The following is a 72,089-nucleotide window of genomic DNA, read 5'->3' on the forward strand; positions in this document are numbered from 1 at the left end:
TTTCTTTGATACTCTTCCCACAGCTGGATGAAACCTGTTAACAAAACCATTCTTTCCTTTGTTTCTTGATTTAAGACATCACCACCAATAATTTGCATGCCTTGGGTCTTGTCTTCCTGGTTACTGAATTTTATCTGTTCAGCAGTTGGAGACTCAAACCTTCTAAGGACCTGACTCTTGATTCTTCCCCCTTATTAATTAATCTGGGCACCAAAGGCCTCATCGGCTCCCAGGACTAGTTTGAAGGGTAGTATCCAAGGTTTTGCCAAGCCCAGCTTTATCAGCCTAGGCCCTGGAAAACAAACAAGCATCTGAAGACTCAGTATTCTTTCATAACTGTGTTAGTAGCAGTCCACCTCTTTCTATTGATCTCTGCATTTTATTAATACTTTTCCATACATAAGTGAGGATCATTGCTACGAATAAACCGTAATTCCTACAAGAGAATTCCTCATCTCTGTCAGTTCAGGTTTTAGCGTTGATCTGTGTGCTTTGCTGCTCAGCCTGTCTTTATCTATTGATTAACAATGCCAGTAGAAGAGATCTCTGCCTACCTTCTGGGCCCTTTCGGTTACAGTCTGACAAACACTAAATACGTCTCAACTGATCCTCATACCCTCAAAATCTCCTGTCTTAAAATTTCCTCGTGGGTATCTTCCTTTTTTTTCCATGCAGTTTTAACCTCGCTTAGGAAGGAATTGCATTTTCAGCATGGACCAGGTGTGGCCTACTAATGCTCCCATAAAACCAGATTCTCCTACATCAGACATATACCTTTCAGGTTTAGCAATTTAAGTTAATGTCTTTCAATTAAGCAATTAAGCCCTTTATTAAGTCCTTAAATAAATCCTTCAGGAGTAAATACTGAAATATTTCTACCTTAAGGTGAAAACCATGAGAAATTGAATCTTTTTCCAGGAGTGTCCTGGTATAGTTGTATTTCCCTTCCTAATCAGAAGGAAGTAGCTGCCTTCCCCCTTCCCTCCCCCAAGTCATATATCTCAGAATTAGGCCGCTTCTATAAGCTTAGCCCTCTGAAGACAGAGATACCTGCTGTAGGGAGGAGAAGCTGTAGCAGTGATCAGTTTCACCATCACCCATATAAATAGATGAACTTATAACAGTGACTTGCTTGCCAAGTGAACCTCAAAATGTACCTGAATGAACTTCTAGGAAATACTGGAGAGGTGTTGGTACCTGTGACCTGTGTTCAGGAGGAAGCTGAGTATCAAGATCTCTCTGGTTGTGCTGTCCAAAATGCTCCTGGCATCCTGTGCAAGACGGGAAAGAGAAATAGATGTTACTCTGATACTTGTGTGAGAAAATGGTACAAAGAGGAGGCATAAAAATTCCTTGGGACCACAGGAAAATTCCAGAATAAAGAGAGCACATACCAGACAGATTAACTTAATTTAAAACATAAGATAATCATGCTTTTGGCACTTAAGAAGGTCATAGATCAGTGTTTAAACAGAAGTGCATGTGGTTTGAGATGTATCATTGAGTAGAGAAAAAACAATGGAAATTCTCTGTAACTGAGCAGGATAGAATATTGCAATATTCACACGGGAAATAGGAATAGAAAGAGCAGCTGAAGTCTGGAAAATGGGACAGACAGATTAGAGTGGAAAATGTTAATGAGGGTATCAGTATAATAGGTATATCAGAAATGTGATGGAAATCACAACGATACAGGAGACAACGTATTTTAGCAAGGAGACCTGTGCTAATAGAAGAGCTCTGTTGTGTGTTACAGAAAACATTAATCATGTTAACAAATTGTTCACAAAGGAAATAAAATCTTTGTGGATTGAAAACTGGGTTTATGAAGGAAAAATAAAGAATGCAATATTATATGATCATATTATGAGTGTGATTATACTCATTACATTCTTTTCTGGTATTTATTGTTATTAGATACTATTACATTGCAAAATCACAGAATAGTTGTAGCTGGCAAGCACCTTTGGATATTGTCTAGTCCAGTCCTGCTTGAGGCAGGGTCAACTGAAGTAGATTGCCCAGGACTTCATGAAGGAACAACATTAGCATACAGTGATTGTTACTGTAGAAGAGCCATTTTGTAGTTGTGACCATGAATTTACATGTTGTGTTACCGTGACTTGAATTTACATTTTCAGGACCAAAAGAAGCAAGAAAGCCCAAAGAAATAAGTAAAACCCCCTTATAGCTGTTAAATTTCACAAAGGGGAATTTACAAAAATGAGGGTGTTTATTAAGAATGTGTTTACAAAGGCATTGAATCTCTGCACACAACTTTGGGACCAGTTAAGGATACCATAGTGGAGGAACAAAGCAAATGCCTTCTTCTAATTGAAAAACATTTGAGAAAGCACAGAAGGAAGGCAGCATAGAGAAACATCATTGGAAGGAATGCTATTAAAAACAAGAAGGGTTCCTTTGAATAAATGAAGTCATCCCCAAATAGGGTGAATGGAAAGGTATCTTTCCTTGTTGTGAGGCACTGAACAGGCCACACAAGGAAGCTGTTAATGGTCTGTCCCTGGCAGATGGATGGGGCCTTGAGCAACCCGGTCCTGTGGGAGGTGTCTCTGCCCCTGACAGGGTGGTTAGAACTAGATGATCTTTAAGGTCATTTCCAGCCCAAACCATTCTATGATTCTATGATTCTGTATGTAAGCTGCAATTAAGTGCAAAAATAATCAAAGCGTGAAAGATGTGGGAAAGAAAAAGCCACAGAGAGAAAAAATGAATGTATTTGTACCTTTTGGATCTGTCCGCTGAGGAGGAGGCTGGATAGCACTTCTTAGAGGCTTTATCATGAACATATCTCAATTTTAACTAAAAAGGCCTTGGAACAATCAGGCAGAATAAGCATTAATGAGCCCCTGTTACTTGATAGTTTTTGTCCAAAGTGCACCAAAGGAGCTCCAGGTAGAAATTGCTGAATTTCTTATGGTAATATATAACTTTGCACTTACAGCTGCCTTAGTACTGGAGGAATGAAAGATAGTTAATGTGAAAAATTGAGACACTAATTTGGAAACCTGGCATATGTACTGGGCAAATTACTAGTAACACTGTTAAAGAACCGTTGAGAATTAGTGGATAGATGAATAAACCAGACATATTGAGGAAGAGCATTTTTGTAGCAAGGAAGAAATTTTTCAAGGGAAATTGTGTCATGCAAATACATTGGACTCCTCTGAACGAAAAATTATGAAAATAAAGGAGATCTGGATTCAGCATACCTGGTGATGATCAAAAATATTAAAAAATCTAAATCTAAAGGGGCCTTTAAAGCAATTGAGCATCTATTGGATAGAAAGGGAGATCCTTGGGGGAGTAATCAGGAGAGAGAGGGTAGAAGCAAATGATCGATCTTTAGAGTGAAAAGAGGTTCCTGCAGGTGTGTTTCAGTGGTCTTTGCTGGAACTTCATTGCTCCATATAATGATCATCCCATCATGTCATCTAGATTATTATCTGGAAAAGAGGAGATAAAATATGAAGATGATATGCAGAATACTTTGCTATTCTGAGGGTTGACTGCAGAACTGCAAAAGCAGCATGTGAGGATGAATAACAGAGCAATTAAATGACACATGAAATTTAGTAGAGACAGATGCAAAATGATGCACATCAGAAGCCTCCTTGTCCAGCAGTTTTAGCTTTATAAATAAGATGGGGGACTCTGAGCTCACTGCTGCCTCTCAAAACTGAGAGCTCATTATATGAACACCTCAGCTTTGAGTTCAGGAGCAGACAAAAAACCCCATGTTACTATGCCACTGTGTAAATCTACAATGCACCTGTGTTTTTAACATTCTGTGCAGCATAGAGCTCCCCTCAGTGGGTATTAACTCAGGTAAAGTTTACAGTTAAAAATGACCAATGCGCACAACCCGGCTTCCATACACTGGATGGGTGTGTAGGCTGGGACCCTTCAGCTTGCCAGAGATGACAGGAGGATGTGGCAAAGGTCTACAAAACTGTGTGTGGCCTGGAAAGGCTGAATACATGTTGATTGTACTCACATCGAGTTTGGCAATAAAAGGAAACCTTTCATCCATGTTAATGCTGGAAAGGTGTACGTTGTTTTCCAAATGCACCGTGCTTTCTGTACAGGCTCAAGGAGGAACAAATGAAGTCAGCTTGAGCCATATTCAGAATAAACAAACAAAATTCTCTAGCTAAAAATACTTGTAAGGTACTAAGGGGAATTAGCATGTAAATTTGTTGCTCCCACATTTCTCTGTCAACCCAGCTGGAGACTGAATACTTCTCTAGGTATATCCTCATTTTGAACCAGCCACCTTTTCCTGGTGGCTGGAAGGAACGTAGGAAGGAACAATTTTTTTCCTTCCCCTTTTCAATAGAAGTAGTATGGAGTCTCAAAGAAACATAGTAATCAGAAGGTTCAAAAAAGATGACAGGGTGTGATTTTTATGGAGGTAGTTCTAATGTATGTATGTACATATGTAGAATGTACATGATATAATTCTGCAGCACATATTTTCTATGATATGTACTTTGGCAAAGGAACTCTTCTGTGCAAGATGTTGTGATTGTCAAGGGTTGACACGGTCAAATTCATTGAAGAAACCTCATGAAGGGTTATTAAATCTCCAAGCAGTTCTGCAGCAAATCCTTAAGCCAGAATTGTTGACAGCTGAAAGACTGTTCTGGGGAAGCATCACTACATACTTGACTTTTTATTGAACTGCTCCACAGGCATCCTTGATTTGTCCCTGTCACAGGCAGGGTGCCAGGCAAACTGAGCATTTTGACTGATTCTCTGTGGCCTTTCTTGGCGTCTGATTTTCTCTTGCAGTGATGTGAAGAATGTGTGTGTCCATCCATAGGTTTGATCTCCCCAAACCTGGCCTTCAGGATAAAGATTTATTCTCTCCTTTTTTTTTTTGTCTGATACCAGAAGGAGCTTTTCCCCAGGCACACATACAGTGGCTGAGATGCAGGTCTAATTCTTATTGTAGAGCTTATAACTCTTTTAAGTAAGGCTACCATTGTGTATTACGAAGGTAGACACTGCTTTCTAGCTATAGTCTTTCATGTTGCTGATGAACACAAGCACTGCCCAATGGTCACCCAACAGTGTGTTGATACATAAGGTGGGCTGATGCCAACCTTATGAAGTTTAACCATAACAAGTGCAAGGTCCTACATCTGGGTTGGAGCAACCCCAGGCACAGCTACAGGTTGGGCAGAGAAGAGATTCAGGGCAGTCCTGTGGAGAAGGACTTGGGGGTGTTGGTTGATGAGAAAATGAACATGAGCTGGCTGCAGTGTGCGCTCACAGCCCAGAAAGCCAACCGTATCCTGGGCTGCATCAAAAGGAGCATGACCAGCAGGTCGAAGGAGGTGATCCTGCCCCTCTACTCTGCTCTCGTGAGACCTCACCTGGAGTATTGTGTGCAGTTCTGGTGTCCTCAACATAAAAAGGACATGGAACTGTTGGAACAAGTCCAGAGGAGGGCCACGAGGATGATCAGGGGACTGGAGCACCTCCCGTATGAAGACAGGCTGAGAAAGTTGGGGCTGTTCAGCCTGGAGAAGAGAAGGCTGTGTGGAGACCTCATAGCAGCCTTCTAGTATCTGAAGGGGGCCTGTAGGGATGCTGGAGAGGGACTCTTCATTAGGGACTGTAGTGACAGGACAAGGGGTAATGGGTTAAAACTTAAACAGGGGAAGTTTAGATTGGATATAAGGAGGAAATTCTTTCCTGTTAGGGTGGTGAGGCACTGGAATGGGTTGCCCAGGGAGGTTGTGAATGCTCCATCCCTGGCAGTGTTCAAGACCAGGTTGGACGAGGCCTTGGGTGATATGGTTTAGTGTGAGGTGTCCCTGCCCATGGCAGGGGGATTGGAACTAAATGATCTTGAGGTCCTTTCCAACCCTAACTATTCTATGATTCTATGATGGCCAGCTCTTCATCACTAGCTCAGTCTTTTTTCTTCCATTAAACAGCTGCATAAAAGGAAGCAAAATACTTCTGTTTCTATAGCTATGGTCTGCAGACATTGTGTATTGTATCTCAAGAAACAGCCAAATATAATTTGACCTTAGCTATGGCTAAGGTTTCTTATGCTAAAGCAAAGGAAGCTTTCATTTTAAAATATTGTGTTTGCTTTACTACGATTTGCCATATCAAACAGAGAAGAGCCTCTGTTGCCCTTTATAAACTCTTGACATAGTAAAATTGTGCTTTCAGTTTTTGGCTTATTTTAGCACTTCAGCAATTCCAGTTGTAATATGTTTCAGCAGTACAAGTTATGGATCTGTGCATTAGAGAGATGAAAAATGAAAAGCAGAACACATCCCTAAAGTGGAAGCGTGCAGTTCCCACAGCCAGTTTGCCTACACTAGCAGATGTTTTCAGGATTGCCAGTCAAAGGGAAGCAGAATTTTCTAGGGATGTATCTGAAGAATACAGAATGCTGCTGATCCTACTGAAGTACTTAAGCTTTGTGGATATGCAAGCAGAGGATACATAAACCTAGGAAGTTTGACAAAAGGGAATGGCGCTGCTATACTGATATGTAGAAACTACCCTATTACCTACAGAGGTCGTAGTGAGAAGGCTTGATTATGAGAAAAGTAAGACATGGTACTCTTATTAAATTAGAATATCTGGGTTTTTTGCTAGTGTCCTGGTTTCAGCTGAGATAGAGTTAATTTTTATCCTAGCAGCTGGTACAGTGCTTTACTCTGGGAATAATGCTGATTGACACACCGATGTTTTAGTTGTTGCTATGTAGCACTTACCCTGACCAAGGACCTTTCAGTTTCTCATGCTCTGCCACTGAGGAGGGACAAGAAGCAGGGAGGGAACAGAGACAGGACACATGATGTGAGCTAACCAGAGTTTTACCATACCGTAGAATCTCAGGCTCATTATATAAAGCATGGGGGAGTTGGCTAGGAGGGATGATCACTGCTTGTGGATGATTACTACTCGGGGATGAGCTGGTCATTGGTCAGTGGGTGGTGAGCAATTGTATTGTGCATCATTTGTCTGTCTTGGGTTTGATTTCCCTCTCTCTTGTTGCTATCTCCCTTTTCATTATAATTACAATGACATGTACTAGTTACTAGCACTACTACTGCCATTATTGTTGTTGCTATGATTACTATCATTATTATTGCTATTATTAACTATATTTTCGTTATTAAACTGTTCTTACCTCAACCCAAAAGTTTTACCTTTCCCCAGTTCTCATCCCCCTCTCACTGGGGGGAGTGAGCGAGTGGCTGTGTGGTACTTGCTGGCTGGACTTAAACCACGACAGGAAGATTGCCTTTGATTAGTGGTGAAATTAAAGGTTTAAATTGTAACATAATGATTCTAATACAATATAATATGCTGATACAAATTTGCTAGAAGTAATTTAGCTATCTCATAGGAATTATAGTTATTATCCTACTGAACACACTTAAGACATGCCTAGGAAATGAAAGTGTAGAACAGAGCAAATGAAGTGCAAAAGATGTAGTTAAGGTGTTGTTTTTTAAAGCTTTCCTCAGTGATGTTTTTTAGAGACTGTATCATGTAGTCCTATCAAGTAATGTTAAGATCTAAAAGATAAATAGCTGCCATGATTTTAAAGCATATTAACTTAATCTTGTTTCCTCTTTACATAAGCCTGTGTCTTTCTAGACTAACTTTAGCATCACAAAATAACCTGGCAAAGTTTGAGCATCTCAAACAGATGTTATGAGCCTCAGTCATACTCATCACCTGTGCATGGGTACCAGTGATTGCAGCAACTAAGAAAAATTACACTGCTCAGCACTGAGAAATGCGAAAGATCAGTTTGCTGTTCAGAGACATAGTTTACACTGCTAAGAGCCTTCCTAACCCTAGCACGGTGCCACACATGCTGCACATGTGGGTTAGTGGTCCCAGCAGACTTAAGAGTGGACCTAGACCACTCCCCCATCTGTTTGGCAAGTGATGTTCTCATTGTAGGGAAATTGGTCTAACACAAGTGAGATTCCTGCAACAGCAATGCTTGTGTGATGCATATGAGGGTCAAATTGTGGGAAAATGCAAGATTTGTGTGAAGAAAGCTGTGAGATTTCATCTGAATTGGAAATCTGCTGGCTGCCTGCTGTGTGTTTTGCCTCTTGTCTATCAGCCAGGCTAGGCGTTGTTAAATCTAGTCTAGCATGTGGAAAGCAAGAGCAGGGAGAAATGTGCTAGGCAAACACAGCCGTAACATGGGAATACAGCATCAGCCTTGTTGCTAGCAGAGTGTAACATGATGCCGTGGAAAAGGGATGGTTAGTGAAGATGCCACCATCAGGGTAGACCCTCCTCATGGGAACCACTTCATCTACTGGGGGATATGATTTTAATGGTGATGCAACATAGATTCAAAACCTGATAGAGCCACGTAGGCAGACATTTTGGCCAGTGCTGAAGTCTCACTTTGGAGTGACTTAGGTTTTGGAGCCATGAAAGTGTGCTAGCTGAACTTACAAAATGTCTGGGCGGAGGGGAGGACACTTCCCCGCATTCACCAAATTCACCAGTTGTATAAACTGTGCTAACAGTTGCCTTGTGGCCTGGAATTTGACAAATTCCTTGTCCTAGAATTAACTACACCAAAGCTTCATTTGCCTGGTTCTGTGAAAAGTCAAGCAGAGCTAATTGTGGCATAGACAGTGAGTCCTGCTGCAGATAACCAGAGCTAGAAAAAGTACATTTTCATCATGTCATTCTTTCTAATGAGAAGTAAAATAAGAGCTGGGCAAGAGAAAGCTTTATTATGTACAAAAACTTCTCTACTTTTCTCCCAATCTATTATGTGAAAAATGAGTCATATTTTTGATGGTAGTGGATAAGAAAAGTTGTGGCTGAGGGACTGTGAGTACAAAGGGAGGCAGATGGATGGGTGCTGGAACATGCTGAACAAACAGCTTACTTCATTTTGTTTATTCTCTTGTAAGGACTCAGTCTCTGAGTATTGGGAGCGCTACATAAAGCTAAAACTATTGTGCTAATTCTTCTCTGGTGGCATGCTCTGGATTTCAAGAGAATTACAGCTTTGGTCTTGTAGCAACAACAACAAAGTGGAAGAAACATGTTTGCCAAACAGAACTGAATTAAATCATGTGTTTCCCTTTATTTTCTCCCTGCAACAGAAGTCCAATCAGCCTCTGCTCAGCTTGTCCTCATTGCACTGAGGACTCTGAAAGCAAAACATGAGGTAGTTTAATCAAGATGGAGTGAGCTATCTTCCCGTTTTGCTGTAAACCCCCATGCAATCTTGACTGACAGGCACTTGGTTGCATAGACAGCCCATGTCAGGCTGCTCAGACCTTTCCAGTCTGGTCCCAAGCACTAGTTATGCTGGTGAACAAGTTCATCTGGTGACAACCAACCACAAAGATGGGTGCCCATGGACTTAGTGCCCAGGCACATGTGGGGTGGCAGCACACCTTGGGCTTCTCTTGTCTTCTGCAAAGAAACCCAGAGTTCATATTTAAACCTCTACGATAAAGGACAGCAACTGCATTAATCAGTACAGCAGCTTTCCAGTGTGTGGCAGGGTAGGATGTGCTTCAGGGAGAAGAACCTCTGGCAGATAAAACCCACCAACCTCAGATAAAAATAGCAAGGAACTCGTGCCCCACACTTATTCCCATGGCTCCCTAAATTCTGGCCTAGAAAATTTAGCCTTAATGCTTGAGTTCAACCTTTTTATTGAACATTTGTATGTACATATGCATTTATATTACAAATGCACCTACACCCAGATGGGTCCTCTGTAAGGGCTTGTATCTGAATGCACTTCTGTGAGTGCATGCATATAAATGCATACATGCAACTGCACTTACACTTGTATATGGACATACACAACCCTCCGCACATAAAGAGAGTGCATGAAATTGCACTAGAAATGCATTGGGTAAGAAAGTGACTGGTCCTTTCCAACCCTAACTGTTCTATGACTCTATGATTATATGACTACAGTAAAAACAGGGAATTTGGTTTCAAAGTTATACAGGTGAGGTGTAGGTTAGATATAAGGAAGAAATATTTTACTCTGAGGGTGGTGAGACACAGGCACAGGTTGCCCAAAGAAGCTGTGGCTGCCTCATCCCTGGCAGTGTTCAAGGCTAGGCTGGACAGGGCTTTGAGCAACCTCGTCTAGTGGAAGGTGTCCCTGCCCATGGCGGGCAGCTTGGAACTACATGATCTTAAGGTTCTTTCAAACCCTAACTATTCTGATTCTATGATTCTATTAATTGCATCAAGATGCTGTGATTAGGGAATGGAATTGCGGTGAGGCACATTGTTGTCTGTGATAATGTTTTTGCTAAGTATTAGCAATGATTACATTGATATGAAAGTGGATTTGGTGGTAGCTGGAGTTTGCGTGGAAGTCTTGCAGGTTGTATCTTACAGCAGTGGTTAGCCATCGGGTATAGGACGTAAATCACCTACACCTTGTCATTCTGATTTTAGTACATTGTTGCTGGGCTTTATCCAGCTGTTGAGTCATAGAATCGTAGTCAGGGATATTGTAAAGGGTCAGAAAAAAGAAAAGAAAAGAAGCTTGTTTTACTTCAGGTTCCTGTATTTGTATGAAGGGACAGTTTAGCAAAATAACACAGGATTTGCAGAACATTTAATATGAGGTAAACACAGATCAAAACACAGAGCTGTGTGCACGGGGAACTGTGGAATTGCATACATGTGCCAACATATACGAATTATAAGTCTTTAGGAGACCAAATCTTGAAGCAGAGATAACTAGATTCATTGCCAAACCCTGAAAATTATGCACTTTCATTATCCCATCAGTTTGCAACCCTGTGATGTCTAACACACAAACCAGAAATAATAAAGATCACAATTGCAGATGGTGATTACTCAAAATGCATAATGCAAGCAGGTCACTTCAGCATCATGGTAGTTAGTAAATGGCTGTAGAATTTGAGCGAGAGGTTTTGAAAGATAGATACACAATGCAGAGAAGACAGAACATACCTAGCAAGCTGACAACCTTGCACATTTTAGATCTGAAAGGCTTTTAGCTAGTTGAAGTGAAAAAAAAAGTTCTTTCTTTCTAGTCACACTTCCTGAGACTGTCTTATTTAGGTTTTAATCCCAAAACGTATTATTCTTTCCAATGGCTTCAGTGGACTTAGATGACGGCCTTAGAAAGTGTTTGCTGTTTTGTCCTGCTCCGGTTCAGTCTTTTCAGAGTCAAGGACTGGATCGATTCATCTCCTGGAAGAGCACTAATGCTCCCAACTGCCATTGGCTCCACAGCTTTTGGAGATGATCAATTCTTCCCAAGGCCCCCAGCTGCCTTTGGAGGGGCTAGCAAAGACTTTTTCAGGTTTAGTGCTTCGGACTCAGAAAGGAGCAGTTTTTTTACATAAAACATTAGATGTCTTTTTTCTGTCCAGCTATATATTAATGTTCCTCTGCCCTCAACCATATCCTAATGAGGAACATCAAACAATTAAGAAAGGACCGCAGGCAATTAAAAAAGATGTCATTACTAATGATGCAAAAGAAACAGCTTGAAAACCTTCTGTGCTTTTCGTTTCTGAACAGCCCCTCTTAAAATTGCCCCTGGTTCTTCCTTCTTCTTCATGCAGCTGTCACTTTCATCTTCCCATCTATGCAGCCTTATGGCTGACAACAGATGAGGTACTAGCATTGGATGCTGTGTTTTTTTTTTTTCCCTGGATTGCACAGAAAATGAATGTAGGCGATTTTGGTCTCTGGAGATAGATATGTGTTAGTAGGCTAAGCTGCCATGTTGAAGACATACAGCACTAAAATCTTCAATGGAGATAATCCCTTCTATTTGTTTGATAGATCCATTTTTACCAAAAATCTTTTGGCATGAAGAAAGTGAAACTCTGCCACTGGAAGTTAGTGCCTGAAGACAACAAAACATGGACTGAGTGCCTGGAAAAATATGCAGGCTCCTTCATCTGGGTTGTCTAGGATACTGATGTCTCACTCCAGCTCCCTGGTGCTGGGTATTGCTATGTCTGCCATGCACAGTCCCTGTGGCCATGGCGCTGCTGAGCTACCGGAGCTGATGTGCAAATGCATCAATGTGCCATGAGCTGATGAGCTAGAATGAGTCTGTTGGGCTGTGCGTGTGCATCAAGACTTAGGTGGGTTTCAGGCAGCTTTCAGGACCCTCTGCTCAGGTGTGAAGCGATGACAACCTGCCCGGTGAGACTGCAGCTATGGAGGGATGCGCCAGAAAAGAAAGTGTCCTCAAACAGCAGCTCACCCTGCTTTAGGGTGACACAATATTGCTGTGCAGAGACAACTGGCCCTGTAGACCATGTAATAGCAAGATGTGTGTTTGAGATGCCCCACGTGGCCTATACGGGTTGTGTGGTAGACAGGCTTCTTGACTGGCACTCCCACCAGGCAGTGCTCAGCCCATGAGGACACTTGAACTAGCCTATAGGACATGCTGAACAGGGGAAAGAGAGTCTAAATTTTTGCTTCTATGTGGCCCTTTTTTATGGGCAGTATGTCTGTGAAGGACTGGAGGGGAGGTGGGTTTGTGAGGAAGGAAGAACAAAGATGAGTCATTCCCTCATGCTCTTCTGTCTTGAAACTGGGCTGTCATGAAGCCAAAAATGCAAAAGGGAACAGAAACGAAGGCAGAATGGGGAGTAACTGCAGCCCAGAGGGGTGGTTTACACTCTGCTATGTCCTTGATCATCTGCGCATTTTATGGGACTTAAGATTCAGAAATAATCTAGGCTCTCAACTGTTGAATAGGTGATATCCACTCATCATCTTATGATGAAAGTCTTTGATTCTTCATGATATTCTGAGATTTCTTCAGAATTATTGAGCTTTTTATTAGTCAGATATGTAATAAACTCCCCTCGGAAGCTGAGTCATTCAGTGACTGTTTCTAAAATATCCCAAGCAGTCACTCAGGATCTAGCTCATCAGGTGCAGGGTGAGGTGGCAGCCAACCTCATTTACTCAAAGCCAGGCAAAAAGCAAAATACAGAATTATGTTATAAAATGGAGGAAACAGTACTCTCCAGAAAGCAGGGCATTTAAGAAGGTCAGTGTGGGAAACTATCCAGGCAACAAAGATAACCTTATATGGTGAAAGAGATGTTCTCAAAACACATTCAGGAAAATAAAATGTGATCAGTGTCTAACTTTTCTGCATATTTCAATCTCTCACCTTCTGTATATGAGAACAGCCGGCCTATTAGTCCTAGAATGATTATCACCAAGTGCCATGTGATGGAGATGTCATCAGACTGCTACTGCAATGCCTAAAGCAGTCTCTGCTGGCTGCAGGTAAGATGCAGTCCAAGTTACTGGGGCATCTCCTGAGTGAACACCAAGGCCATAGCTGTCCTCTGGCTGTCACACCCCACACTGCTTCCTGCCACATGTCACAGCTCCCTCCCAAACAGCTCTGCCCTTGAAATCTGCCACTGTGGTGTTTATGGGTCATTTCCACCTTGCTTCAGTCCATATGGCTTCCTGTTTCAAGTGTCTGTGTTTCTCAGTGACTGAATGGGACTAGGAAGCACACACGAGCCACTCTGCAGGCAGACCTTGGCAGATGGGGAAACAGCTGGGATGGTAATGAAAACATCCAGCACAACCACAGCTAGAAAAGGACATCTATCCAGGGGCTTAGGTGCCACGAGATTTGGGAAAGTCCAAGTTAGCCAGCAGCGGTCTCAGGTGGGTCCTAATTCCCTGTCATGCTGCGCCTTGAAAATTCACCTTGATGCAGATCTCAGATGTGGATCAGGGAGCTTTTTAAGCTTACTTTGCTCTGTCAATGCAAATGTTGGCAGATGTTCAAAAGCACCACTTACGGATTTTGTGCTCACCCCAGAGACTGAAGGTGTTAGACTAGTTCCTAGCCAAGCTGGTTTTCCTTTTGTAGCCCCACACTGAAAACAACATCCGCAGAGCTGCTTGCAAGCTATACATACCTATTACATGGTCATAGGGATCTGTGGGCTCTGGTAACATGGATCTTTGCAGCCATTGCACATTGCCAACGTGACCCTGCATGGAGTATGCTGAGAGGTCTATTTCTGTTCTCAAACACACAAGTAGAACCAGAGTGGAGAGTGATAAATGAGAATCAAGCCCAAGTGGCTATGGAAGATAGATAACAATCATTACCTGAAGCACCCTGGGGTGTAGACAGACATAAATGTGGGGGGCAAGAAAGCTTTTTTGGGGACTACTCATCCACTGAGCCATGGTGAGGAGTCATGCATGGACTCCTAACCTGCTGCTGATACAAAATACAACACAGCAGCCAGAGAGTACTTGAGTATGTCTGGTCCACCTGCATGGGCTGACAGGACAGAAGAGGAATAACCAAGCTGTTATATCTCTAGTATGTATAGATACCTATTTCATAACTGCAGTGGGCTCCGAGCACCCATCTGTGCAGACAATGCTGCTCCACTGTGAAATGGTAAAATGTTAAGGGGAAGTAAGGCATTCACTGCAGCCACTTGCTTGTGGCCTGTGGATTCTGTTCCTATCAAAATTCAAGGAAAATTAGTCCCTCAGCTCTGTAAACTGAACCTTGAACTATGAGCTGAATGAGATTACACACCAGTTCCTAGCAGCCTACTTTCAATTTCATTCTTCTCGATTTCTGCATGAAAAGCCTGGGAAATAACCCCACTACATGTCTTTTCCATAATTCCAAGAATTACATCTCTAACAAGACATGTGAAGGCTATATGGGGATATCCTCTAATATTTTGAGCAACCCTGATTGCTGAAAGCATATATATAGAAGTGTGGGCCCAAATACAGAAATCCAGGAAACTTCCCAATATGCCACGTAGCTGCAGAGCCTCTTTCATTGGGTGAAAATTATGAAAGATTGCCACGTGATTACTAGCACAGCTCCTTGAGCTGAGAACATTTCTCTTTTAAGAAGATGGAAGACCTTTCAATCAGGATTTACTTCCCTTTCTTGCTGCTCATTACTTTTCTGTGGCTTCTGCATAAACAGCACTTGGGTTTTGCATCAAGTTTTTTTGTGTTTTTCCCTTTTGTTAAAAAACCCTGAAAGTTGTGAACAACAGCAAGCAGAAGAAGGCAATACTGAACACACCAGAAGGCTCATGAGTTGAGGTAGGACAGGATTTGTCTGCATTTTCTGATGTAGATTAAAATGTTGCAATGATTAAAATGCAACCTACTTGTATTTCTTATTACTTTCAATAAGGTTTTATTTGCCAGGAGCTGTGATTGTTGACTAAAGTTCTCTATGAGAAAGCTGGTCTTTAGAAATATTTTTGGCAGAAGAGTGTATTTATGTTACTAGGCATGTTTGCCAGGTGGAAGCTAACAATCAAATTGTGGATCTGATTGTGAGTCTTTTCTTTAACTAGATGAAAACCACATATTTGGTTTATGGCAAACTTCTAAAATAAAAAGTGTTAAATGTCAGACTCTTTATTTTTCTTTTCCTGTTATTGTGCATGTAGAAAGGTTAATAAAATGCCATGTTTTGATGAATTTAGTGTTAATTCTAAATATTACATTCTGGTACATTTACTCTTGGTAACGCTGTCCCTGAAACATAAAGTAAATGCCAGAAGCAAGCCAATAGAAACTTCTAAAAAAACCATGAGAGCTTCTGTTTTTCTCAGAAGTGCAGTGGCAAATGCAAGTGATCCCCTATACAGCAATGATATTGTAATTGCCTGCCTATTTGGGTAATGAACATGAGACTGTGGTGTTTGGGGTCCTCTTCAGACAGAGTTGTGATAGATGTGGAGAGCATCTCTTTTTCCTGGCATATAGGAGGATCTATATATTTATCACTTAACATAGCAAATACCTCTATTTTGAATGAGCAGCCTGATTTCCCTACTTAACTTTGCATGTGCAGAACACTGTGTTCTTTGATAGTTCCCGATGTTATAGTGAATGCAGTGCTTCAGAGCAGCAGGTCCAAGATCAGCACTTTGGAAACTGAGAGTTAACCTTCAGAGACAGTGGAGGTTTCATATTTACACTGTTAGCAGCAGCCCTCCTTCACCTTACCTCTTCAAAAGCAGTGTGTCCTTCTGTCCAAACATGGCATAGAAATTGATTCCATTGTCCACTGAGATGCTGGATGGCTTGACTGACTGTCCTTCACTACAACTGGGGGTAGCCTGAGGCTGCTGACTAATGCTACTTTCCCAGTAATAGGTTTTGGACATAGAGAGTGGAATCTGTATTAGTATCACTGCAGGCATTTGTCTCACCTCACCAGCAGGAATTTGGATCAACTCAGTGAAGTCAGCTACGGTTGTTAACACTTCCAGGAACTAGGAGCAAGTTGTGACTGTAAGACATTTGCTGGCAGCTCATACTGATGTCCATCTAGCCTAGTATTCAATCTCTAATGGTGGCAATAGGAGAGGCTGGTTAGAGACAACATGAGAGCCTGATCACCTGCCTGATTGTCTTCTGGAGTGCTTTCCCCTTGCATTTACCCAGCTTCTTGAATGCTGTCTATGGGCACTGGGGAGCACATCCTTGCCCAGTCTTCTGTTTCCTATTTATTGTCCTTGCATTTGTCCAGTCCTGTTTTGAACCTGCTGAGCCATCTGCTGTGGCAACAAGTTCCCAGTGCTGTACAGAGGAGCACCCTCTTTTCTGTTTGAAAGCAGGCTCTCAACAACTCTGTTGAGTACCTCACCTCCCAGTACTGCAGGGCCCTATGAATAACAGAGTGCATTCACAGTATCTCACCCTTCATGACTCTGTAAACCTTGACCACATCCATCTTCAGCCACCTCCTTTCTGTACTAAAGAGTCTCAAGCTTTTTAGTCCTTGCTCTGTCTCCTTGATCATTTCATTTGCCCCTCTCTGCACCTTCTCTAACTCCATAATCTCTTTATTTAGATACAAAGACCAGAGCTGGTCATTATTGGGGTATATGGAGATGTTATACAAGATGATACCCTACTTTGTTCCCCATAACCTTCTTGATGATGCCACTCATTTTGTTGACATTTTTGTTTGCATGTGCTGCTGCAGTCAATGAAGAAATTACTTGAGTAAGTGGTCAGTGATGACAATGCCAAATGCCCTTTCCTGAATGTAACAACCAGTTTCAAGCTCATATTATGTAGACATGGTTCAGATTATTTTTCAAACCATGCATCACCTTACATTATAATACACTAATGCTTATCTGCCAAGCTTTCAGTGTGGTATCTGCCAACCTGGATAACTGTCTTTTCCAGGTTATTGATAAATATATTGAATAAATCTGCTCCAAGTACTAAGCTCTAGAGACTCCACTGCTGATTCATTAAGCCCCACACTTTGCTTCTTCCCCTTCAACCAGCTTTCAGGGCACAAAAAAACATGCTTTCCAGCTTTCTGACAGCTTAGTTCCTTAAGAAACCCTTGGTGCAGAACTTTGTCAAAGGCTGACAAATGCAACCGTATAAATGCATACATATCCATATATGCATATAAAACGACCCCTGAACCTTCTTCATCCATCATTCTCACAGCATTTCAGCAGGTGAATGGGGCAGAATCTCCCTTTTCAGAAGACATGCTAACTCTTTCTCATCAGACTAGTATTTCAATGAGCTCAGTGCCTTCATTCTTCATTACAGACCCCCACAACATACCAAAGGTGTAAATCAGTGTCGGCAGTCAATAGCTCCCAGCACTGAGAAGACCTACTTGTGGCCTTTGAGCTGCCCTCTCAAGCCCTTCTTGTAGATGTGAGAGCTACACTGGTGACATGCCAGTTCCATGGCACTGTGCCTGATTGTAATGGTGGGTTACATGCCTTGGCTGACAGCCTCATTGTTGAGATCCTTCAGGATACCCATATGAAAGCCATCTGGTACTTATTACTTGCTGTTCTCCCACTTATCTGGGTGGCTTAATACTTCCTGCACACATCCACTGAGTGGACCTGGCTCCTCTGACCGTTTTGCTGCATCAGGCATGAAAATACCCCAACAACTTTGGCAGGGAAGAGCGAATTCACTGAGTTTCTCGACTATGTCCTTCATGTCCCTAAAAGATATTTTGCCACCAAGCAACCCTGCCAGTTCCTTAACAGTATTTCATATTTCAACGGGTTTACAAAACTGTCACCCTGAACATCCTTTACCAGGTGTTCTTCACTTTTTTTATTAGATGCTTTTAGTTTTTTCCTCCATATTTGATCTGCCATGATACAGGCTTTCTTATTCTCCTCTGTTGGATAAGCCTTCTGCTTTCTAACTGGTGGTCTTCTCCTTACAATAGTCTTGCTAACTACTCTACTGATAGACTTAAGTCTCAATATTTATTAAAACGTCTATTTCCTTAGGAATGTAGGCTTCCAACACAGGCTTTGTTGAATTTTCTGCTTATTTTTCTAAAGACCTCCCTAATTCTGTGGGCTTCTTCCCTCTGGTACTGCTTCTCTGTCCCACAGTGCTGCCAAACACAGCTTTACTGTGATTGCCAGTACAGGACTCCCTCTACCAAAACCTGCTGAACATGTGCAGCACTAAAGATGAAATACCGAATACCATCTTGTGTTGCGGATTTGGCTGCAGGACTCATTATTCTAGCAATCAGGCTTTGTTGCATATGGCTATTATATCTTATTTTGCTGAAGCATCACATCTTTATAAAGGCACCCAAAATCTCCTGCTACTGCTACCTGCTTTCAGCTTCCTACTCTCAATTAACATTTTCTGATGACTGTCATCCTTATGATGAGAAATTTGTTAGTTCATTCCTTGTTCTATATTTTTATGATTAGTCTGTGGGATGTTTGCCTACAAGAACTCTGTACTGTTTCTCTTTAGCCATAATATTGTTATGCTGTTGCAAATTATATAGTCCTTTATGCACAGTGCCGCTCCTCCACCTGTGCATCCTACACTATCATTACCATAACACTGGTAGCATGGCAACACAGGCTCCCAGTGATTATCCTTTCTCCTGCAGGTCCCTGAGGTTCCTCTTGCACGAGGGTTGCTGTTTCATACCAAGCCTGCCAGCTCCCCAGTCCTATTATTGGCTTTGAGCATTGGTACAGAATTACATGTAGGATTTGCTTTTGATCAGTTGCTCAAGATAGCAGGTGCCAGCCAACTGGATTTGGGGCAGTTGGATTTGCCTTCCCTAGTTATTGCAGTTAGGCTTTATTTCCTTTCTGACCTTGTCAGAGGTGCACTGGATGTGACTTCACTGCTCTCTCAGCTCTCATCAGTTCCCTCTTATGCTCATCAGAACCCCTTCTTCTCATTAAGTACTCCTTTGCAAACCTTTCAGTCTGCAGCACCAGCAGCCTGGATCACTCCTAGTACAGTGCAGTCTCTCATTACTGTATCACTGCCCTTTATCCTCAAAGATCCCTCAGTTCCTTACATACCTAAATTTCTCCTCTCTACTGCCTCATGCATGCACTGAAACACTGGGTCTGACCTGAGCTTCTCTCTTGCATTGTAGCTGAGCCCCTAAGGTCCCACTTTGATCCCTATTGACCACAATAACCACAGCCAACACCAGCTCCTCTCCTGCACCCGCAAGCAATCTGCACAGGCATCTCATGAGGTCTGCTCCTCAGGCTGACCTGCTCTTGCCCTGCGCCTGCCAAGCCACTCTTGCCTCAAGAGAACCATCCTTGTACCTCCATGTCGCCAGCTGCTTGTCTCACACGTGCATGCACAAAACCTGCCCCGGGAAGGCAGCCATACACATCACACTCTAGGCAATTTATAGGGTAGCCCTTACTCTGCTGCTAGACTGCTACCTGCATCCTGAGCTTAAAATACGATGTTTTGGGGGAATTTTTTTATTTATTTAGTATCTCCTCCAATTAAACATATCTCTTCTTAATTTTGCTCCCATCAGTTCCCTACCTGGCTTGTACACCCATCTGTTTGCTAATGGTATTGGATTCACCTTAGGCAAAGAATGTTTTTCTGTTATCCCCTTACCTTAAATCACACTCAAGCCAGGCTAAGATAAAAGGCAAAATATTTCTTCATAATAAATATATATAATTTACCATATATATGCAATTTATAATAAGAGGCAAATATTTGTTAATAAAATCCATACTAATAAAATCATGAATATTTCTAAAACACTTAACAGAGGTGAAGACAAAACCCCACCAAACTCTACACCTAATCTACTTACACAGCATTTACTTCAGAAAAGCCTCCCTTTTCTTGCTCAGCTGAAAGGCGCTCTGTCTCCTGACAGGTGATTGTCAGAGCCTTGAGACGTGTGTCAGGTGCTCCTGCTTGATAGCTTCCATCAGGGAAACTCATACACAGAAAAATCTCATGCTAGAGGGTATGCATCGGATAAACCTTGCAGTACTGCTTAAGAGGGATTCCCATTTCAGACTGTCCCTATCTTTCCCTTTTTTTTCCTCAGGGGGTTGTTAGATCTTACCACCAATTTCCCTTCTTTTGGGGGACTCTGTAGGTCCACTCTTTCACCCCAACCCCACCCTGTTCATTCCTAACCCGGGAGACCATCTGGATGCTCTGGTGAAAACAAAGTTTATTGCATGTTCTTAGATACCAATTCTTTCTATTTATCTAATAGCCATCTCCTAGCCTTAGCTGGCTAGTAAACAACTCTTGGCTTCAAGGAGGCATAAAATTCTCCCTTTCTCCTCTGTTGCTGCTTGTATCTTTCACTGCACCTTCCTTTCTACATTGATCTGTAATACGAGCATCTATGCATGATTACTGCATGTATTGCTCTTGACTCTTGAGTGAGGGCAGGCATCATAGTGGTGAACAGCTTTCAGATGACTGCTTTCCAGCCTTTTGCTCTTAGACATCCTATAATGGCTTGAAAGTTCTGTTTGGATAACTTGGAGAGGAGGCCAAGAACCGGCTTTCTTTCCAGGTTGGAAGATTCTCAATTACACATGTGCATCTGATTTCCTAAAGGTCTTTAGCTGGAAGAAGAAAACAGTTTTAATGGTAGTTGTTAGCTGCATAACCCCTTATGAAGAGCCTGAGAAAAGTGCCTCAGCCTCTGTGCTTGTACAAGGGCTTTTCATCAACTGAGTTTTTGTTGCCCTAATCTTGTCCTTCAGCAGATAGCTGCAGGCCACAAGGCATCACTTGTAGTGCTCAACAGGGCTTTGAATTTGTCCATGCTCCAAGTTCTTCATCCTCATTTGACTGCTGTAACTCACAGGTTTAACACACAACAGGAATGCTTCAACAGGTTGCAGATATCTTCACTGATATTTTCTTGTGTTTTGGGATTTCTAAAAGCAAGGATGCTTGAGCCATAGAGAAACAGCTAAAAGGGCTCTTCCCTTTGCGGTACCTCGGGCTGCAGTGTCTCCCTGCAAAATCAGGAGATCAGATTCAGTCAGGAGAAAAGCTGACCCTTCATCCTGTACAGAAAATGTGTATGTCAGCCACTTGTTACAGAAAACCAAACCCATTCAAAACCCCTCTGACTGAAAAAGACTTGTTCTTAGGAAGTATATGTTGTTTCTCCCCTCCATGAGGAAAGAGTGTCTCAAAAAAGGAGATTTCCTTTAAGAGCATGTGTTTAGTGGGTCTGGGGCATTGCTGAGCCCCAATATGCAGTTTGCCCCCTTCAAGTCTTCAGCGCTCCTAAGCTCAATATGTACTGTATTTTCTGGAGGGATAATTTCAAGCACTTCAGGGATGGGCATGACACTGGTGTAAGTGAATGTCCTCTTCCCCAAGCCACCAGGCTCCCATCCCATGATGTGGGGGGTAGGTGCTTGAGAGCCCAGCCTAAGGGTTGCACTTCCCATGCTCCCTTTTGCAGTGGGGCTGGGTAAAATGTGACCGCTAGGGCACATCTGGTTGATGTATGAAGGGATCCAGATTGTCTCTGAGATGCTGCCCTGAAGATACTGTGAGCTGCTCTTAACACAAAATCATAGAATCACCTAGGTTGGAAAAGACCTTTAAGATCATCAAGTCCAACCATTACCCCAGGACTGCCTGCGGGTAGAGCCCTTTTAGCTGTTTCTCTATGGCTCAAGCATCCTTGCTTTTAGAATTCCCAAAACACAAGTCCACCACCAAACTGTGTCATTAAGGCTCTCCTCGACACAGTTTTCGAACACTTCCAGGGAGAGTGACTCCATCACTGCCCTGGGCAGCCTGTTCCAATGCCTGAGCACCCTCTCAGTGAAGAAATTATTCCTAATCTCCAGTTTAAACCTCCCCCAGTGCAGTTTGAGGCCATTGCCTGTCACTTGTTACCTGGGAGAAGAGACCAACCACCATCTCACTACAACCTCCTTTCAGGCAGTTGTAGAGAGTGATAAAGTCCTCCCTGAGCCTGCTCTTCTTCAGACCAAACACCGGCAGTTACCTCAGCTATTCCTTATCAGACTTGTATTCCAGGTCCTTCACCAGCTTCATTGCCCTAAACATAGCTCAGGCTCCCACACCATGGCTTGAGTTTGCGAATTACCTCCCAGTGTTTAAGCACACTGGGAATACTGCACTGGGTAACTGGGATTCCAGGGCACCCAAATCTAGAACCCACTTTTCCACCTAGGGCTTCTCCACCTGTGCAAATAAATTAATTTGAAATTGTGAAGCCAGTGAGGTTCAGAATAAGAGACACGACACAGCTGTGCACCATCAACTCATTATCACTCTCAATGGGGCAAACTAATGCATCTAGGAGGCCATGTAGTTCTGGTTTTTAGGCTAAAATTTCCCATGCTTTGTCTCTAGAATATGTTGGCAGATGCACAGAGGGAATTACTCCCACTATTAAACAAGCAACAATACTGAACTTTCCTTTTCAAAATACTACTAGCTGTAAGTCAGCTGGGAGAAGAAATCAGGAGCTCATCAAGGAAATAGACTCTAATGAGGAAAAAACCCTATTATTTAGAGTGTTTTAGTGATGGGTGGTTTTGATTGGATTGAATTATAGCCTCATAGGAGGAAAAATGTCACTCTCTGTGAACGCAGCCCATTTTCATTAGGGCTGCAAACACGGGCTGCCTTGGAAGTTGCAGTGCGTGTAGATGACTGATGCAGAGCAGCTGAGCACAAAAGAGGTTGACAAAGTGGTAAATGAAGAAAAGGCCCCACAAAAAGAGACAAGCATCCATCAGAAACTGACAGGAAAGAAGATACTCAGTGTAAGGAGTTGGGAGTTAAAAATGGAGCTATGCCTATCTAGCACAGTGTTTACACAGTGTTTAAGGTCAAAATTTCCTTAATTTATACATTCTGACATGTATCAATATACCTGTGGTATTGCTGGGGAAAGTTCAGTGACACACTGCCAACAACATACCAGAAAAAATTCAGTAGTTCCAAAAGGCAAATTCAGTTCTTTTGGCTTTTCATCCTAATCTGAACTGCAGACTTACCAGTGGACAGCAGTTTCTTTTCTGATTTTGATGTTTCCATGGTAGGTAACTGGGGACTCAAAAACTGCCTGCTACAAAATGGCTGACAGCAAGTTGGCTTGTTTTGCACAGAGAACATCTGAGAATTGCCATTAAAACACACACACTAGCACTCACCTTTAAAAGGGAGCACTTTCATAGGCTGAGACAACAACCAGCTGCTGTAATGGTGAAACTGTACAGAGATGACTTGAGGATTTACACTCTGAGATGTGTATTTGCTGGGACATCACAACTAATTACTCAGTAACAAACCTTTACTTTACACTGCCATCCACATCGTACTATTTCTGCCCTCAAGAAAATAGTCCTGAATAGCTGAACTCTTTGCCCTGCCTGTAATACAGCACTCACGCCACTTCTTTTTACTCTGGCAGAAAGACAGACAGCCTGGCTCCTGACTATGGATATTTCCAAGATGGTGCTAGTCGACAACTTCACTAACAGCTCCTTCAAGTGTACGATTGATAGCTTCAAGCAAGTTATTTATCCCACCATTTACCTTTTTATCTTCTTTTTTGGTGCTGTTGGAAATGGCCTCTCCATTTACGTTTTCTTCCAGCCTTCACAGAGGAAGACCTCAGTAAACATTTACATGCAGAACTTGGCTGTTTCAGATCTCATGTTTGTGAGCACTTTGCCCTTTCGGGCCACTTATTTCCTGTTGGGATCACACTGGATATTTGGTGATATTGTCTGCAGGATCATGACGTACACCTTGTATGTGAACATGTACTGCAGCATTTATTTTCTCACTGTGCTCAGCGTGGTTCGTTTCATAGCCATTGTCTACCCATTCAAACACGGCAAAGTAACCAACATGAATTATGCCAGGATAATATGCGTGATTATATGGGTCTTTGTGATGGCAGTCTCCAGCCCTCTGTTAACCAAGGGAATTGCTGGGTACATAAACCCAGCCAAGTGCTTGGACCTCCACCCCTCCAGCACACACAGGCTCCTCATGATGAACAGCTTTGTCCTCGTTGTGGGCTTCATTCTGCCCTTTTGCATCATTATTGTCTGCTACATCTTTGCAATCAAAGCGCTGCTCAAGTCCAGGAGTCCACAGTGCAAGAAGGCAGTCTGTCACAAGAAGGCACTGTCAACCATCATCATCACTCTCATCCTTTTCCTCCTCTGCTTTCTGCCGTATCACATACTGCGAACTGTCCACCTGATGTACAGCAGCTGCAGCCAGGCCAACCTGCCTGTGCACAAAGCACTGGTGGTCACTCTCTGCCTCGCTGCCATGAACAGCTGCCTTGATCCCATCCTCTATTACTTTGCTGCTGAAAATTTCAAAGCAAGAATCAGAAGTCTGTACCGCAGGTAGCTGGTCCAGAGTTGCAGAATGATGTATATATAGTCCTGACGGGACATCTAGACTGGGTCCGTACTATTCATTGCCAGAGGCTGGCACAGATGCCAGGCATCTCTGGAGAAAAAGTGTCTTGGCAATAGCTTGTGGGGGCTAAAAGCAAGGTAGGATGATCACAGGTCAGGTACCTCAGTGTTATCCCTGGTCCTCTCCTATGCAGCAACACAGATACATCTCTAGTGCCCATTGTCCTCATGAAAAGGGACTGAAAAGGATGTAACTTGCTGCCTGAGTCCATTTATCTCATTTCACAATACTCAACTGGTGACTTGAAGAGAAACTGCTCACCTCTGTGTCTGTGTCTGAACCTCTCTGTGCTCCATTTCCCTATGTGTGCAGAGGTGCGTGGTTCAGACACTGTGATACCCATCAGATTCACAGGGCCCTATCAGTTCCCGTTGAAAATACTGGTCAAAGTTTTGCAGGTAGCAGGAACATAAAGCAACAGTGATACTTTCTGCTGAGGCTGACTTACAAAGCAGGCAAAGAACCAAAGAGGACCCGGCAGTGGCTCATGCTCCTTAGAAGGCATTAACATTTCTGAATTTTCCACTCTGAGGGGGCCACCAAGGTATTCTGCTTAACATTTCAGTGGTTGTCAGGTGAGATAAAGATCTCAAGCAAATGGTGTCAGCATGAGTAAGATGACTGCTGGCAGTGAGGGCAGGATGTGGGTGCCCGGAGCACCAGGCTGTAGCTCTTCGTGTGTGCATCAATTCCTTTGAGGTTGTTGCAGCACTTGCTTTGATGTGCAGTGTTGCCAGTGCTTTGCTGAAAGCAAGGTTAGGGAGCTCAGTTCCCATGCAGGGGCCCAAAGATAAACTTTAAAATTATTTTGGTCCAAATAATACTCCTGAGTAGCTAGGGAGCTCAGCAGTGGTTTCCTCCACACAGGTAAGTCAGTCTGAGAGCAAACTGCTGCCAAAGGCATCCCTAATCCCTCACCTCCTACCTGCTCCGAGGAGGAAACTGGTCCCTTTTTTCATAGGATTAACTTTCAGTTACTTTGAACTCCCTGACACTGAATGCAAGGGGAAAACACTAAAACAGGAACAGGAGGGAAGAGGGGCAGCAGAGGAGGAGGAGGACAAGGGCTGTTTATAAAGCAATGCAGAGCTACACGTATGTGTAATTTGGCTGCTTCCATTTTTTCAGTCTCCAAATATTTTCTAAAATGCATGTCCTAAAAATCAGACCACTTGCAATTAAGTGAAAACATGCTCCAGACTCAGCTTGACTGCGGTTAAATTTTACATTTGATCACCTCATTCTGTAAAAAAAAAATAGACAATGTTTTGTAATATTTTCCAGGAAAGCAGCCTGTCCCATAAGTAAACTAAAAAAGAAAGCTGAATGCTTTCCCTCCATGTGGAATCCACACAAAGGAAGGCTTCTCTCAGTGAAGATACTTTCATAGTGCTCTGAACTGCCTTGGAGAAAACAATCTACAAACTGAACATTATTGCTCCCAAACAAAAATAACTGCAGCTAGCTATTTTCAGCTGTGTATGAAATATGCAGAAAACAAATCATTGCTGGTCAGGTGAAAAAGTACTTGGCAAATCACTGGGAAAGTCACATTTTTCTTGGCTATGTAAGGGTTATGTTCAATTGCAAAGTCAATCTATTTCAATCGCTTTATGCTGGCTTTGATGTAAGCACAGAGTTTTATCATAAGTCTTCACTAAAGTTCATGTTCCAAATCCATATTTCAGTAACTAAGTGGAATACCTGCAAGTTGACCAAATGATGCCATGTGAACTCCTGCAGTGCTTGGTCCCATGCTGTTGAAGGAGAAGGGAATATGCTTGGTCCCATGCTATTGAAGGAAAATCAAATATTACCACTGGTTTACAATGGGAATAGAACCCAAATGGTAGCCTGTGCAGAGAGATAGTGGGCAAATAATTAGAAGGAAGGGGGCAAACTCTTTTTCTGTAGTTTTCATGTCAGGAGTAGACCCGTGCAGGGTGACTTGGAGCCTCTGATGAGAGAGTGCACACCTTAAATACTACAAGAGAATGGAAAAAAATTAGCCACAGTATATTCTCACTGATGTGTTTTTGTTTGTACCCATCCAATGCACCATATTAGGTAATTTTGCATCTAGAGGATATATGTATCTCACTTATGAGGCCACTTTTTTTTTGTATTGACCACACTCTAACTTTGTTAGCAATTGAATTAACTGTCAAACCCTTGTTTTAATAAACTCGATTTACTACTGGCTGAAGATATGGTTTTTATTGATTGAACAGTACTCAGAGTGCAGGGGAAGAAAGAGCAAGAAACAGGTATTGCATTTTGTAAGTGGACCATCATTTTACAAGAGAGAAATGCCTCTGGAGGTGTGAGAGCATCCTGCTGCCTTCTTCACTTCACCAGCAAAATAGTGGGGAACATCAGTTAAAATCTGGGTGCAAAGTATAAGATCTTTATTACTATTATTATTATTTACTTGCAAAAGGATTCAAGACAATCTTCATTAGGGATCCTTACAAGCAGCTTTAACAACGCTTGCATAAATGCTATGTTCCCATTTACTACCATTTCTCCCTTTGGTATTCTTGCATGTCTCTACTCATGGAGCTGAAGCCCAGGGTACTTTTCTGTGGAAGTACCATAGTAAAAAATGTAGTAAAGAAAAAGACACCATATTTATTCTGAAGAATAAAGCTCCTGACAGTTAAATTACTGGCAATGCCTCTAGTTCCCTTGAGGGACCACCTCCCTTAAATAATATTTTGATATTTTCCTTCAATGAGCTTGAAGGAGACATTAGAACAGGAAATTAAGTCATTAAGTGACTGGTACCCCTAAGTGACAGCAAAAGTTACCCCTTCGTATGTATGTTTGCTTGTCATTCAGGGAAGCCCTGGTATTTCTAGAAAAAGATAATTTTTCAGTCCAAAGCTACACCAGAGACATAGAGAGATTTTCTAGAGCAATCTTACTGCAGCCTGAACCACACTCCAGTGAGTTCCCACCTGCAGTATTGCATCCACCTCTGGGGTCCCCAGTGTAAGAAGGACATGGACATGTTGGAGAGAGTCCAAAGGAAGGCCACGAAGATGCTCAAAGGGCTGTAGCACCTCTTCTATGGAGATAGGCTGAGAGAGCTGGGTTTGTTTAGCCCGGAGAATAAAACGCTCAAGGGAGCCTCATGGCAGCTTCCAGTGCCTAAAGGGGCTACAAGAAATCTGGAAAGGGACTTTTTGTAAGAGTAAGTAGTGATAGGGCAAGGTGTAATGGGTTTAAACTGAAAGAGAGGAGAGTTAGATTATATATGAGGAAGAAATTTTTTATTATTAGGGTGGTGAAGCACTGGCACAGGTTGCCCAGAGAAACTGTGGCTGCCCCATCCCTGGCAGTGTTCAAGACCAGGCTGGACACGGCTTTAAACAACCTGTTCTAGTGGAAGGTGTCCCTACCATGGCAGGTGGTTGAAACTAGATGATCCTTAAGGTCCTTTCCAACCCAAACCATTATTACATTCCGTGATACTACATTTTTTATTTTAAGCAATGCATTATCCCATTCATTTTCATGATATATCCTCTGCCTTCGTCAAATGCATCCTGTTACCATAGCTTATATTTTGCTTTAGTTCCTAAGAGTGTCTAAAGAAAGGGGTGCCCATTCTTCTCCTCAGCATCTCCTTCTGAGGTGCACGTTCCTCTGTGCTACAACAGCATGTTGTGCTGGCAGCAGAGAAGGCACTGGATTTTTTCCCCTGTTTAAGGGCTGTTGATGTTTCTCTTGGTCATTTGGGATGGGCATGATAGAAATTACCTGCTGCCCCTCCAGCTGATAGGAGAAATAAGATGCTTCTGAAATAACCAAGTAGTTGCACTCAGGAGTTGTCAGGTGCTGTTTCAATAGTGACACCATCCCTGGGCTAATGTTTTGATTTCCTACATATCTGAGCCAAATGACAGCCTACTTAAAAGACAATGTGAATTAAGTGTAAATGCAGATTCCCTGAGAGAGTCCAGTGTTTTTCCAGGCCTTTCAGCTTTCTGGTGAGTGCCAACTGTGACCTGCCATGTGATATAACGCCCCCCATGTGGCTATGCAGTCTTGTGCCTCTGACGTTGTTGTGCTGTGTATATACAGGAATCTTTCTGAACATCTGCAAAGACCAGCAATATAATTAATTGCACCTAGCTGATGTTATGTAGTTACATCTGTTTCTCCACCACTCAACAGCTTAAGGAAGCCAAAGAAATTAAATAGCATCCTTTGCCCCAAATTCCCTTTTCACCTTTCAGAAAAACTGGCCAGATTTCCACCACTGCTTCTCCTCATTTTGGTTGTACAGCTGAAAGGGTAAAGCTGCCTAACCTGGAGGCTGAAACCTGGTCTCTCAAGTCACATTGCTGCTCACAGGAGCAAAATTTTAGCCTTTATTTCTGAACCTGAGAAATAAAGCTCTGGACCTTGTTCCACCACTCTCATTGCCTCACGTTGGTCTTAAATGCTTCGAGTAGCAGCTGGCAGGTTTGCTCACCATGTTTGCTGTCTGCATTTCCAGACGTTGTGAGATGCTGGGCATGTTAACTGATGGATGATTCTGAGCAGCCATGGTAGATGCAACGGGATGATTCATTCAGAGTGGAACTGTGTTTTGTAACACACAATTTTTTTGGGAAAGAAATCCCTGAAGAGGGTTTCTGTTCTCCGTGTAGTTTTCCCTTACATTATTGCCAGCTTTTAATTTTGGATGCAAGGGAGCCTCTGGCAGGGGAGCTGAAGGCCCCTTCTGAGGCCCAGACCAAAAACCACTCCACAGCAGAGAAATCCCTGTGCTTGGTTTCTCCTTGCAGCCAGTCTCTCACCAGAGTTTCAGGATGTTTAAGGGTGCTTTGCTCATTGCTGAAATATTGCTTGCATGCTGCAATTTAATCTTTTTTTCTTGGTTGGCTATGAGGACAAACAATCCAGAAAGAATGAGAAAGATAATCCAGTTTAAGAGCCATCATACATCTTTGAAGGCCTTCATTACTGCAGATACAAGCAGTCTCTTCTGGTGGTCCCTCATCACTAAAAGAGAAAATATTAAGCCCAGGTCAGGAATGTGAATATGCTCTAAAACCAGCGCCCTCAGATTCACTTTTTTTTTCTTTTCTTAATTTTGAATCTCATTGACCTAACCGTTGAAGACATTGGAGCATGAGGAATTCCCTTTATAAAGCTGCTATCAGGCACACCTAGATCCTGCTGTGGTGGTGTGTGGAGGGAACAGCTCAGTGCTTCTACAGCAGCCTCTCAGGCATACAGTCACTTGGGCAGTCTGCGGACCTGGGTAGGAGCACACTGTCCATCCATGTTCAAGGACCTTCCTATTTCCTGGGCATACTCCTACTACAACTGACTCCATGCCAGCACAAACCCAGCCTGTGCATCAGCCCTTCCTATAGCTTTGTGTTTTGGTTGCCACAGAAAGGAAAAGTAGTTGCAGAGACCAGGTGGGAAGGTGTCGTGGTTTAACTCAGCACCATGCAGCCATTCACACACCCGCCACTTTTCTCCCCTCTCTGGGCAGGATGGGGAGGAGAATCAAAAGAATATAAACCTCACAGGTTCGGATAAGAACAGTCCAATCTCTGAAGTATAATATAAAACTACTACTACTGATACTGATAATAATGATGTGGAAAATAACAGTGGGAGAGAATATAAAACTAAAAAGGGAAAGAAAACAACCCCGTAAGCCCAAGTGATGCACAATACATTTTTTCACCACCCATTGACCAATACCCAGCCAACCTGAGCAGTGATCTTTCTTCTGAGTAACTCCTCTCAGTTTATATACTGCACATGACGTGCTGTGGTATGGAATACCCCTTTGGCTACTTTGGGTCAGGTGTCCTGTCTCTGCTTCCTCTTGGCTTGCTCAGGGTAAGCATTACATAGCAACAACTAAAACATCGGTGTGTTATCAGCATTGTTATCAGACTAAAGCCAAAACGCAGCACTGCACCAGTTACTAGGAAGGAGAAAAAAAACTGTTACAGATGAAAGCAAGACAGAAGGACATGCTTCAGCAGGTCACCAAGATGCGTGACAAAAAGAGAGCACCCAAGTTATGTCTCTGGCCATGCCACCTTCACTGAGTTGTTAGCACCAGGTACAATTTGAGACTGGCCTCTTCCCAGTTCCTTTCCCTTCAAATTTCTGATTGCATTTAGGCAGTTATTTGCATGTGAGCTAGCTGGGCTGAACAGGTGAAACTTGCCTTGGAAGTGTAAGAGTGGGTGAGCAGATGGTCCAGTTGGAGAGGGTTTGAGAACATGTTGACCCATTCTCAGAAGAATGGGACATCCAAGCCAATGCTCAAAGACAAAGAAGCCAGCGTCCACCTGCAGACCCTTCTGCAGAGTCTCTCATTTTACCATTCACTTTCAGGACCACTGCAGCTCAAATAGCAACCTCTACTCTCCCAGGAAGAATCTATCTACATGCTTGCAAGGAGTAAGATGAACCAAAGGCCTACTGACACAAGCTGTGGTGCTTTTTCCTACATCCAGTCTAAAGCTTGCATGTCCTGCCTTTCTGGAGAGATCCTGCAGAGCAGACTCAAAATCAGCAAAGCTCAGCAGCACACAAGGACATGACATGGATAGCTTGGCAATGAGGAAAAGAATGTGTCCTTTGGGTTGTGCCATGGAAGGGGATAAAATGCCAGACTTCGTTTAGACACTAATTCCAGAGACACACTTTACACTGATAGGAGCCTTAAAGTGTTATTGTTGTCTGCTCCCAAATTATCTTTGCCTTCTGCAAGGTCATGAGCAAAAAGCAGACCTCAAAGCTACCACCCACCACAGAGCTTTCCCATGGCTTTAAGCTAAGGAAGCATTACAAATGCCCCTGGGTGGGCACTATTCATAACCCATAATCAACTACGCTATCAGGGCCACCAATGTCCTGAGGCAAAGACAGGATCTAAAGAAGCCTTTCCAAACACCACTCCTCAAGTGAGACTTTTTCTCCTAAATAAGTCAGCAGTAAGTACCTTTAAATACCGCAGGATCTCTTCATAAAATCCCTTAGGTAATTGTGTCCTCTTGAGTCATCTTCTACAGTAAGGCTGTACACACAGCTACTCATTCAGACAAACTAGTAAGACTGAGGCAGAAAAACTCACCTATGAAAGGGAGTTCCCAAACCAAAATACCCCTTCTTCCGTGCCCCCTCCTGGGCCAGTACACCTTGCTGATCCACCCCTACAGTTTATACCTGTTCTAAGGACAGGGCCAATGGGAAGACATGGCTTTGGAGACAGTCCAAGACATGCTGACAGAGTGTTTGTACCTGGTCAGGAGAGAAGGTGCAAGGATAGCAGTCATTCTCTCACCCAGTGGGAAGCTTGGGAGGCTAAGGGTACCCTGACATCTGCTGAGCTCCCCTGTCCCCCTCCCTACCCAAACAGGCATGTTTTAACTTTCTTACCTTGGCAGCCTAATGGGTGGGGAGCCAGAGGGAAAATTTTAAGTGAAGCATGACTAATACTGACTTTAAGGTGTGTGTAGCTGGGTGTTTCATAGGGAACCAGGGTCACAGGATAAAAAGAAACCAACAGTCAGGGGAACAATGCCAAAGACTTTCTCAGAAAACAAGTAAAAAGGAACTTACAAAACCTCTACCAGAAAGTTTTGGCAACACCTCCATTTCAGAGATTCATGTAGTTTGAAGTAGTATACCAGAAAGGAGCCTCAGAAATCACAGAGGGGAATGCCCCAGTTGCTCAGGCTGTGCCTCACAGCTGGGCTTACTTCATGTTTCAAGGTGTTTAATTTCTGGCTTAATATCACCATTATCAGGTTATCACATGATGATATAATATACTTGCCTTCAGAGTCCCCATCCTGGTTCCTAATTTTTCAGTACACATTTAATAGGCTTGGATTTTATATTTAGCATCCAGTAATTAAGGGTAGCAGCAGAAAATTAAAATATCTCAACCATAAGTAAGAGGGTTAAGTATTTTCAGTCATGTAGTGCATTAAGAAAAAACATGTGCATATATGTGTGTGTATATATATGAAGGTGCACACACACTCTCACATTCATTTATTCATTAATTTTTATATGTTTATATGCAGATATATATTAACATACATCTTAATTTGCAAAGTCAATGAATACCTATTTGGTTATCAGTGCCAAACTTCTCAAAACTAATGTCTCATATAATCCTGTTCCATTAATATCCCAGTAACGGATTTTAAAAAAGAGCACAATGGGACTAGCCAGCCATCCCTGCTCTACCATGAAATTGTAATGTAGATCTGAAGTATAAGAAAGTGTAACTTTAGTCCCTAAGTGTTACACTAAAGTTCATATCTGCTCAGATAAAACCTGATACAAAAAGGGACCCCAAATCTTTTTGTCCTACATCTTGCTAAATTTTGCTTAGCATCCTTATTACAAGACAATTTCTACTTTCAGTTTCATTGGGACTCCCACTTTGGCCTAAGGTGGTAGGTAAAACCTTTGACATGCTGTCTTTTTAAGACTTTGACAAGCTGTCTATTTTTCTCACATATCAAACCATGAGGAAAAGATTTCAGAAATCTCTACCGACAGCTGTGAATTCAAGACCAGACTTTTGGCCTGATGCTGGTATAGTGAAATGATGTTTCTTGCCCTGTAGTGTACAGACCAGTGGGACTCATAGATCCTTCTAAGAGACCTTCTAAGAAAAAAAATGTCAAATCTACTGTCAATCAGATTGGGTGGCTCACACCTCCAGAGGAAAGCAGAATGCCATCATGAAGCATCATACCCAAATGTGGCCATGTATCTTCCCAAAATGTGAATGTCTTGTGTTCAGTGCACGCACTACCAGCATGTGTAACCAAGAAGCAGCAAGGCTGGACATCAGATTTGAGACATTCTGCGCAAGCTCCACTGGACAGTGCTGTACACTGCCTCGGTTCCTGAGTACTTCCATTTATATGGGGAAAAGAAAGAGACCTAGTAAAAATTCAAGCCCTTCAGCACCAGAAGAAAGTAAAGTAAAATATTTAGGACTTTTATCCTGAAACCACTCTCTCCCATCAGAGGCAATGTTCCCAATTACAACTAATTTATCATTGTGGAAGGCATCAGGAGAATTCCAATTTTTAAAGTGGAATGAAGCGATGAAAATGTAATACCCAAAAATAAAGATGAAATAAAATTATAGTGAAGACTCATGAGAAATTGAAATTGATTTGAAGGCCAATATAATCTTCCTTCAGTAGAAGACAGTATTATATCTTCTTCCCATACACAAATGTATGAGAAGCAATCAAATTTTATTGTTCCAGAAAAGCTGTGCCATAAGCGGAGGTGGTAACAGAACACAGTCAGATTGTTCTGCTGCCCTGGGGACTTTTGCTCAAACACTGTGGGATTGCCTAGCTGCCTCTAGCAACTGTGGAAAAATATAAAATAAGATGCAAACTGCACTGATACTCTATTTTCAAAACCCAAGCAAGGTATTTAGTAAGAAACAACCAAAGGATGTTAAAAATTATCTTAATTTCTATGGGAGGAGACAGGCGAAAAAGTAAATCTGAGCATGGGAAGAAGTGAGTATGAACATCATTAACTATAGGAAGGTCAAACTTGGAGTTGTGTCTTGGTAGGGCCAGATGATTCCTGGACCAATCAAGATTAATTAAAACTAATCAGATTATTCAGAACTCAACATTTTGTACTGTACTGTGATGTACAATTAACCTGCATGGGATGGGTGTGGAGGCCAAGTCTAAAGTTTGAACCAAGACCGTGAATCAATCAGCAAGACTCTACCCAAAAGAAGAGGGATTTCCACCTTGTAAACTACACAAGGATAGAAATTATAAGTGAAAGGTTCAGATAAATATAAAGAGGTCACGTAGGGAGGATGTGCTCTTGTGACTACATGGTCAGGTATAAAACTCCAGTGCAGGAGAGTCACCTCAATTAACCTTGGCTGGTGACATGTGTTCCAAACAGGAGAGCTGTGAAGAAAGTTCCAGTATAATTTGCAGAAAACCCTCCAGCACATTAAACGTGGTGTTGTTTCTTCCTCTAAAATATAGCACATAATAAGGCAGGGATAATTTCCCACAGATTTGTGATACAAGAAACCAGCTCCAGTTCTTCGACATTTCCAGCTGTAAGAACTGCTCCACATTGGCTCTCTCCTTGCGGGTGGATTTTGCTCTGTCCTTGTGAAGGTCAATTCCTCCTTCCTCCACCCTCACACAGGTCTGCTGTCTGCCAAACACTGCTGCTCCACTGGCCGAGCCTCCCTGGCACTGTTGGCTGGCGCAGGTTTTCTGTGCAAACACTGTACAAAGGGACAGATATTAGGTCAGTGCTAGTGTCAGTCAAGAGAAGTCTTGAGCCTCCTTCTTGCAGGATGACTCACAGAGCAGGTGGAGATTACGGATGAGTGGCTTTAGTGATACTTCCTTTGCAGAGCCCTTGTCTAAATCAGCGCAGATTGCCATAAGAGGCAATACAGCTTTTTGCTCTGATGATTGGAGAACCCAGCCAAGGGATTCACTGAGCTTCAGACTCATGCATGTTAGATGAAGAAATCTGGGCATGTCCCTCTTTATTCTTCATATAATTAGCAGAAGGAGATGGGCATTTCCCAGCACTGGCTTATTCCACCCTAGCACAGGGTGTGCAGGATTTGCCACAACTGAATTTAGTGGCAGCTCAGGGTGATTAGCTCTATTCTTTTTTCTATTTTCTAGATGTTTACACTTGGGCATCTGAAATCTCTCAGTTCTCTCTCACGAATACCACAGGGACACAGCACTTGAAGAGATCTGGGAAATTTTTTTGTTGCTAGAATCATATGCCCATGTACTGATCAGAGGCACCTGGAAAGCAGTTTGACTACTATAGGAAAACATTTGTTTGATACTCCTTTTACAAGTTACGGTGCTTTGATGGCAAGAAACAATTATCCAGTTCCACTCTACATGTAGCTGTGAGTGCTTTGTTCATGCATTGACTCCTCTGTGCTTTGCACAGTTGTTTTTCTCCGTCTGGAGATTATCTGCCAGATATATTATTGAAGGGAAACATTTTTGGTTCAGTTTTTGCTAGGTCACATGTCACATACTCTTTGAACAGTGTCTCCTCATCAACCTGGTCATTCTTCCCTGCATTCATCGGCTGCTGAGTGCATCTTCCTGAACACGCGTGTTCACGATAGTACACGCTGTTTCAGCTCAAGTGAAATAAAAATCAACAATGGCACATTTTCCTGCCTTTACTGGGATGAAGGATAAATTACTGGACTGACACATCTCCAAACGACTGGATTTTTTCATGATTACATAGTGTTCCCAGGGCTCATATTTGCCCTGTGGCTGACTCACATCCTTCTATCCACCCCCTCTTTTGTTTTTTCCACAAGAGGAGGGTCATGCATCTGTGCTTTATTGTGAGCCTTTATGGCAGTGCTTATGCTGATGAGGCTCTAGACCAGCTTGCACCCTGGAAAGAACTGCCTGGAGCCCTCCAAAATGGTGTTAAGAGTGAAATACAAGCCTTACAGAGAAGCAGATAATCAGCTTCTGGGCTTGGTCTGGCTCTCTTTTACCTAGCAATGTGGAGATAGACTCATAGAATCATAGAATAGTTAGGGCTGGAATAGTTAGGGTTGGAAAGGACCTCAAGATCATCTAGTGCCAACCCCCCTGACATGGGCAGGGGCACCTCACACTAAACCATCTCACCCAAGGCTCTGTTCAACACCGCCAGGGGTGGAGCATTCACAACCTCCCTGGGCAACCCATTCCAGTGCCTCACCACCCTCACAATACAGAACTTCTTCCTTATACCTAATCTGAACTTCCCCTGTTTGAGTTTTAACCTATTACCCCTTGTCTTGTCACTACAGTCTCTAATGAAGAGTCCCTCTCCAGCATCCCTATAGGCCCCCTTCAGATACTGGAAGGCTGCTATGAGGTCTTCACGCAGCCTTCTCTCCTCCAGGCTGAACAGCCCCAACTTTCTCAGCCTGTCTTCATACGGGAGGTGCTCCAGTCCCCTGATCATCCTCGTGGCCCTCCTCTGGACTTGTTCCAACAGTTTCATGTCCTTTTTATGTTGAGGACACCAGAACTGCACACAATACTCCAGGTGAGGTCTCACGAGAGCAGAGTAGAGGGGCAGGATCACCTCCTTCGACCTGCTGGTCACGCTCCTTTTGATGGAGCCCAGGATACGGTTGGCTTTCTGGGCTGCCAGCGCACACTGCTGGCTCATGTTCATTTTCTCACTGACCAGCACCTGCAGGTCCTTCTCCACAGGGCTGCTCTGAATCTCTGCTCTAAGACGTGTATGCAGTCTTATGTTTTGCACTACTAAATTTTCCCCTGATTTCTGTTTCCCATAGAATTTTTTTTATATTCTCTGTTGTGTGCCCACTTATTGTGATAGGATTGTCAATAAGAAGGTAAAAAGGGGTGAGTTTCAGGTCTGATTCTGGCAGACCCACACTATAAAGCTCCTTCCAGCTTCCAGCTCCTTCCTCCAGCACTACTTGCTGTGACTTTTCTTTAGAGAAGGATGAATGACTGCTAGTTTGTTATTTGTCCTGTCTACCTACATCTCTTCTTCATCTTCTTAAGTAGAAATACGGACCAAGAGCTGGTCAGTAAGTACTCCCCAGCTTGAGAGAGATAGATACTGAAACATTTTGCTTTCCGGTCAATGGATGTCATCACATCAACTGAAGGAGCCTGAAATGGGTTCAAGCAGAATAGGTCTATAAATTAGACGGCAAGAACCAGATTTGGGAAGACCAACATGATCAACACAGTTGAGGGGGAACTTCCTCATCTGCTGCACAAGCATGCACACAAGAGAACGTGAATTGAGAGAAGCAGGAGGTAATGGAAGAAAACAGAACATGCAAGGCAGGAAAAAAAAAGTGGTGAGGAGAAGGGGAACTAGGAAATGAAACAAACAGAAACTTTTTAGAAGGATAACTTATCATAGCATGAGCCAGCTTGTGACACCAGACATGGACTTTTCCTATGGGACAGCTCTCTTTGGCTTTCCACATTTCTGTCAGATGAGAAACGGGTATCAGAAGCTCAGCTAATGACCTGTCCCAGGAGAGGAAGTGTGAAGGGTTGGCCAGGCAGACCCTGGTTCCTAGCTGCTACTGCTGGGAGTATGTGAGATCAAACCCTGGTTCCTAACTGCTGCTGCTGGGAGCATGGGAGACCCAAGGGTCAGAACCTGGCCTCAATGAGGAGGATCAGGGAAAGGTGATGTTGATAGAATTATTACCTTGGTGAATATGATCTTTGTACCTTAATGCATGCTGAAAGATGTTCCCTACTTCCAAGGGTATAGTTATAATTGCTTTCTGGTGTTAACTTCTGGCATCAGTTAAACTTACCACTTCTCCAGCCACAGAAAATTGGAGTAGAGGCACAGACCCAAGGAAAGAAAGAGGGGAGCAAAGGGGAAGAAAATATACACTGTGTGGAAATGAGAGCTAGAAAAAAATAGAAGAAACAGTGGAAAATGCAGAAAAGTATGAGCAAAAGAAAGGAAAGTGATGGAAGAGAGAGGAAAAGAGACACAAAATCTTACTGCTAAAGTTCAAGAAGGAAAGGTGTTCAAGGGCAGGGAGGAAAGACACATGCTGCAGCTAGAGAACCTGTATAGAAAAGTTTAATATACATCACGTTCACTATGACTGCTATATAAACCCAATACAACTTAGCACTTACATGATGCATTTTAGAAAAGTGGGGAGGGCAAAGGAGTCTGAGACACTAGTTTAAAAGGGTATGCTAATATAGTAGCAAAGAAGAAGAGAGGTTAAGCATGCACACACCATCCATGTTGTACCACCTGGTCTCAGAGACCCTTGACTGTTCTCTGTACTGGAACAGGTGTATAGGCAGCGACATCTGGGGAAGGTTTGGGTTGAGGTACTGATTACTATGGAGATGTCTATAATAAAGACAGATGAAGCTGCTCTGGTGCACTGGGAGCCTATTTTGGACTGTCCCTGTTGCTATTTGCACTGAGCAAAATCTGCCACTTCTCCACTGTGTGATATTGAGCCACTGACTTAAACGTGTAGCATTTCAATTCCCCATAAATAAAATTTAACAAGTACTATGAACAACTGCATTACTTAAACCAGCAGCTGTAACAGTAATATCCCCTATTGTTAATCTGCAAGTGCAGTGAGCAGGCTTTTATCAGAATTTTGAGGATTTGAGCTGGAAGGAGGGACCTAAGAGTATGAATAATTTTGCCTTGTCACACCAATGTATAAAATCAGTGTAGCTCTACAGAGGTCAGTGAATTCTTCAGATTTCTACAGGTGGAGCTGAATACAAAATGTGAGCAGCCTTGCAGAATTGTGAATAAGACCAAAGGAAATCCTGCGCCAGCACTTAGTAATTTAACTAGACTTCATACTAATAACCACTGCATGCAGTCTGGCGTTTCTAAATATGATCTTTTAAATAAAGCAATGCAAGTACTTAAAATGCAACCATCACACAGCAGCAAAGCGAGTGAGCTCAAACAAGTAAATCCCTAGGTAGAGATGACATAAGCAACATCTTTAAATGATAAACTTTCACCTTTCTGAGCTAATAAAGAAGAAGCCTACCTTCTTGCTAAAAATACACTGTACCAGCAAATTGCATACACTCAAAGTACACATTAAAATGCAGAGAGAACCCTCTGGGATTTGAGGACAAATATGGTCCTGTGCCAGAGCTGACTGATTTAAGACTGTTAAAAGGATGCTTTTAAACAAAAAATATCTGCCAGTCTCTTGTGTCTCCCACTGTGTTAGAACAATTCCATGGTAATGGGATGATGCTGGTACACAGTGACATATGAGAGTAGAAGTCTGTGCTCTTACATTTCCAGTCTCCAGCACCCCAGAGGAAGGACAAGAAAAGCGGTGATTGCCGTCAGTCAGAGTCCTTGAACAGCACAAGGCCTGGAAATGTTAATATACCCAGAAAGATAAAAGTAACTGGAATTCACAGAAAGGACTCAAAAATCACTCCATGTTTTGAGAAGGTCTTTCAGGATGCCTGTCAGGGATGAGTGTCCCAGTCTCCAGGGACAGAGAGTCAGCATGCATCAACTTGGATTGATAAGCTCCTTTTTTCAGAAAATTATCCTAGGAAAGTTCTCAGTGAGCAAAGGCTCTCCAGGTCTACCCTGTAAAAATGGCCCTGCACAGCAGCAGGAAGGTGAGATGGTGTGATATTGTCCAGCAAAATCATTCAGAGCTGACCCTGGCAGTCTAATCCATTGGTGGCCAGTTGCCATGGTGTTTGGACCCAGAGTATCTATGTGAGGGTGCTGCAGGGATCCTGGAAAGCTCAGGTTCCCTGTTGCCTGCTTTCATTTCCGAAAAGATAAACTCCCTGAAGGCTATGAGACTGGAGACCTTGCTGGTCTGTTTGGGCAAGAAGCCTTCGCAGCAACCAGCTGAGCGATGGGAAATTTTTTCTTCAGGATTCTAATGAACTCTGTCCAGTTGTGTATGGCCTTAGCCTTGCCTTAGATGGAAATGGAGCAGAATCAGTCCTTCTGCAGGAATGTCCGCCAGAGGCATGAATAACATGACCTCCTACTTAGATGACAATCCCTTAGCCTGATGTGGCTTGCTTTTACTTCTTAGATAGATAGAAATTAATTCTCTGTGCCCTGTCCCTAGCCTTTCAGGGTTTGCAGCAGGGGCAAGGTGCAGAATCCATAGGACTTTGCCCATCAGAAGCAGCACAAATCTCCAGAGCTCCCCACTGATACCAGAAAGAAACCCTTCTAATGGCTTTGAAATCCCCAGCAAGCTGAGATGTGTCCATGGCTGAGGTCCCTCGGTTATCTTTTGGGAGCTGTTCATTGCTATCTCAGGGCTCCCAAAAAACCAGCAGCAGAACTGGACTGAACTTGGGGTCAGGCACAGGGGAAAGAGGCTGCACAGGCCAGTGAAACCCAGTTGTGAGGGTTATTGCATTAAGTATTAACCAGTTCTAAGGGCTATGGTGTTACTGCTTGTGACCTTGCCTGTAGAGGAAATTAGGGTTAGCTGCATCGGCCATTGCCAGGTGGAGCCAGAGTGGGGGCTGCTGACGTGTTTCTGGAGGGAGAAGACATATTTTTCAACTTACTAATGATGGATTTTTAGTAGGCCAGAAGCTGGGAAAGCATCCAGGTACAGAAAGTGTCTTCATCAGAAAATTAAGTGAATGGGAGCAGAAACACACTGTTGCTGTTCCTTTTCGGGTCATTTTGTTCTGGTGCTTTCAGCCGTATGCATAGAAACTCTTCAAGGAAGATATACAGCTTGAATTGTATGAGGCAATGAATTAATGGTTATCACAAACAGCTCCTGCCACTCACAGACTACAGCCCTGGAGGAGGGAGGAGCAGTAGCAGCATGTTAGGAAATGGATCTGAAGAAAAAATCCTCAGCTGCTCACAGATCACTCCTGCTTTTAACCTGCTTTTAACCTGCTCACCAAAATTTAAGGGTTTTGAAGGTACTCATGGGTGCTGCCCCACTGGAACCTCTTGTGAAAGATGATCCAGAGTCTGAGCCCACCTAATGGAGGTGCGGAGGGATGAGAGAGGCATCTGAGTGTCTGCTGCTGCTGGTAACTACATCCAGGAACTTCCAGAGCTGCCCTAAGCAAAAGGACCCAGGGGATTTATTGATGGGATCCCCAGCAGCCCTTTTGAGGACAATGATTTTCAGCCCTGACTGTAACACCAGCACCTTTGTTTTCTCCCCAGGAGTCTCAGCCCACTGTTTGTTGTTGTGTGTATTTTTACCCTGCTTCATTATAAAAACAAAGTTAAATGGCCGTGTCATCAGCCTGTCATTTCCCTTCACTAACTTATGAGGGTACAAGACAGTTTTGACCACATTTGGCAATGGAGGTTGAAGGTTTTAAGAAAGAGGTCTTTATATTAAAAGGCATGTATGTTTTAAAGTGGTGTTGGAGGGATGAGACCCCCACATTCATTGCCACAGAGAGCAAGAGTCTGCAGCAGAAGCTGAGCAGGCATTTGTCCTGCCAGCTGGACCATCAACATGCTGGTGTATTAAGGGACACAGAAGGGTGTGGGGCTTTTGCACTGGGAACAGGAGCAGGGTACAAGAATATGCCATGGGAAAAACAGATTCAGTGTTTATTCCTGTTACGAAACATCTTGTTTTCCCACAGTACGAGGAAAAGTGATTTCCTGGTAAAGAACTAATGGGTGGAAAGTCAGAATGTGTTTTGGCTTATTTGGAGATGCCACTGGTTTTCACAGACAGAAGAAGCCTGGAAAGGTTTCTCCATAGAAATAGCGTGGTAAGGTCTCAAATCCTCGCCTTGCTCCCCAGCATACACACACACATACCCATTCATACATACACACACAGAACTAGGGTCTCATGAGCAGCAGTTCACAATGATTTTTTTCATTTGTATTGTCTGGCTGGGGTCAGACACGTCTCCATGTGCCTCATGTGGGTGTCTCTGCGTGTTCCAGTTCACAGCGTCCTGCCTATCTACCAAGGACCAAACCTCAAGAATTCAAGAAAATAACCTATATGTGATCTAAGCAAAGGAAATCATTAGTAAGATCTTCTTAAAAGGAGAATTCCTTGGTTCTTAGAAATGTTTGTGTATTAGCCTCACAGCTATTTCTGTCTTTTTCTTTTGCCACATCTGTGAACACACATATGCATGCCCTGGACATACACATGATGGGAACTTTGATTGGGAAAGCAGGCTTAAGAAGGAACAACCTCCTAAGAAAACATTTCAGGTTTGAAAAACAAACAAACCTGGCATCAGCAAAAGCTAAGTGTCTAAATGTACTCAACAAAGCTTTTGCTGTAGGTACGTATAGTCAGCTAAGTTCTCTTACCTATTATGAACAGGATACTTGATGATTCACTTGATCATTCACTCAAAAAATTGCTATATGCTAAGGAACTCACGGCTCCAGATCATACCACACCTGACAGATGAAGTGACACCCAAGCTGAAAAGCTGCTACAAACCTTGCTTATAGATTATTTTTTTATAGGTGCTGAGTGAACTCATAAATGTCCATACATGAGTGCATGCTACCTCCTTACACACCAGGAAAGTGCATTGCCAGTCATAAGGGATGGAAAGAGCACAGCAAGCCACACCATGGGCACAATTCAGGCATTCCAGCTGCAGCCAGCCGTTTTCCTGAGCAAGAATGACCCACACGGGCTGACCTAAGGGAAGCCTGAGAAGCCTAAGAAAAAGCTGTTGGGAAAAGGCTTTCTCACAAGCATTTATTTCCCTTGTTATTGCACAGCCATCTTCGAACTACCGCATGTAGGGCAGGCATGGAATAAGCCTGGTCTGCTGGAGACATTCCTAATCAAACCTGAAGGTGCTCACCTAATGGTCATGGAGCTGTTGTGGGGCACTGCCAGATCTCAGGGTGCAGGCAAACCTCTTTCTCAACAAGTACACACATGCAGTTCTCTGCTCTCACAAATCTTGGGTAGGATGCAGATCATTAACACAACCAGGTTAGGGTGTCTCTATGTCAGTGAGAGGTCTAAATTTCCAGCAGTGATGATTCAAGACTCAATTTAGTCACTACACATAGGGCTCTAGTGCCACTTAGAGGTCCTTCAGCGTTGTCATGGGGCTAATAGACATGACAATGAGTCTTGGGGTACTCAAGAGCATCCCAAATAGCACCAGGCATGATGGATGCTAACGGAGACTCTCCTTTCACAACCAGTCATAAAATCATAGGATAGTTAGGGTTGGAAAGGACCTTAAGATCATCAAGTTCCACCCCCCCTGCCATGGGCAGGGACACCTCACTGTAGATCATGTCATCCAAGGCTCTGTCCAACCTGACCTTGAACACCACCAGGGATGGAACATTCACAACCTCCCTGGGCAACCCATTCCAGTGCCTCACCACCCTTACAGTAAAGAACTTCTTCCTTATATCCTATCTAAACTTCCCCTGTTTAAGTTTTAACCCATTACCCCTTGTCCTGTCACTACAGTCCCTAATGAAGAGTCCCTCCCCAGCATCCCTATAGGTTCCCTTCAGACACTGGAAGGCTGCTATGAGGTCTCCATGCAGCCTTCTCTTCTCCAGGCTGAACAGCCCCACCTTTCTCAGCCTACCTTCATACGGGAGGTGCTCCAGTCCCCTGATCATCCTCGTGGCCCTCCTCTGGACTTGTTCCAACAGTTTCATGTCCTTTTTATGTTGAGGACACCAGAACTGCATACAATACTCCAGGTGAGGTCTCACGAGAGCAGAGTAGAGGGGCAGGATCACCTCCTTCGACCTGCTGGTCACGCTCCTTTTGATGCAGCCCAGGATACGGTTGGCTTTCTGGGCTGTGAGCACGCACTGAAGCTGGCTCATGTTCATTTTCTCATCAACCAACACCCCCAAGTCCTTCTCCACAGGGCTGCTCTGAATCTCTTCTCTGCCCAACCTGTAGCTGTGCCTGGGATTGCTCCAACCCAGGTGTAGGACCTTGCACTTGGCATGGTTAAACTTCATGAGGTTGGCATCAGCCCACCTCACAAGCCTGTCAAGGTCCCTCTGGATGACATTCCTTCCCTCCAGGGTATCAACCGAACCACACAGCTTGGTGTCATCGGCAAACTTGCTGAGGGCGCACTCAATCCCACTGTCCATGTCAGCGACAAAGATGTTAAACCAGACCGGTCCCAACACCGATCCTTGAGGGACACCACTCGTTACTGGTCTCCAACTGGACATTGAGCCATTGACCACAACTTGCAAATGGCCATCCAGCCAGTTCTTTATCCACTGAGTGCTCCACCTATCAAATTGATGTCTCTCCATCTTCTGTCATCTCAGTGACTCATTAAGCTCCCCTGGCTGACATGGAAGTAGGCTTCAGGTTTCCAAACATCCCTAAGCCTTCATTTGTGCTGTCATTTTAAATGGTGCAGGATACCCTGCCTGGCTTACCAGGGCATGGGTCTATGGTAATTACTGTGTCATATCTGCCAGCTTGAAAAGGTGTCATGGGACCACAGGGCATTTCAGATGGCTTCAGGTGACCCCTGCACATGGCTGGAGTTGGTAGCATAGACACCTAGGTGGAGGAATGTAATCTGAACCTGGACCCCACCCCAAATATTTAAATCACATAGACATTTGCAACTGCAACTTCTGCCTCTGAGTTTTCAGTTTAATCAGTATCAGCAAGTCCTCAAATCAACCCAAAAGACAGTCAGGTAAGTTCTTTTCACTTGCCTCCTTCCCAAACTGAAATCCACCAAATCAGGTTGGGAAATTGTACTATTACCGCCTAAGATAGAGACTGAACAGAGGGTTTTGGCATTTGACCATCCAAGATCCTTTCCCAGTCATTTGACATGATGAGCATGTAATAGCAATACAGTCACACTTTGTATTCCAGTTATTGTAACAAATCACTGATATTATATCTGTACAGGTAATCGCTGTATCGTTGATAAGTACAGCCCACAGTGCTCTGTTTGTACAAAGCTTCTACAGCTTTTACCTGTACTTTATTCCAGGTAACCAAATAAACAAATCTAAAATAACTTTAGCCACTCTTAGTCCTGTCTTCATTAGCTCTGCACTATCTTGTATTAATATGCATAATATTGGCTGTCAGGTTTTACGCTCCTGTAAGCCTTAGTCTTTGTGCAGAAATTTTGGTCACAGTACTTTGTGCTAGTTACCTTGCTCCACAATTACTGCCCAACAGCAGGGATTAGTCAGTATTTCAGCACAGTCAAAATCTGATGGGAAATCTTTATGTGCACCTGTTTTTGGCAAAGTATCTTTCCTCCAGTGACTTTCTGTATGGCTGAGTTACGATTCTGACAAGATCACACAGCAAATCCATTCCTGTCTTTTTTGGGGTGATGATGTCTAATGACGTCTTTAGTGTGGGGTATGACAAAAATGTACATGTGAAAAAAGTACCATAGTCTGGCCTGCATAAGACAGTCTTGCATTCAATTGCTCCCATAACTGGGCCTAAAAGTCCTTCAAAGCCAGAAAAGATGGGCCAAAGTATTTCTGCAGGATTTTGAAGCAGTGGGTTAATAGGATGAGGGGTAATGTTTTTAAGGTAAAAGAGGGGAGATTCAGGCTGGACATGAGAAAGAATTTTTTTACAAAGGGGGTGGTGAAACACTGTCTCAGGTTGCCCAGAGAGGTGGTAGATGCACCATCCCTGGAGACATCCAAGGCCAGGTTGGATGTGATTCTGAGCAACCTGGTATAGTTGAAGATGTTGCTGCTCATTTCAGGGGGCTGGACTGGATAACCTTTGAAGGTTCCTTCCAATCCAAACTATTCATGATTCTATGATTCTATTACAGTGTCATTTCCCTCAGAGAAGTAAAAAAATAACTAACAGTATATAAAGATGTTGAAGCGTAGTCTGTGTTTAGATGAGACAGTTGTGAGAAAGACTCAATCCTGCCACCTGAGCATAGACCCATGTTATCCACAGAGAGGTGGAAGTGTCTGGATGTCCATTGCAGCTAGGATGGACAAGATGACAGCCTACACTTGACTTTTCTTTGTCAAAGGTCAAACTGCTTAAAAAAACTCATACAGCCCAAAGGAAGCAGCAGTAGCCCACTGCCTTTTCCCCCTGTACAGCACGAAGGATGTGGTTTTCCTTTTTTATGTGGGACTTGCCACAGTTGTCTTTTCTGCTACCTCAGTTGGAGGATGCCAAACATCCTTATGTGAGGGTGCAGCTGAAGGTCGCATGGAAATTTTGGTTAGCAGAGTATGTATCTCCACGGCTGATTAGTAATGTTTCCCACATGGTGCCTTCATTATTTGCTGCCTAAAAATGGGACTAACTCATGCTACGCTTTGAGGTACAGTCCAACCAGCTTTTGGTTTTGGCTTTGGTGGGGTTTTTTAATCCTCTCACCCTGTCCTGTTGGTGTCCTCCGTTTTTAAAAGCTTCTTTACCTATTTAAGAAACACCTTAGATGAAGACATTGCCGGATCATCTGAATGGCCAAAACAGAAAAAAAAAAACAAACCCACAGGGCTTCTTCCCCTCCTTCTTTAATGGCTGCATCCTCCCTTCTCCTCTCATATTTACAATTTTTTTCTCCCTCCTGATTTCGCTTCTCATTTCTCTGCTTTTTCCTCTTGTATATTCTCTAATGGCAACTCTATCTTCTCCCAGAGTTTCAGATACTGTTTCTCCAGCAGAGCCTCAACCCCAGCTCAGCTTTTCAGCTTTGCATTTAATTCCTTTGACATTTGTTTTTGTGTGCCTATCCACCATCCCAATACAAGTTCTTTAGGATGAACCCCAGATCTTTTCGCCTTGGCCTTTTCTGCATTATCTATCACTGTAGACAACTCCATTTTCTTCTTTCTGTCTTGTAATCTGGACTCTTTTCTCTCCTTCAACCACACTAAATCTTGTCTCATGAATCTTGTAATTTCCTTTTTTAATATAATCAAGACCAGTCTTTTCATTGTCGTCTCCAGTCTTAACACCTGATTCATCTTCTGTCCTTGTGACAATTCCTGCTACAGGCAGCTGTAATGCTGCTAGAATATTTCAGTCAGGGAATAAATCCTGCTCATCTGCATTTTTTTTGTTCGATCTGGATGATTTGTTGCTCTGTGATAAACTGACTTTTCTTCATGGACAAAGTAGACCTCAGATGTGGTCCTTTCTGTGTGCTGTTAACTGTATGGCCAATACCACTTTCAACCTGAGCAATTGTTGAACAAAGCTGTGTATGATATCTTCAATTTCTTTTGCTACTCCATTGCAGGGTCATCTGATCTGTTTTCTACTCTGCAGTAATTATTTCATGTCACTCATTACAAGTGAACAAATCAATTCAGTTTATAAGCTCTGACTCTTCCTACCTGCATACTCACTCCAGTGGACTGTTTCCAGCTTGTGTTCTTCTCTGAGCCACTGACAGGACATGGCTTCACTGGATGGCATGAAGAGAAAGATATTTTTTCTTTACTTGCAAAACAATTGAATGCTAAACCTACTCAAATGAGAAACATGATTATTCCTCTATGTGACTTCTTTATTTGAGCTCTTTCGTTTGCACAGTCTCTCTTCCTCACATATTTTGCACCTTGCCGGTTTAAAACTTTACGTATCTGTAACTCTACTGCTCATGCTGAGCGCATCTGCAATGTGTTGATTAGGAGCCACCTGGAAGATGTGGTAGTCATCACAAACACCTTTGCTTTTCATTCACATCAGTTACAACCCAGGTCTTTAGTATCCCTTCCTCACCCTTCAACTCTTAGAATACGAAAGATTCCCCGTATCTTGTAGAGGTACAAGATACGGGGAATCTTGTAAATGTGTAGGATGTATCCTACAGGAAACTGGTAGAGATGCTTCTCTTTATGTGGTTTAAGTCTTTGTCACTGCAAATAAAATTTCTTTTTGTAAGTACTGAGATGGATTTTACTGGTTTGCACAGCTTGGCCACCTGGGAAATTGCAGCGACAACAAGGATGGAAGGTGCATGCTGCTGCACATAGATTTGTATATGTTGTACCTACATATACACATATGTGTCAGCCCCTGACGGGGGAAATGTTCACCACATCTGAACATCACACGTCCCATGACAAAAGCTGAATGTGCCTGATTCCTCCCAGCAGAGGTCAGTGGTAACCTAGTTGCCAAAATTGCTTGGCGCGTCCAATCAAGAATGCACGCACAAAACTGCCTCGGATAAAGGTGCCCTGCAGAAGAGTGGCTCAGGCAAAGTTGTACACCTAGTGCTGGGAAATTTCATATCTATTTCTCAGTATAGGGCCACAAGCATTTCGCATATGCAATACTGCCTTAGCTTTTTCCTGAGATGTGCACTGAACTTTTCATTATAGTAAATAACACTTATGGCTCACAGCAGCTTCCTTTTCTCATTGGTTCTTTCCCCCCACTTTAGATCATGGTGTTAGTATCACTTCGGCCATTGTGGCCAATTTAACACAAAGTTAAGAATTCCCACAACAGTTTTAGTTGCTATTGAGAGTGCATAATGTATTAAAAAGCTTTCATTTAATGTTTTCTTTCCTCTCCCACTGAAGATGAGAACTATATAAAGTACTCTTTCTTTTTCATTGTTTTTTCCCCCACCTTTATGCCTGAACCCTCCTCCAAGACTCACGCTGCCAATATAATGTATGTATCAGATATAAGAGGCTGGAGACCCTGTTTAATAAACTGCATTGCAGAAGATAATTGTGTGTTGTATTTTTCAGCATCTCTTTTCTGTTTCTTTCTGAAAAGCACTTCAAGCTTTATTTCACATTAGTGTTCAGTACAGCCCAGCCACCAGCTCTGCAACAGAAACAGCGAAGTACAGGTGAATGGGAACAAACAAGCTCAGCTTGCCTCTGCTAATTTATTTCAGATTCACCAACCTTGAACCACTTGATATATGGCAATGACATTCTTGTAATTCACAGTTACTCACCATTTAAACAGCAACTCAAGAGATGCAGAGCATTTCATAGACATTAATGACCCCCTGGAGACCTGCTGACCTAAGGCCAAGGACCCATAACCTTGATTGATCATAAATTCCCAAACCACTGTTTTGGCCAGAGTTCATCATTGCTATTGGAAGCTGAAAGGCATGGGATAATATGTAAGATGTCTGTTTTTTCCCCACTGCCAGGTTCTGTGATGTGCCTGTCCTAAATTACCCCGAAATTCTGGGAACTGCTAGGGAATTGACTTCCTTTGTGTAAGCTCACCATGTTCCGTTTTTACATCTTAACTACTCTGTTTCTCTAATTCAGAGAATAAGCTGCAGCACTCTGTAAGACTGTTTTGTCCAATCTTTAATTCCTCTTTCTAGTGACAACGTAAGGTACATCTATTGAAATGTGCTACAGTCTTAATGTTTAAACCAAAGACACTGAAGTCTAATCACCTGTGGGTTTTTCTGCTGTCTTTCTGATGTATATTTGTATAGTGCCACAGCTTCAACAGACAAGCTATCCTTCCTAAATTAATGAGGAGATCCAACCCAGAGCAGCCCAGGGCAGGGCACAACCCTTGGGGACCAGCAGAAATGATGTTCACAGCTGTCTTGCAGCACACAAAGTGATTTCTAGATTAAGGACAGTATCAGACCTATGAGGAAGTCTAAATACTTTCTTATAATGGAGATATCAATAACTAAATGGTTTTGGTTCATCAGGAATAAACCATGGAAAACCTCCTAGGTCATGTTAGGACAAGGGAGCAGGACAAGCTCAGGACTGTATCGTGGTGTGTCCCATGCTGATTTCAGTAAGGATGGTCCCTATGATATCAGGTCTGCCTAAACAAGGTGGAAGATCCTCTCCATGAGGGCTTATGCCTGCAAACAATTCCATGTTTGACCTGGCTAAGACCCTTCCCAGCAGAGGCTTCAGAAGAGCTGATGAAGGAGGAAATTCCCACCAGCAAGCTCCATCACTTGCTGTTTATTACACTCCTCCTGCTGGACCCAAGGGAGAAGCAGAGACCACCCAAAGGAAAAGAGTCTTTCAGTGTTGCATGAAAGACCTAGAGAGCTGCTGGAAGAGCAGGGAGGTGGCTGGGCAAAATTCATCAGGCCCAAGGAGGTGCTAAAGGGGCAAAGGCCTGCTGAGGGGCAAAGAGTGTAATGCCATTAATTTTTGGTCACACTTTGGGGGGAGGAGAGGCTAAGAAATTATAATGCATGCAAGAAGGCAGGAGAGATGGCAAAGGATGCTGGAAAATGGACAATTTTATACAAAAATAATTTATTTGCACTGTTCAAGTATTCTTGGGGTATCCTAGAATACTATCACAAACTTGCAACCAGTCAAGTAAGAGGAAATGTGGATCAAGTGGAAAGAAAAGGCATGTTTTTAATATCTTCACAGTAAGATCTACGGGTCTGCAGTGCCAAAACCACATGAAGAAGTAAATGTGCAGTCTTACTTAAAAGTTTCTCCACAGATATACTAATCTGTTGGACTTAATTTTGTGTAATTTCTGCACCTGGAAGATTTAGCCAGATATTCCACCTGAGCATTACTGCAGAGCTTTTCCCTTCACCATTTACTAGCAACGTTATGCCAATGACACAAATCCCAAGGAACTCTGAGGCGTGGATCTTACTGCTGAGATACTCTTCTCTCACTTGTTTCTTCTTCACGGTTCCAAGCTTGGGCTAGGGTAAAAATTCAGTAACAATGTTTAAAAACTCATCAAATTTCAGCAACAATGGACAGAGACATCTCCCGTCCAAACCCTGGGTTCTTCAAGGTGGTCCAGATGCCCTAGAAGAAGGGAAGATACGGCTACCAACTGTGTTGAAATGAGGAGGACTGTGAAAGGCAGTCTATATGTCTTCCCCATATACTGAATCAGGGTTCCAGCCATACAAGTGTGAAACTGGAAGAGGCTTCCTGGGGAAAGTTCAACCTTTTCTGGCTGCAGCAGCCGAGCTGTAAAAGCAGGGAAAATATAACTGGTTTATCCATGATCAAAACTTCATTTTTAAACACTTAGGTTTCTTACCTACACAACTTCTGTTAGAAAGCAGAACTATTTTCCTCTTATTTAATATATCTGCTTGAAAAAAATCCCACTAGATGAAAGATTTCAGCAGAATTTCTCTCCAAGTTATCTTTTCTGACTCCTTCCTATATTTCAGAAGGCAAACAGCAACACTAAAACAAGCTGAGATTTTAAGAACTGCTCAGCCAACAACTAGGTGTTTTCTTCATATAGTTTTCCCATCATAAATATACTGTCAATACAGCATAAACCAGAGGCAGATGGCTTGTCAAAAAAAGTAAATCTAAAAATAGGATTCTCTGTTACATACAGTTTATTATAGCTGCAACTGTAATAAACTGTACCCCTTTCAGGTTGTTTTCCTGCAAATAGTTTTATGGGGTTTTCTGCTTGCGTGGATGGATGGGTAATTGGATGGATGGGTAGACAGATGTCTGGAGAGGGAATTTTATTCAAGCAAATGGAGATCCAGCATGTCAACAAGTATATTCATGCCAGAATTGCTTTCTCGCCTGTCATGGATAGAGACATAGAGTTAAATATGTATAAATAAGTATATGCATGATTATTGGCAGAAATGTGAGCTAAAAATGAAGGAAGTATCTTCAGACTGATAGCATTTCTGCTTTGTCAGGAGGAAAATCCAGCTATTTAAAAACTGGGACCAGCATACCATGGAAACATAACACTCTGCTGTGCAAAACGAACAGGATCAAAAGATGAAAACGTTGTTAAATGCTTTGATTTTTCCTAGGCTTATTTTTAAGCTATCTGTATCTGAAGCTGCAGGGTAAACCCAAGCACTAACATGACAACTAGTCCTCTGGAAAGCAGGGAGAAGGGAGACAGTGCCTGTAGTTATCCTGATGGGTAAAGTCAGTGATCCACACGTACCAGCTGGCTCCAGGGCTGTGCCACACTGCACATCAACCTCAGTGCAGGGCAGACTCAACCAGGTGTTGCAGTGGAGGATCCTGCAGGCAGCTCCCACTCAGCACTACAATTACACCACCTGTGTGGCCTTGTCTTTATCTAAGAGTGCAGCAGCAAGTTCTCATGTGAACAGCCTGTCTGTTGGATGGGAGAAATGAAGAACAGAGTTGTTTTCTTATAACAAAATCCTGTAATAGCTTGAATGACCAATATGGAGTAACCTTTTTTATGGATGAGGTGTTCAGATTGTGCTGCACCTGATGGGAGGCTGGTTTGGTGCTGCACAACTTGAGGTTCCCAGCAGATAAGGAGATGCTCGTTTACCTCTAATATTCTTTCTTTATTTATATTATTAGGACTAATAAATACCATTTTAAATGATACTTTACAGAGTCTGAGCTCATTCCTTACCAGGATCATAATAAAACAGCTAACGTGCAGGACAGACAGCTCCACAAGGAGTCATCATACATGCCATGATGAAAGGGGCAGGGGATGGGGGCAGCTGCCTTTACTGGGATCTGGGCTTCCCTGTATGGTTGTGCCCATGGAGAGAGGGGAAACTGGAGCCTGGGCTGAGAAGATTGATTTGCTAGTGCTGGTCAGGTCGTGTCCCAGCAGCCAACTTCTCTTCACCATCCACCCTCTGCACTTGGGAGCAAGAAATCCTCCATCCTTTTAAGTGTGTAAAATACATACTGGCATTGTCCTCTGCTGGTTAGTGCCAGCCCCATAGCGGGGTTTGCTCTGATGAACACTAGCAGACCCACAAAGCACCCTCTGCTCCCAGTCCCTGGCTCTGCTGGAACCCAGGCAGGTCAGCCATGGGCAACCACCACAGGAGCCACCAGCAGCTCTGTGGAGAATACTGCCCTCTGCATTTTACTAATTTATTCATTTATATTTTCTGTATTTTCTTATTTATTCTAAAGGATGTCTTTTTACATTTATTCGTGGTTCACATTTGCTCAGTCTGTGTGGGATGGCTCCTTAAGGGATGGAACCGACCACTCCTGCTGAGCACTTGATGCCCTACAGGGAATCTGGGCTGTGCTGGTAAATTTGGTCAGGGGTACTGTTCCTATTCCCTGGGGTGATGAGCCCTACTCATCAGGAAACTGATTGAGGATTGAAAGAGGGAGAGGGATGATTGTCCTGCTAGGAAGAAACAGAGCAAGAAGATCAGGAACATTTAGAAAACTAAGACTTAATTTAGTGGGCCTCAGTTTAAACTTCAACTTTATCCAGCCCTTTTGCCATGTGGTAAGTGCTTGTGTGCAGACATGTATCGGAAGCATCAGTGAAATGGTCAGACCTTGCTATTTTTTATATTGTATTTTCATATTCACATTATTTATTTAAATTTTAATATTTAAATGAAATTATTTATATTTATAACATTCTTCTCTATTACAAATGCTATTTATCATATTCATAATCATGGTGTTTATATTATTTATGCTATTATTATATTTATACTATGTTTATATTATTCTTATTTTTTTGTCATGGATTGGGGGTGCACCAGGCCAAACTCAGAATGCAAATAGCAGCTGCAATGTACTTTAAGCTTGTGGTACCAGCCTGTGGGTCTCCATAACGCTGCAAAACTGGCAAGTGCAGAAGATCATCAGCAAATAAGGAAAACGGGGAGGAATGAAGAGACACAAGCCTTCTGGCCTGCATACAGGGCTTTGCACCCATGCAGCCAGGCAGGTCTCCTCCATACTCGTGTACTGAGAAAACACATATTTGTAGGGATGCACTTATACTGGGAAACACATTTTTGCACAAGGATAACTGCCTGCCTCAATATGTACCAGTTCACCTGTGTGCTAAGAGAGGGGGTCCTTTGAGACCCAAAGTGATATTGAAGTTCAATTTTCTTAACTTGCCAAGAGCTTTTCCTCAAACTCAGGCAGAGACCATCAAACAAAATCCTGGAAAGGCAAAAAAGCAGCTGCCGGTGCAATATCTGTCCAGGCTCATGTTAAATCTGTTTCTTTTGATCACAGGGTTTAAACACTGTGGGTACTAGAGCAAGCCAAAATCTGGGAAGTGCTCAGATTATTCTGTTTTGTCCAACATCTTATGAAGCCCAGCTCGGACACATGTTCAGGTTGTGGGATGCTGTGAAAAGCAAACTGCATCCAGGTGCCACAGTGCAATTATTGCTAGCAATGCTGCAGGCTCTGAAGGGGTCTCTGCTGGATTTTGGAGCAGATGTCCAACATTGTGCATGCTCTGCAGTCACGGGCAGGGGGGGCTGCAAGGTTCATGCCAGGTACCTCACAGGATGCCAAATCCAGTAACAGCAAAAATTAACCCTGAGACATAGCATTCTACATGCTGATCTTACAATTGTTCCTAGAAGACACTCACATTCACTCACTGAGATGTTGCATTTGCCTTACAAGCGCGGATTCCTGAGCTCACAGGCTGACATACTTCACTTCGTGCTAGGAAAAAGTTCTCTGTGTGGTTTGCTGGGTAAAGCAAGTGGAGGCTGTGCCTTTGCCTCCTAAAGTCTTTCAGTAATTCAGGGACAAAACCTGCCCCTGTATCAGGGACATTGCCCTTTGTCTGCTGGGATGGCCCCCATTTAAAGCCCTCATGCTTAACAGGGACCTGGCATGTGAATCTGGTTTTGGGGCTCTGCCATGTTACCCTCCTAAGCCTAGGAGAGCAGGCTGCCACATTTGTCCTTCAGCGCTGCTGGAAAAAATGAAGAGGGAGACACATAAGGCAAGCTAATGCCCAAAGAGCTTGTGGATTGCAGGGTATTTTGATGCTATGATAGCAGGATATTTTGATCTATGGTGAAGTAAGAGCAAGAAGATAGTCTGCTTCAGGGAGACTAAGGGAACAAATAAATTCAACGTGATATTTTGAGTCCACATGCTTCTTCCATGTATCTTAGTGCTCTCTGAACATATGAATACAGCACCCAACAATTCCTCTGCAGGAAAGGTCTTCTTTTTATCCCTGTTTTACAGGCTAGGTCTCAATAGGGGAGCATTAGAGATGCCCAATGAACCAGACCTAGCTATTTGCCCCATTACCCGTACTATCACTGTCCTCCCAAACAAACATCTCAGACATCCTTTTTTTCAACTAAAAATGGGTCTGGGTGCCTATGCTTAGTGCAGGTGGGCTAAGCAAGGTGTTAGCTCAAGGGCTGAGGCACCAAGAAGCAGAGCTCCCCATACTCCCTGCTCTCCAAAAGGAGCAGGGGCTATGCTGGGACACCAGCCCAGGGTAGCCAGGGCAGCAAACCTGCCTCTCCAGGCAATCTCATTTCATCTGCCTCCTCTGGGCAGCAAAATTCAGTTCTGTATAGACCACTGTGAAGCCTAGAGCCAGCTCTGGAAGACAGCCCCAGATGCGCTATGTGAAGGCACATGAGCTCACAGCAACAACCAGCTTTTCCCTTCCATCTGCTCTGATTTAATACGTTTGTGACAAACTGGCTGTGCATTCCTCCAGCAAAATACTCATTTTTAAAAAATCTTGACTCGAAATAAAACCCCAAATGACAGAGCAAAGCTGATTGGGAACCGGGAGTTCAAAACCATGTCTTTTTGAGGATGAAATCCTTTTCCTTTACAGCTTTTGCCCTCTCCCTTCTGCTACTTTCTATAAGACAGGGAAGTTATCTTGGGAATCAAAATTTCCCAGTTCCTTTTCAAACAGACACAGGGTACAGTGCTATTTCAATCTTTTAAGGTATGCATTGAGAGGGGAAGGCAGGCAGATACTAGGTGCCATCTTGGCTGGTCCCAGTTCCCACCCAACCCAGCAGTCCCATTGCCCACGAGAGCAGACACCTCCCTGCCTGCAGCACAGCTCACTCCATCTCACTCAGGGTGCACCGTACACAGCACTTCGAGAACACTGTGGCCAGCATCTTATGGAAGATGCTGTGAAGTGGGTGATCAACCATTGCCTAAGCTGTCTTTTGCTGCTGATACCAGTATTGATAAGAGCTCGGTCTTGAGGGTGTATGAAAAGGAGCAGTGTTACACAAGACCAGCCTTAGGTAGGTATGCTATATCACTGCTGTAATATTAGGTATCAGGTAAGAAATGAACATGATGGATCATTTCTAAACCAGGCCTCCTCTGGGAACGTTGTTCACTGGCTGCAGTGTAAGAGCCCTGATGTGTCATGGAGGTTTTCACAAGGCCCCATCTGCCCCAGGAGCTGACGAATGCTTCGTGATGAGATCCGGACCTTTGACTGCTCCTTCTGTCTCCAGTCCATCAGCCCATCCGCTGGTAATTGAAAGCTGCCTGGAAATTACTAGTCTAAGTTTCTGCAGCAGAGGAGAGGCTGCTCTTGTGGATTTCTTCTGTGGTTTCCAGCAGCCTCTTGTTATGAATGTCAAATCCCTGCATTTCCCACAAAAAGAGCTAACAAAGCCTTCACGTGGCTGTTTGCTATTCCACTGCTTTTTACATCCTTCTTTCATGCCTTTTTGAATGGATTAAGAAACCCTCAGATACCAGTACCTGAGGGAAAACTCAGCGACTCAGCTTACATGCAAATTCTGCGTGTTTGTAATTCAAACTGTGTTGATTAGGTACAGTAAATAAGTATTGATTCTGACTAGATGGTTTATGTAACTAAGCAGCGCAGCAGGAATGAAGCATTATAACTATTACAGCTGCATGTGCAAATTACAGAGCTCTCATTTATTGGAATAGTTGAAACGAACTGCTCCTGCTGTGCTGATTAGTTAAATAAGCCATCAAATCAGGGAACATAACCATGTGCCGTAACACCGCACGCAATCTGGAATTATGCATTGGACTGTAGTGTTCGTGATTCATACCAGCTAGTCATCTGTCCAACCAACTCAAGGCAAAAAGATTTTTCTTCTCCCAAATGCATAATGTGATATTTGTTCTCCGCAAATACTGAAATGCAGAGTTAGCCTGTGATGACCGGCTAGGGCTTTTAAGTGTCTGTGAGTATGAACTGCACGAATATTAAATGCTAGCAGAGACAGGGCAGGAAAGATTTTGTGACCAGGAGCCATATCTAAATTCCAAGCAGCTGTGGGCCCACATCTCCACCAGATGTGAGTGCTGTCTATCGGTGCTTTGGCAAAGCGACTTGCATCTCTCAGGTGTGGCTGGTCCCCTTGGCCAGCTGTTCCCGCAGGAGAAAAATGCATGTGCTATTTTTGTGGAGGGTTTGCTTTCAGCATTTGTGTTGGTTTTAGCTGTTACACCCATACAGCATATTGGGAAAAAAAGGCAGCAATGAAGACTGTATGCAGGGGTATGAAGATATGTGATTATCCCTACTTTTATGGTCTTACATAGCTATTAGCTGCAGTAGGCTTGCTATGTCCTCCAGCTGGGTAGATGGACTAGGTGACCTTTGAATGTTCCTTCCAAGCCAAACTATTCTATGATTCTATGAAATCTTCTGCCTTTGGTAAGCTGCATGAGGGGCAGGCACACTGTCCTCCCACCCCATCTTTGTGTTCTTTCCCATGTATTGACTTCCTCCTCCATTCAGAGACCACTGGAATTCCCGCTTAAATGGACCTTTGGTCCCGGTAAGTCTGTCCTAATTTTTTTACTTCTTGGACTGTCCTATCTTGAATCTATCCTCTGCCTCTTGCAAAATTTCCAAATAGGAAAATGTGTAGAAGAGATACAGGGAACCGCAGAGCTCTGCATGGTTGGGTGACGTTGGGCTGAGGACTGTGGGTTGCATGGAGGACCAGGAATGGATGTGAGTTGATATTTTAGGCAAAGCTGGTGCAGAGAGCAAAAACATGACCTCATGGGTTGTGCAGCAGCCCTAAGGGATGTATTGGGAAGTGCACTGACAAGGCACACAACTTTAGGGGTTTCAAAGTGACAAGCTCATCCTTCAAGCACATCCTCCATGTTTATCCTTCACCCTGGCCTGAGTATTTCTCCCATCAGCAGAGGATGGAGGGGACGGCTGGAGCACTGCAGGCCAGTAGTGTCAGTCTCGTTACAATCTCAGTGAAACATAAAGCTGAGTAACTTGTTCCTTCACCTGGATAAAAGTGCTTCTATCACTTAACTGGATAGCCCACTAGATTAAGCTGACAGCTTGCTTTAGTATGCTTTTGGGGTGATGCCTGGCTGTCCTTGTACAGCACATGTGAATGAGGCATGTTCTTGCAGAGCTGGGGAGCAGCACACACTAAACCACACCACAAAAACCATGAGGCACTCATTAGCAGGCTATATCTGATCTTGCAAAATCTGCCCAGATCTTTGGCTTAAGCGTTGCAGAGATGTGATGCAGGCTTTGTATCAAGCAGAGCTGAGTTATATAACATTTTACAGTGACTGGTAAGATTGATGACCTGGAAAATAGGATTTGGCACTGCCTGTGGCAATCAATGGGTGTGCGGCTACCATGTACAGGTAACGAGGGGTCTCTCGCCAGGCTGTGTCTCAGGTTTTGGATATGGTTTGCTCCTTCCCTACAGTGACGTACCTCCTGACTTCACACTGACCTCCTGTCCATGCTGGGGTGTTTTCCCGTTTTCTGTAAGCATCTTGTTGGATTCCTCTCAGTGGCTTGGAGAAGGGGATGGACTGCACCCACATCCAGTTTGTGAATGGCAAGAAACCTGGTGGCAGAATGCACTGCTATGGAGGTGCCCCAGCCTGAGCGTTTCTCTGTGAGTCAGTAATGATGCACTGCTGTGCAAAATGAGAGTTTGCATTTTGCAAGGCAAATCAGTCCTATACTAATTGTAAGTCCAGATCACCAGTGGATAGGTGAAGCTTTACTTCTGAGATGCTCTGGGGAATTCTGTTGTTTGCCTTCCAGTCCAAACACATTGGCAAAACAAGTCAACTCAGGCTTAACGATGGGTCTGCATCCTAGAGGTGACAGGAAATGTTAACTCCTGATTTGCAGTGCCACAGGCAGGAAAAGGATCACACCTTTGGTCTATCAGCCAGGCTTCATGGACTGCATCTGGATCAGATGACCTCCAGAGGTGCCTTCCATCCTCAACCATCCTGTGACTCCACAATTGAATTTATTTAGCAAGTTCTCACGGAAAGCACTCACGATATTGTACAATACTCTGTTACAAAAGCCTAGTGCAAATACCAACTCCTGGATTAAAAACAAAGGAAAGAATGAAATTACAGGTGAGCAGGAGGGTTTGTAAAGGGCTCAGCACTGTCAGATATTTCAATGACAATGAGTTTCTATTACTCAGCCTCAGTTCAGATCTGACACCTAAGCAGTATAAAAATGCATATCAAAAATTGTACAACTGTACAGTTTTGCAGTACCCTTCAGTGTGAACTTCAGCACAGCGCCATCTGTATATGGAAGTTCTTACAGGAGCACAAAAAGTTGGAAGAGGACAGACCATGTTAATTAACCCCTAATTATTGCCATGAATAAATATTACAATAAAAATAAAGACTGAGTTCTAGCTAAAAGCATCTTCCAACTATTTTTTGCCATGGAAGTACATTACAATCAGGAAAATAAATATATAAAGGTGGGCAGAAGCACACACATAAAGGATGCTGCCCACATGGGACCACTTACCCCAGATACCTTTATGCCTTCCCCAGCCACTTTTCTACCACCTTTTCACTTTCCACTGACTTTTTCCCTTCTGCTTCTCATCACAGGACCTTCCTGCCATCTTTGGTAAAACTGCAGTCCCTAAGCCCTGCAGTTAAGGGGTGTTACAAGATACTGTATTTATATATATTTAAAAAAAAAAAGGATAAAAGAGAGGAGTATATTACAATCACAAAAATAAATTCAGAAGTGTATGAATTCCTCAAGAGGAAGGTGATGATCATTTTAGTTTTACTAGTGTCTCATATGCTTTTTGACTCTATTTAGAAAGTCGTAGGGGGTTGCCTTGTCTCCATTGCTATTCACATTACCTGAGCATTTTCCACAGAGCGGGCGTGGCTTTGCAATTTCATTTTGCTTTCCATTTTTCCTCCCTGGCCTGCTGGGAAATCACTGCAGAAAGCACGCAGGTGCACACTCTTGTGCCCAAGCACAGTGCATGGCCAGCATACAATGCCAGCCCTGCCCTGGCGCCAGGGAGAAGGGCATCCTGTAGCCAGCCACGCGCTGCATCCCACAAGGATCTGCATGAAGGGGGATTCACACCAGGGGCTTCTCCTACTCCCTATAAGAAGGTTCAGTGGCAAGTTAAGCTCTGGAGATGGTGGATTTAGCCAAATACAGGCCCCATTTTAAATAGCCAAAAGAACACGCTGCAGCTTTCCTCTGCTGTCATGAGCAGAGTCACTGCTGTGGCATCCTTGGAACATCGGGCTGGCTCTGGGAAGCCGCTGGGCAGCAAGGCGTTGCAAGCACCATGAGCCGGCCTTCTGCAGTCTTCTTCCAGCCTGGTTCCTCAGGAGATATTTCTGCAGTGTTTTTGGATACCACCACCTCCAACTTTTCTGGCAGAGCACACAATGCCCATGTTTGCTAGCCTGATGCCATGCACACAGCTCAGGACCTACATGGTGCTGTGACCCACTGTAAGACCTGACTCAGGTGGGGTTTTTGTTTTGAAGCTAGTCAAAACAATCACTTCAAATGCCACCTGTGCAACTGCAGAAGGGCAGTAACATGGGTCTAGAGAGGCAATGTGAAGTCTAGGACAGCAGGTTAACATCCCCTGCTCCTTTACAAGGCTTCCGGTATCCTGGACCAAAGGCAGCAAGCTAATGCTTTATGCAGTGCTTCTTCCATCTTTTTTTCCTTTAGCGTGCACTCTCCAGTGGCTTGGAATCCCTACCTCTGGCAATCCAGCAGCCCTCAGGAGCAGCAGCCTGACAGCGACAGCTGGCATCTCCTGACAACACCTAACACTGATGGCTTTTATTGATTCTTACAGCATCATTTCTGGGGCCCCAGAAATAATAATTGTGACTTGTTTGTGAGCAAAGAGCAGTGTGAGGACTTATTAAGGAAAACATTGGAAACAGAGTCCAGGAAAAAAGGCCAGGATGTGTCTCCTGCATGTAGGAAGGAGCTAGATCTGTGCAGAGAAGCATGGAAACTCAGTGGGAGCTGGCAAAGGCAGTCGAGTTGCAAATGTCATTGGGTTGTGAGAGGTCCCAGAGCCACCAGCAGACCTGAGGTGACTTCTCCAATAAGGGAGGTCTGCATGAAGCATGGGCAGCAGGAACCTGAGTTTCAAATCCTGGGCCTACAGGCTGTGAAGAGGCTGAATGTGCTGAGGGTAGGCATGGAGGAAGAGGCAGGAGATATCGCCCTCAGTGGGGACTGACTGGGTTCCCATCATCTGAGATGGCTCCTGTCACTTCCCTCCCCAGCACAGTGGGTGCTGGAGGTCAAAGGCAAAGGTCTGACACAGAGACCTTGTCTTTGGGCACCATTAAAGTGAGAGAAATGCTGGATTGTCCCAAGACTGTATAGAGTTAGAAGGGTGGGGAGCAACGTGTGAAGAGACACCATGAAGGAGGAAGGAAAATGCAGGAGAAAAGCCTGTAGCAGAGCTACAGGAAGTCAAACTGAGAAAAGGAAGGATCTACAACAGCAAGACAGGCTCAAGTGCAGGAAAAGTGATTTCTTAAAACCAAAGTTAACCCAAGTGAAGTGCTTTAGAGAAGCACAGTCATTGGTCCAATGTCATCTCTAGCACTGCATTTAGGACCAGTGTTTGGGTCCTAGGACCTGCATGTGTGCTGCTCAGATTTTAATTTTTCATAATTAAAAGTAATCATATGTGGATGTCTGATTGCTTACTCATGTCCTTTTTCCCATGGACTTTGTGACATACACTGCTGACTGAGCGTTGCCCTCTCCCTCATCCTGCCAACATCAAAGCAAAGAGGAGATTTTTCCTCCACTCACTTTACAGATAAGGCAGATGGATTTTGTTGGCTTCTGGTGTATTCCCAAGGCAAATAATTTTTAGGGCTGTGCTGCTTTTGAGTGGGTAAGTATTATGAAAACTTTCATTCTACCCTTTGGTAAGAGCTTATTGCAATGCATGGCACCCTGACTTTCAAATAATAAGGTAATTGCATCATCACATAATCAGTTGCCTTAGAAACCGATTTCCTAAATTTCCGTGTTGCATCTGCATGTTTATAAGTATGAAAATCAGACATAAGAGAAGGAGAGGAAACAAAAGACAATCCAGGGCTTTGTAGGATGTGCTCCATGACGGAAAGGCACCTGTAAGGCTGTTTGCTGATCAGCCTGCACTTTGTTTACTCACCTTTGTCATGTCTGTGGCCCCCTCGGTGATGCAGCAGCAGCTGGTGTCAGCTGAATGGGGGGAGCAAGCCTGGAAAATTACTGGCATCATCCCTGCAAGGTTTAGTGGCACAGAGAGAAATAGAGTACGGGCAGATATTTGTATTGGCAACTACCAAGGGAGAGCTAAGGCAGGGTTAGGAACCCACCAGACAATGAATTCAGTTTTAAGAAAGCTTGAGGTAAAAACCTTCAGTGCTGGAGTGCTGCTTACTCAGTGATGCTCGGCTCAGCAAAAGTTACCTCAGCAGAGGTCATTTTTCTGGACTCTGCAGCAAGCTTTCCAGATCAACTCCCTGCTGAGCCCAGGCTCAGATGGCCCCACTTGTGCACTCAGAGGAGGCTCTGGAGGTGACGCTGCTTGCCGTTTCAAGGGCTTCTCTCCAGGCAGAGCCACTGCAGCTCAGTAACCAGCAGCCTCTCAAATCTAACACTGAGCCTCAAGAAGCAGCTTCAGCCTGTTTTGAACTAGCAGCAGATGAGGGATTGTGCAGCCTGCGCCTGGAAAGGCTGTTCTCCTCTTTTCTGGTAAGCTTCGCAGCAGAAATATGAGTTGGGACTGACCTGGAGATAATGGTGGGGGAGTAGCTGAATGTGCCTGCAGTCAGCACTAGGTGCACAAAGTACCAGCATCCAGGCCAATTGTAATGGCCTAAGAACAACAATCTTTGGGAAGGATGGAAACTCGTCCACCTGGGCACAAGTCCTGCTTAAACTGCTGGAGCCTGTGCCATGCCTGGAGATGGGGTGACAGGCTTCTCCCTGCCCTGGACATCCACACTCCAGCCCCATGGAGCCCCTGCACTGCCCTCCCCTGCTTGTCCTTTAGGGACACATTCTGTGGAGGCACTGGGGGAAAAGTGTTTTTTTTTAGTACTGTCTACAATTTGTGGCCTAATCTGCCTTTGAGGATGGAGGTAAGATGGAGGGCTGGCCAGCCTCCTCACCTGCCCCAGGCAGTGCTAGCACTTAGCTTTGAGACCTGCCCCATTGAGAACAAGCAACTCACAACAACCACAGAGTATTTCTCTGTACAAACACACCCCAGCTGATAAGGCTGAGAACAGGCTCCAGTCACACATGATAAAGTCCAGCTCAAATAAGCCGTCTCACTGACTGTAGTCACCCAGTGCTGCTCACATGTAGGATGAGGGCAAAGGCTACAGTGGGAGGTCAGCAAACACAGCAGATACACAGCCAGCACACCGTGGCTGTTCTATCAGGAGTCTTGTTTTCGATTCCCATGCTTAGTCTCGAACTGGGTAAAGTGCATGTGGAAATTAAAGCACGCTTTGCTAAAAGGTGAATGTTGAATACAATGAATTAAGCTAGCACAGTATATAGAGAGCACTGTAATTATATCATCAGGGAGTATCATGTACACTGTGCAATGCTGTGATTCATGATGTTACAAGTAAATAACAGGAGATTAAAAATGTTCTTAGGTTCTCATCTGTAATGTAGCCCATCTTAAGGTTATACTTATAAAATTACCAGTGGAAAAACACTGTATTTCAGAGCTGAGTCACAGATGGTCACACCGAGTCAGAGATGGTCTTGCCGCATTTGCTCATGCTAAGACCAAGAGCAACGTCCTGGTTATCCCTAGAGACTTCCAGAGATTGAAAATACTGGGGAAAACATTATTGGATCTTTACGGCATGGCCATGGGAGGTGGAATTATTCCCATTTTACAGATCAGTTACTTGAAAATCAGTTCCGCAGTGGAAAACGTCATGGTACTGCCTGCACTAGGAGAGCAGCGGTGCATCTCCCTGCCCCTGCTCAGTCTGGCAGAGCATGTTGCCTTTGGTGGGTACTGGTAACCCCCACTCCAACATGCAGACCTTCTCTCATGACAACACTTCTCTCTTCACAGCTTGCCAGACAGGACTGTGTTTGCTTTACGTGTTGCTAAGAAAGGCTTCAACAAATACTCAGTGTCAAGTGGCAGGAATCGTCATCCCTGGGAGTTGCTCTGGTAACACGGGCATGTACAGGGGGAGGTCTCCTTACACAAGGGCAGGAGGTGGGAAGCAAAGTCCTGAACCTACTCACCTATTTCATCTCCTACTGTTGGAAATTGTAAGGAATCATTTCCGTAATCCAGGCACAAGCCTGCATATAAAACAGGCAAAGTGCAAACGCAGGAAACCTTGATGGTATGGGACAGGATTTCCCTTGCATATTAAGCTGAAGAGGGATGGTATACATGCAATGATTAATTTCTGAAACAAGGCAAAAAACTGATTTGACGGTAAACAAAGGGAATATTAGTACTGGATATTTAGTGATTTTAATATTTATATAAATTTTCACAGCTAATTAGAGAGGTAAAAAACCCCAGCTCTCAGCTTTTGTCCATGACAGCAGTCACTATACTGAGAAGGGGAGGCAGGGAGCTGGCATGCAGGTGGACTGCTGATCTGTGTAGTGCCTGCAAGAAGCCTCATGAGGAGCAGTGCTGGCAGTAATACCCATGGGACAGCCAGAGATCCCTTCCCATGCTGTAGCACCATGCCTTTGATCACTGTATAGAGGCAGGGAGCCCTGCTACTGCTCCACCTACCCTATGGGAAGCACAATGAAAGAGGACCCTGTCTCCATAGTTGCCAACATTCAGATTTAGACATCTGATTAAAGGTTTTCTTACCACCAGAGATGCTCTCTACTCACTAAACCCTTTGGCCTCTCAGTATAAAGCACTTCTAATAAATCCAAGCCCTTGTACAAATTCAAGATGGTTAGTGGTACCACTGGGACAGTGAAATGATCTCCCTTAGCAGCAAAGCTGACTGTGGATCACTGGGTCCCTGCCCCATTGGTCTGAGGTCTACTAGAGTTGATAGAGAAATTCGCAGGGCTTTGACCAGGTCACATCATTGCTATTGCCAACACTAGTGATGAATATTAAACTGGTGAGGTGATACACTTCTAGCCTGCTTAGAGCCATGTGTGACGTGTTCATCCAAATAGGCCACAGGATTTATGGACATGCTAAATCCATGAGGAAAGATGCTAGCGCAACTGAACATGTTTGAACTAGCAGCTGACGCTGTGTCCTTCCAACCAGCAGCTGAGTGCAAGGTCTGGAGCTAGGCAAGCATGAAGGGACCAAGGATTCTTTGGTTCCTCCTAGATCTGCAGGGGGAAGTGTGACACTGCTGCTGGCTTCATGAACTAACAGGGTCTGGGGATGCTGCTGCAGCCAGTACAGCGTACTGCTGAAGGTACACAGCTGGGAGCATATGGCCAGTGCTCCGGGCAGTATGCTCCAAGGAAAGTCTTCTTGGCTTTCCCCCTGCTCCCAAACTGACCTACCTGTGGGATCATGCTGATACCAGAAACTGGAGCTCAGCAAGAGCCCACAGAGGTTTTCCAGAAGGACAGAGCTGTCTTTCCAAGGTCAGCATTGGGACTGGACAGCCAAGGCAAGGGTGCCCCACGTACATAAATCCTTATGGGCTTTCAGCTCCATGCAAAAGTTGTGTTTGACTCTGATGTGAGGACAGCAAAAATAACAAAACAGCAGTAGATATCCTTAGGCCTGGCTGAAAGTTGTAGCAGAGCTTTACTGATGTAAACCAGGCAAGTTAATGGTGCTACAGAGAGGCTGGTAGCGCTGGCTTTTATTTCACCTCGAACTTCTGGTTTCAGACACTTCTCAATGTATTGCTACAGCTCTCTGTTGATAAGAAAAGACTCTAGGCCAGCCAGTGCTGCCAAGCAAACACTGAAGGACATTGCTATTTGGTTGCTGCTGACCCAAGGCTCTGCTCCAGCTGTTATCTTACCACAACCCAGGAGAAAATTGTGCTCACTAGAAACCTACCAAATAATGGAGTGGAAATGTAAAAGTGTTTGTCCTTCATACTGTTAAACAGTTGGGGAAATTCTCTTTTTGCATCTAAGAGTTGCGACATTAATCATAAAATAAAATATGAGTTTGATTACTAAAGTAATTTACCAAAGCTCGTTACTGTTTCATATACAATAAGGGAGACTACCATAGAACAAATGGCAATTTGGAAGCAGAAAGAGAGGGTTCTCTCTTACTTGTCCTTTGAGGAACAACAGGGGTGACTCAGGTGTCTGGAGATGCCCCAAGCCTTCACCATCACCCAGATGTAGTTGCTTTTGGGAAGAAACACCACAAAACACACAGCTCTGAGGCAGAGAGTAAATGCTGCTTAGTGCTGGGATAGTGCTTGTAGTGGTGCTAAGAGGCTTGTGTGCAGTGGAGACAGCTCTGGGGTATTTTTAAAACCTTTCCCATTGAAATAGCTAAGATCCTTGGAAAGGGAAGAGAAGCCAGAAAATCCAAAGCAGTTTTTATTAACCGAGAATCTTACATTAGGCTAAATATTTACATTGAGTGTCATTGCACTAGGACACATGCTCCTTGCAAGAGCCCAGTAATACGAGGTAACTTCTGGCAAGTCATCCCCTGCTCCACACCTCCCAAGCCCACCGCCAGAGCCATTACAGCTGACACACAGGGAGCCTGCAGGCACCACTGCAGCTGGAGGAGCCCAGAAACAAGGAGGAACTGAAGGCGGGAGAGGGTGCACAGTGCCCACGGTTGTGTGGGGCCTGAGTGCAGCAACTGAAGTGGGAGCAGGGTCAGAGGAGATGTGCCTGGGGTGCCACCATGAGGGAGACCGGAGCTGCTGCCCTGGGGACTCACGTGCCTGGGTGCTGGCCACTGGGCAGACTGGGATCCAGGGGAAGGCACTGGGCAGGCTGGGTGTTTAAGACTGGCTGCTGCAGGGTTCAAATCCTGCCTATGTGTATATATAATTTCCACTGATGGACCATCATCCTGCTCAGCTGGTGCTTTCGTCTTAACATAAGTGCTAGTCATATCTGTCTCAGTAATCAGGATGTCCGGCCATGGGTATATGTGTGTTTTATATGTGTGCCTGGGTGTGCACCTATGGGAAATACAGGCTCAACCTTACCACTAGCTGGACCTGGAGGCTCGGAGATATGTCAGAATCACCTCTATTGGGCTGCTCCCTAACAGGTTACACATTCCCCTTCAGCCTTTCATGTAAAGAAAGGGGCTTTAGTGTCCCTGCAGATGTCACACATGGCAGCATTTCCAGGAATAAAACTGCTGAAGACATCCCCAGCACAAGGGAATCCTCAGCCCCGTGGCAGGCTGGTACTTCCCATGCCTGACCCCTCTTAGTGCAAGGACACACACACAGTCAGCCCTGCCTTTGCACTTGCCTTGGAGCATCAGGCTCCCTGGGCCTCTCCAAGCAGCTCATTTCTGACAACCAGCAAACCCCGCATCTGGGAATGGAAGTGAAGATTTAACAAGGTCAGGCCGTGGCAAAACTGCTTTTCCACTACACACTGCATAGATGCAAGCTGACACCTGTGCTGCAAAGGCTCCTTCCATTTCCCACTGACTTTTTAGTGCTTTCTTCTCATTTTTATATCCTAAAATAAAACTCTTGTGGCAGGGTGAGGGGGGAAGTTATCAGTCCAATGCCTCATAAAGCAAGCCTCCGATGTTGTTTGCAGCTTTTCTGTTCCATGGCTAAAGCTGGGCTGGATATCTTACTCATAATGAGCACGTTAGACTTTTTCTGTGATGTCTGTGCTTCTCTCTCCTTAGGCCCTCCCCTTCTAGGGCATTGACGTGGGTAATGATTTTCTCTGCAGGAGCAGAGTTCATAATTTCATACTACAAATAAACATAGAGTTTAGCCAAGGGTGAATTCATGACTGTAACTCATTCTGAAACAGGGCAAGTCTTTTGCTTATACACAAGCAGATCATGTGGCCGCAATTGAAATTTAGGCATCGGAACACTAAGTAGGAAGTTTGCAGAGTGGGATCCTAACAGAAACAGCAGGACACAAGCTGTTTCCCTCTGGCAGCTCCCTCCCTGGGTCCTGTCTTTGCCACAAGCATCCTTGCCAGGATGAAACCCTGCACTGCTTTCCTTGTTAAACACGTGGACTTTATTTTGGTAAGTTTGAGAAGGCATGGAAATGAAATACACTTCATTTGGCAGGGAAGCTGAGGCTCTGCAGAGGCTGTTGAGTCACTTTGCTGGAAGAAAGGAAGTATGAAAATGAAAAGACAAGAACTTTCAGCAGCTGCCAGTCACATGGGGATCCTTGGAGAACCTGAGCAGGATTACATCCTTTGTACCTGCAAAAAGGCAAGACGTACATGATGCACTGTGGAAAGACCTGAGAAGGAAGGAAATGCCCTGCAGGAAAGGAGATGTATCTTTGTCCTGATTATTCAGCTTATAAAAAAATTGAAGAGTAAGAAAGTCTGGTAGAGAGAGGACGCACAAACAGTCTCAGAAACTTTCAGGGCCATGACTGTTGCACAAGGCGGTCTCATTCCTGCAAAGTCATGCAGTTAACATTAGAGGTTGAGCAGCCCCAGCAGACAAACCTAAGCACTCATTTATATTCCCTGACAGACTATATCATCTGTTCACACACTTAAATGCTGCCTCGGCAATGTGTGAAGATGGACAATGGATCGAGTTGGCATGTCTGGCAATCTGGGGTTGCAGCATTGTGCTCCTGCACAGACAGCAGAGCTCCCCAAAGGGCCCTTGCTCTCCTCCCACACTCAAGTAGGTGCATGGTATGAACACAGGCATGCACAGCTTCAAAAGTCATATCAAATCCATGCCTGAAGTAGCTCACATCAGGAGGTGGTTAACACATGAAATCAGCCACATATTGAGAGCCGAATCTTGTACCTGAAGAGTTACCCAGGGTTACAGATGCAGGTGTTGCTTGGTGAAGTGCAGACATGGGGAAAGCTGGCTTATCCAGAACCGCGTCCTTCATCCCCTTGCCTTTGCATGGCAATAGCGCAGCCGCCCTGTGTCCTTTAGGACATCCTCCCACAGGCAAGAGACAGCACATGTTGTTTCAGTATCCTGTGTCCAGATTGCCTGATGAGTGAGTGCATGTCCACCACCTGCCTGACTGCTGCCATGGACAGGGTATCAACAGCTGGATTCACCCTGCGCTTCCCTCCACCAAGAGCTCTGTTGGCCCTTCCCTGAGAAGCAGCCAATTTTCATGACACATGTAGGATAATTCACCCTGAGACCTCCATCCTGCCATCAGACTGACTGGACTGAAACAAGCCAGCAGGTTCACAGGGGTTTCGGGAGAAGGGACAGAGGGAGACGATAGACAGCCAGGCAGATGGGCAGCCTCATCACATCAGCCTTGTTTCTTTAGCAAACCGAGCTAAAAATAATAACAGTAGGAGACAGACATTTGAGAAGCTGAGACTAAGGCACAAATGCCATGTGAATCATAGGTCCTAAAAGGATGCCTGGGCTATCTCAGGCAATTGCATTGTGTTATTTCTTTCATACACCATCCTCAAGGATACCTTGCTCTTTCATTCCACCTACTCAATGGAAAGCTTGAGTTACCTTTTATTTTTCTGGCCACTGAAAACATCCTCTCAATTTCCAGCTTGAATTTGTATTACTTTCTTGGACAACTTAATTGAAACAAGAACTTAGACTGTGCCCAATGAATTTTAAGTTAAAAGGAAAATGATGAAGTCATTATTATGCCAGATATAGAAGAGCCGAAACTAATGTTCAGGAAACACAGACTGCAAAAGTCTTGTTGCTCTCTATGTATGTGAATGACGCTTCTTTGTGTTTGTGTCAAACCTCTCAGACAATGTGCTCAGGAAGCCAAGGCTGGATTACCACCCACGTTCCTGAAGCCCAACCTCACTGACTTCAATGGTTTGCATCCTTTCATTATCTCTGGTCCTGATACTATTACTAGTATAACAGTTCACAAACCATTTGTTCTGCAGCGAGGTCCTGTTCTGAATGGTGCTGGGCTTAGAAAAAGACCACTGCTCAAAAATCCTTGGTTGTTGCAAGGTGGCTTAAATGAAAAGTGGGGCTGAACCAGCAGCGAGCCCAGAAGCAGAAAATATTTTGTGTACGCTGGGAAGTACTAGCTTGTGCAATGACTTTTCTCATCATTCTTCATTTGGCTCCTTGAGAGGAGAGGTAGTTTTTCATGCAACAGTCATCACCTCACCTGAATCCCACAGCAACAGCAGAGCTGATGTGTTAGTGCTGCCTACCAGTCCTGACATTGCTGCCTGGAGAAGACAGACCCAGGATCAGAGTGAGGGCTGTCTGAAAACACTGCATGTCAGACACATGCTGTATAGTAAACGCGCAAGCTGCACTTGCCTGTATTTCAGTGTGGATCAAGTAAGGCACCTTTGGGCCACATGCAACAGCAGCTGGACCTTGCTTTCCCCGTAACACTCTGCAGCAGTTTGTTTTGTAGTAGCCTTCAGAGAGAAAGGGTCAGGTTGAAGGAGCTTCCCTAGTGAGAGGGAAAATACAAATAAAGTCTGTGTTGTGAAAAGCTCACCAGTTAACACGCCAGGGCACTGCAGATGGATAAAATGCAATGAAAATGAGAAGAAAATGGTGAAGAGGCAGTATAGGAGCAGGAGCAGCGGGATTAATTTACTCTAATTAAAGCATTGGAAGAGAAGAAAAAGATACCTCCAGAGCAGTCCTCACCTCCTAAGGTATAATGTACATGTCACATGAAACACTCTCTACACAGGCTTGGTGCTGCCAGCCAGCTCTAAAAGAAGCTTGGGATGCCAAACATCTGCCTGAATTTGGTGTGATGAATTACACCTGAGATGTCCAATGTTTTAGTTTGAGGGCACAGTGTGGTGGCTTCAGCTTTGTAAGATGTGGGGTGGATTATTTAAAATAAAAGTATGAAGAAAGGATTTCATGGTCCCATGACAAATTCCTGGTCCAGTGTTTAGGTATGACAAGTAGGTGCTGTTTTAATAGAGGACTTTCAAGGGTGGAGCAGAGCCACTTGAGGAGACTGAAGAGGATGTGCCATGAAGGAGAACATGGTGAGGGAAGCCCTGAGGGTTTCAAAGTTTCTTGAGCTTGTGGACACACCAGCAACACCAGTCTGGACCTGCTACAGTAGATACAAACCCAGATTTGCCCAGAGTTTGAGGATTTCATACAAATTCTCTCCTAGTGAACAAAGTGCCCAGGACTGAAGCAGCAGATTCTTCCCAAGCCACAATGACTGCTTGCGATCAGGAAGGTCATTGCATGTGCTTCCTGGAAACTGGTGGTTCCCATCAGAAACCAAAGAGCTACTTTTTCATTTCAGTGTTCCAGGAGCATGAGTAAGGGGAGCAGCAGCAGTGCTGGCAGCAGGAGGTGGGGCAGATGCAGCAGCCGAGCACAGGTATTGAGGAGAAAGAAACCTGTGACCTTCCCCAGACTGACTCGTGGTTGCGTGACGGGATGGAGGAGACAGGGAGAGGCTGCAGTGACGTGTGGAGCTGTTATCACCTGGGTGTCAGGGGCTCTCAGAGAGGCCAGTGTGGTGATCGCCAGCAGGAGCAGGTCAATGTCTGGGTTTGCCAATGTTTTGTAGCC

The 72,089-nt window shown here is 43.9% G+C and overlaps 1 protein-coding gene and 1 long non-coding RNA gene across 2 annotated transcripts; both read left to right on the plus strand.

Moving 5' to 3' along the window:
- The first annotated feature begins 14,802 nt into the window (after positions 1-14,802).
- CYSLTR2 (cysteinyl leukotriene receptor 2) lies at positions 14,803-27,037 on the plus strand. The gene is made up of 2 exons (XM_061457362.1): positions 14,803-15,144; positions 23,807-27,037. The coding sequence occupies exon 2, from the start codon at positions 23,833-23,835 to the stop codon at positions 24,763-24,765; it is 933 nt and encodes a 310-aa protein (XP_061313346.1). The 5' UTR covers positions 14,803-15,144; positions 23,807-23,832; the 3' UTR covers positions 24,766-27,037.
- A 15,339-nt stretch (positions 27,038-42,376) lies between these two features.
- LOC133271749 (uncharacterized) lies at positions 42,377-49,044 on the plus strand. The gene is made up of 3 exons (XR_009744233.1): positions 42,377-42,439; positions 43,159-43,313; positions 47,652-49,044. It is a non-coding gene; the product is annotated as an uncharacterized LOC133271749 (long non-coding RNA).
- Positions 49,045-72,089: the final 23,045 nt, after the last annotated feature.

The sequence above is a fragment of the Pezoporus flaviventris genome, unplaced genomic scaffold (genome assembly GCF_033815535.1).
Source record: "Pezoporus flaviventris isolate CSIRO_AGI_PZ_B2104156 unplaced genomic scaffold, CSIRO_AGI_Pfla_v1 ptg000025l, whole genome shotgun sequence".
Lineage (NCBI taxonomy): Eukaryota > Metazoa > Chordata > Aves > Psittaciformes > Psittacidae > Pezoporus > Pezoporus flaviventris.

Bases quoted from the DNA above. Each gene is read 5' to 3' on its own strand.
- CYSLTR2 (XM_061457362.1), top strand. From the start codon at position 23,833: ATGGATATTTCCAAGATGGTGCTAGTCGACAACTTCACTAACAGCTCC.